The 62269-nt window shown below is 33.5% G+C and overlaps 4 protein-coding genes across 4 annotated transcripts; all 4 read left to right on the top strand.

Annotated features, from left to right (window-relative positions):
- Positions 1–1694: 1694 nt before the first annotated feature.
- LOTGIDRAFT_87413 (hypothetical protein) lies at positions 1695–2198 on the top strand (the record flags this gene model as incomplete). The annotated part of the gene is made up of 1 exon (XM_009063015.1): positions 1695–2198. A coding segment is annotated over one exon (504 nt), but the record flags the coding sequence as incomplete, so codon positions are not given.
- A 1951-nt stretch (positions 2199–4149) lies between these two features.
- LOTGIDRAFT_234764 (hypothetical protein) lies at positions 4150–26242 on the top strand (the record flags this gene model as incomplete). The annotated part of the gene is made up of 35 exons (XM_009063035.1): positions 4150–4270; positions 4597–5163; positions 5282–5314; positions 6573–6620; positions 6930–7496; positions 7615–7647; positions 9578–9622; positions 9762–10325; positions 11153–11200; positions 11830–12165; positions 12358–12588; positions 13002–13028; positions 13406–13975; positions 14475–14492; positions 14719–15279; positions 15409–15435; positions 15602–15733; positions 15853–16413; positions 16547–16654; positions 16835–17152; positions 17312–17584; positions 17838–17951; positions 18110–18673; positions 19299–19307; positions 19905–19961; positions 20955–21068; positions 21246–21477; positions 21650–21840; positions 22048–22197; positions 22369–22482; positions 22659–22991; positions 23183–23413; positions 23764–23877; positions 24185–25959; positions 26215–26242. The coding sequence occupies 34 exons, from the start codon at positions 4150–4152 to the stop codon at positions 24880–24882; spliced, it is 8109 nt and encodes a 2702-aa protein (XP_009061283.1). The 3' UTR covers positions 24883–25959; positions 26215–26242.
- A 6300-nt stretch (positions 26243–32542) lies between these two features.
- On the top strand, positions 32543–35018 carry LOTGIDRAFT_193829 (hypothetical protein). Its single transcript, XM_009063036.1, has 2 exons — positions 32543–33428; positions 33714–35018. The coding sequence occupies exons 1-2, from the start codon at positions 32552–32554 to the stop codon at positions 35000–35002; spliced, it is 2166 nt and encodes a 721-aa protein (XP_009061284.1). The 5' UTR covers positions 32543–32551; the 3' UTR covers positions 35003–35018.
- A 15051-nt stretch (positions 35019–50069) lies between these two features.
- Positions 50070–58749, top strand: LOTGIDRAFT_234765 (hypothetical protein; the record flags this gene model as incomplete). Its single annotated transcript, XM_009063037.1, has 4 exons — positions 50070–50206; positions 51098–51641; positions 52329–52420; positions 58691–58749. The coding sequence occupies exons 2-4, from the start codon at positions 51115–51117 to the stop codon at positions 58747–58749; spliced, it is 678 nt and encodes a 225-aa protein (XP_009061285.1). The 5' UTR covers positions 50070–50206; positions 51098–51114.
- Positions 58750–62269: the final 3520 nt, after the last annotated feature.

Here is a 62269-nt window from a genome sequence, read left to right on the forward strand (position 1 = left end):
GTTTGTTGACCTATATCTTTTGACCTATATTATGTAGGAGCTTTACATTTCGAACATAACGTAACATTCTGAATATCAATTAACCTATGCAAAAAAAATTGAAGTGGGCGTGGCACATCCGGGTTAAATTACTCATTATTGACATTTTTGGCCAGGGGCATAACTCGCAAAGTATACATTTGTTCAAAATGGAACTTTGCATACAATTACCTCATATATTGAGCCACTTTATCTTAGAATTTCAATTGTTTTTGCTTCATAGTTCAAAAAAGGAACAGGTTTTGGAATTTAAAAATTTTCAATTTTTGACCTTGACCTTTGTTGACCTTGACCTTTCTAACATCAAACGTCATTGGCATTGGCTATCTATTTATACTTTTATATTTGCCGTCCTATGTCAACTTCCGGTTTTATAGTCGTTAGCAATTTGAAATTTTGATGGCGTATATCTCTTGATCCTGACCTTTTTAGACCTTCTCCTTTACAAGATCAAAGGTCATTGACCTTGGCTATCTGCTGATACTTTCATTTGTGAGGTCTGACGTCCACTTCCGGTATTACAATCTTCTAAAAAATGAAAATTTCTCAACTTTAGACCGTTCTTGCGCTTGATCTAATTATCGTGGAAGGTTGATTTTTTCAGGTTCTTTTGCATTTTGCTACATTTGCAAAGTCCCACTCTGTGCCACGAGTGGCTCTAGTATATAAGTGTTTTAACATCATAATGTCTTCTTTGTTTGATTTCGTTGTTTAAACATCGTGTCGTCATTCTTATTTTCTTCCACGAAAGTTTCCATCTCAATCGCTTTCATTTCATTGTAGTAACCTGTCGGTTTCTGTTCCTTGTTTGTTTTAATATAATTCAGATTTTTATTCATGAGACCTCGGTCACTGATTTTTATTTTAAAACACTTTTCATGTGTGTTTTTCATGTTCTTTTTAAATCGTTGTTGAATGTTCATAATCGAAATTCTAGTTTTTGGCTTAAAACGCCGATTACTGGTGTATGATTACTTCTTATAATTCACAGAAATTTACTTGTTTTCTACTGTATATATAACACAAGTTCCTGTTTCGGTGTTTGTTATTTGTAAAATTAACATTGTTATCTTTATTAGTAATAACAAGTGTCATATGTTCTTTATATCAGCGGATGTACAAATTTCACTATATATTTGTATTATTGGATATGGCTTTACGATAACAATGGCTATTAAAGAAATTCAATGCCTTTTCTACATCAATACATGGTGCAGTTAATAGTAAATAATAATTATCAATATGTACATGTATCAACAAACTATTATTAATGTCTGTCTTTCAGTTTGTGTAAAGTAATTAGCTCTTTAGCTTCCATTGTATTTTATTCCATATCTTTAATTGTATTTGTATCATTACAGCACCAGAACCAACTCCTATACCTATTACGTTGGCACCCCGAGTTAAGAGTAAGTTTCAAACTATCTTGTCCCCATTACTGTACATGAAAAGCATAAACACTTTCCAAATCAGGTATTTTAAAGACTATAATATATCGCGAAATTGTAGAATATGCTAATTGTAGCGATTTAAGAATAAAAATTGCTGTCGGTATTATTGAAAATATCAGACCTATTTGTGCACATACGGTAAAATTATCGAAAAGCCCTTTGCGTGATATTTACCTCGTGTCTTTTGCTTCAGGCTGTGCTGATACTCAGATAGATTTAGTTGTTATTCTTGATGCCTCGACCAGTGTTACAGAACCCAACTTTAAATTGATGCTGGAATTCTTAAAAGATTTCTTATCGATAGCGGACATAGATCGAGCCAATGTTCGTGTTGGTGTAGTTATCTACAGTACCAAAGATCACATTCAGTTCCATCTGAACCAGTATAGATCTAAACAAGATATTTATAATGCTATAGACAATATCCCATACCGATTTGGTAGTACCAATACAGCTGATGCTCTTAAAACAATGCATAGAGAAATGTTTACACAACGTAATGGTGATCGTCCTGGTGTAGATAATATTTGTATTCTTATAACTGATGGTATCTCTAATATCAATTCTCGAAGAACAATTCCTGAAGCTGAGGCAGCTCGTAGTAAAAATATCCATATCTATGTTATTGGTATTGGTTTAACTGATTTAAGAGAAGTTGATGGTATAGCTAGTAAACCAGTAGAAGAAAACAGGTTTGCTGTTCAAGAGTTTGATGAACTGACTCCAATGAAAGACAAAGTTTTCTCATCACTATGTTTCTGCAAGTATTTTTGAATTATCTATGTCAATGTTCATATACTTGTGTTGTGTTGTGTTGTATTTGTCCTGTATATTGTCCTGTTGGTGTTTCGTCTCTGTTTTGAAATCATTTGTTTAGGACTCCATCAATAATAGAGATTCTTTTCTCCGCTATGGACCTAATACAAACAGCAAACTTGTTTCTATTTTTGCAGATTTATTTTTCCTATTCGATTGAGCTGAAATATCTGTGCTAGATCGGTTCCATTGTTGTGCTATTGGTTTCTTCTGCAGTCTGTAAACTCTAATCCTCTGTCTTCAAATGCTTTTAATATTTGTTTCTTACTTTGAATATTGACATTTCTGTGACTTTCTTGTGTTTTGAATTCGTTGAAGGTCTCATGTTCGGTGTATGACAACTATGTGATAGTTAATCATAGCCGCAATAATGCTTTCAACTTCCATCGGGTATCACCTATTTAAATTAAGCCTTGATTGTGAGTGGATATTAATCGTTCTGTTTTTCAGAAAATATGTATTCTGTTGTTTGTTTTGTCTTCTTCATCATGTTAACGATGAAAAATGTAAGATTATGTGTAAAGCAGCTAATATGGTTTCATTTTCGAGATACATGACCCTTTTTATTAACTCTGACACGGACCACGCTGGATCTCTGAATTCTTGCATACCTCTGAGTATAAACATCTGTTTGTTTCAGAGTTCGCTTATCTTATGTCAACAATTTTGTTTCTTTGTAATTTCTATTTTTTTATCTATTGTTTGTTTTGTTTTGTCAGTTTGTTTTTTGCTTATATTTGTGTGGGTGGTCATATTACTTGCCGACATTTTAAATTTTAACTTGAATACAAACCCGACACAATCCATGGTGTCAAGGATTAAACACAATCCTTCATATCTGTCATCTGTTTCATATTATTTATTGTTTTAATTTTGTGAGTTCGAAATGTACTTTATCTACAATTGTAAATAAAAAAAGGTGAAATGTACAAAAAATATTAAATAAATAAATTCAATAAACAATATAAATGAAAAAGTAAAAAAAAGATTGATTAAGAAATGATCATAATGTCCGCCGTTACTATATACTTTACAGAATCTTAATATGGAAATGGCATGGATTAAATACAGGAACCACAACGTGGTCAAATACATCACAGTCTCAAACAATGATTTATATTTAAGATTTCCCAATCAATATAAAAGTGTATAATCTATGTAGAAGATTTTCCAAGCAATAGGTCTGCTATTTTCTGCAAAAGAAAGACCTTTGCTGACTTTCTTGCATTTGTCTTGTATGCTCATCAAATATATACAAATATATTGTCGGCATTCTTGTACGTCCATCCGTTCGTGTTCCTTGATAGACTAGATTTGTTGTAATTTTGATGAAACTGTGTATGGGTATATTTATTAGATCGTGGTGAATTCTATGCCAACTATTTATAGGCTGAAATGACGGTAGTCTTGATATTCAAATATTATAAAAACAATAATCATTAACAATAATGACCAAAACATATTTGTAACAGTTTTGAGAGCGAAAAATGAAGAAATTTTATGTTATTTTATCAAAAAATCGATGTGTTTTCTTTAGATTTATGCGTTTGTCAATCTGCTTATAAAAATTATGCAAAAAGTTCTAACTATCGTTGAAAATCACGTGATAGCAGACAGTAGTACGTTAACCATAAGACCACAAACTGTCTTGAAAATTCATCTAAGAGATAGATGGGAATAAATTATCCCTGCCCTTGGTTTTTATTACAACTATTAAAACAATAATTTCTTAATATTGTGGGTGTATTTTGCAATGCCTTGCCTTGTTTTTAAAATTTTGCTTTCAAGACGCTTAATGCATGTTCGCATTGCGCAATGTTCTTTGCGCCACTTTTGCTACCGCATGTATCGCCGTTGGAGAAATTTACTTTCTAAGTTGGTAACCGTTTTAAGAAGTAGCCAAATTGTTCTTTCAGCACCAGAACCAACTCCTATTCCAATTACGCTGGCTCCCGCAGGGAAGAGTAAGTCGTTGTTTGTTATATTGTAGAATTATTTCTTGCCACAAGATGACTTTACATATCAAGGACACGCCACTTCGCACCCTATCTTGAGATGATGTATGCAGATCTGAAATATAAGTACAAAAAAAGTTTTACATATTTCTGAAAATAAATGGAATCTAGAAAATCCAATCTGACAACGATAAATTTTTGGGAAGTGTGCATTGTCTATTTTCGTGCATTTCCTGAATTCCCTTTACACAACGTTGCATAGTGAATCCTCAAAAGATGAAAACAGATAATTTTGTCACCAGAATTGAAAGGCACATGGTCTATTTCTTATGTAGGTTGTACTGAAACCCCAATAGATTTAGTCATCATTCTTGATGCCTCCACAAGTGTAACAGAACCCAACTTTAAATTGATGCTGAATTTCTTGAAGGATTTCCTATCAGGAGCGGACATTGATGGAGGCAGAGTTCGTGTTGGTGTTATAATATATAGTACTAAAGACCACGTGCAGTTCCATCTTAACCGGTATAAAACCAATCAAGATGTTTATAATGCTATAGATAATATCCCATACCGATTTGGTAGTACCAATACAGCTAATGCTCTTAGAACAGTGCATAGAGAAATGTTTACACAACGTAATGGTGATCGTCCTGGTGTAGATAATATTTGTATTCTTTTAACTGATGGTGTCTCTAATATCAATTCTCGAAGAACAATTCCTGAAGCTGAGGCAGCTCGTAGTAAAAATATCCATATCTATGTTATTGGTATTGGTTTAACTGATTTAAGAGAAGTTGATGGTATAGCTACTCGACCAATTGAAGAAAACAGATTTGCGGTGAAGGATTTCAACGAACTGACTCCGATGAAAGACAAAGTGTTTAAATCTTTATGTTTCTGTAAGTAGTCTACTTCTGAACTGGCTTTGCTGATCTGTGATGAGCAAAATAATAAAGACATTTCTTACTTAATCAGATAGATAATTTAAGTTCTAAATGTATTTAATTTTATTAATAGCTCAATCACCACAGCCAGTCCGTACAACCACAGGTAAGGTGCCTTGCTGTACCCACAATTCCGTGCTTTAGATTTAGCAAAGCGAATCCAAACCTTTTCAAACGATTACCCACTTTTCAATTTCCCTGTCTTGCAGTAGAAATGGTATTGCGTAGGATAGCGCAGTATCAGAATGGATATTTGCTTATAATAGAATCATATCATTGGTAGGAAGAAGAGTTTAATTGACACAAAGACTAACGTGGAATATTTTGCTATATAAAACCTATGTAGACTGATGAAGGGTTATAGCACTGTAATAGTTACATGTTCTACCAATGAAAAATAGAAACAACAGAGGATTTGTAGTCTATAGAAGCAAATTGAAATGCAACATGATGCATGAAATAATTCACATGGCGAATGCTATAAACGAACGAAAGGATAAAGTAAAAAACAAAAGATAGAGCACAAATGGACACAGGCGATAAATTGCATATCAATGTAAATATGATGCACGATAATAGCATGGAATTGTTCCTGTACTTCTGTATCCGAAATTGGATTTGTAGCGTCAGATCTAAATAAAACCTGTGACATTTGACCGACATTAGAATCTGTAGCGATTGACCTAAATAGAATCAGTATAGTAATTGACCTGAATAGAATTGTAGCGGTTTACCTATAAAGAAAACATAACAATTTCCTTAAAAGTAGCAATAGCTTACACTTGATCTGTAGCGTTAGAACATAGAATCATCATAACCTTGTAGCTGAAGAACAAAATAAAACGAAATACTGCTAATGCCGGCTATGTGCTTAAATACGTAGAAAGTGTAGTTTAAGCTTACCCCTCTTCACTTCCTTCAAAACAAAATGAAGCTTAAAACTATAGATAATCCATTGTATTTTTGGACCTCGTGTCCTTTATATAGTTTACATGAATGATCGGAATAATTTACCCGGTTATTTTCCCGATTTCTGTAGAACCATGCGGATAAAATATTTAGTTGTACATTTCATTTCACACAAATGAAATATCTAATCAGCATGCAACTGTAGCTTTAGTTCATCAAGTTCCTCGACTATTACTTTGAAGAGAAATGATGATGATCCATAAAAAAACAACTATGGTTTCATTTTCTATATTAGCAAACCATGTTATGAAGCATACTTTGGTTTTCATGGAAATAATATACCATTTAACTTGTTATCCAATGCGCAATGTTGTTGGACTGTTTCTGCTCTAGAATTACTAGTATTTCCTATGCTAACGTTGGTTGGTTTGATTTTAATCAAATTGTTCTTTCAGCACCAGAACCAACTCCTATTCCGATAACTTTAGCTCCCGCAGTGAAGAGTAAGTCGATATATCGTTCGATTTAATGAGATAATTTGCATGTAATATTATACTGCATGTATCTGAAATAACATAGGAGCTTTCCTTTGAAAGATTTGCCTCGAACGGATGTGGTCATGGTCATGCCTGTACTAATCCGTTCGCAACTTCTATGCTTTTGAAAGGTTTTTACGGAGGACATTGAGATGCGCTTGATCGGTTTATGATCTGTGATGATGATCAAAGATGAATTTGATAAGGAGAATTGATACACGCCTAATTGATTTTGGTAACCACGTTTGAAATATGCATGGTCTATTTCTCATGTAGGTTGTTCTGGCACCCCAATAGATTTAGTCATCATTCTGGATGCCTCCACAAGTGTAACAGAACCCAACTTTAAATTGATGCTGAATTTCTTGAAGGATTTCCTATCAGGAGCGGACATTGATGGAGGCAGTGCCCGTGTTGGTGTTATAATATATAGTACTAATGACCACGTGCAGTTCCATCTTAACCGGTATAAAACCAATCAAGATGTTTATAATGCTATAGATAATATCCCATACCGATTTGGTAGTACCAATACAGCTAATGCTCTTAGAACAGTGCATAGAGAAATGTTTACACAACGTAATGGTGATCGTCCTGGTGTAGATAATATTTGTATTCTTTTAACTGATGGTGTCTCTAATATCAATTCTCGAAGAACAATTCCTGAAGCTGAGGCAGCTCGTAGTAAAAATATCCATATCTATGTTATTGGTATTGGTTTAACTGATTTAAGAGAAGTTGATGGTATAGCTACTCGACCAATTGAAGAAAACAGATTTGCGGTGAAGGATTTCAACGAACTGACTCCGATGAAAGACAAAGTGTTTAAATCTTTATGTTCCTGTAAGTAGGCTACTTCTGAACTGGCTTTGCTGATCTGTGATGAGCAAAATAATAAAGACATTTCTTACTTAATCAGATAGATAATTTAAGTTCTAAATGTATTTAATTTTATTAATAGCTCAATCACCACAGCCAGTCCGTACAACCACAGGTAAGGTGCCTTGCTGTACCCACAATTCCGTGCTTTTAGATTTAGTTAAGCGAAGCCATACCATATTTCAAATTTGGAAGAGCTGGTACGGTGGTGTCGACACATATCATTAACCACTGGAGTTAAACCGCCTCTCTTTTGATTAACTTAAATAGAATCAACACAAATCAACTGTTTCAATAAATAGAAAGAACACGTAAGTCTCAAATATCATGCTGAAGTACTGAACAATTTCTGTACAAATAAAACAGCACATAATTGGAAGCGATAGAAGAAAATGATACATGATACAATAAAACTTGGAGAGTTAAATTGATAGTTGCCACGTGGAAATGACTTATGTGTTATGAGTTATGTAGCGATATAGTTGGATACAATACGTAGCAAAGGCACTGAGTTGATTCTGTTTCGGTAGTTCTTGAGCTCTTTAGCTATGGATTATTGCACTCTGTGTATGCAGCGATATGCTACAATACAATGCGAAGCAAAAGACATAGATTAAATGCGATTAGCGAAACGATATGAAGCAAAAAAAAATCCGATATAGAACGCTACAAAGGAAGACCTTTGTAGCGCGATATGCCACAATAGCACTTGCCACGATATACCAAGCCACATTGACATTGACCAATTGGAATCAGTAGTGACAGACAAAATAGAATACAGAGCGACAGACCTAAATAGAAGCTGATGCGATTTATCTACACAGAATACGTAGTGATGGACTTAAATAGAGACTGTAGCGGTAAATATAATCTGTAGCGATTGACCTTATTAGAATCTTAAGCGAAGTATTCATATATAACTTGTAGCGATTGACCTGAAAAGAATAGGTAGCAAAGGATTCAAATATATATAATCTATAACGATAGCACAAGGTAAAGCTTTTAGTCTTAGAATGTAGAATCATTAGATTCCTTTAATAGGAATAGTAAATTCCCTCATCCCTCCTTTTAGAAAAATAGAAATTAAATAAATAAATAAATAAAAATTAAATGAATACTATATTATTTAATGATCGAAAAAAAGATTAATCCATAAGTAATTTTAGTCAACTTATTAAATCTAAATTCTTATATAATCTTATTTTCTTACACTTTTATAATGTATACAATATGGAATAAAACAAAGTTTCCAACCATGTATTAACTAATTCAATTTCATTTTAAGCTCGTGCACCAGTCGTGGAACCAACTCTGCGTCGTAAGTCTATGATAATCCAAATCATTTTTTCCATTATTCGAGTCTTTAGGCATTTTTGTTTGGACATCAATTACTTAAAAAATATTCTCTCTGTTTTATTTTCTTTGGTCTCTTGAAAACTGTACATTCTGTTTGTTCAATAAGCAATCGTTATCCGAAAAATTGTAATCATATGACCAGTAACCTTTGAAATGAGTTTGCGATTTGCCTTCCATTAGTAATGCTTAATAGATATATGGTTGTTTAGCTCAAATTTGATTTCCATAAATCATAAACAAACCAATTCACCATTAGTTAGAAAATCAACATTTACGTATTGTAATAATTTACTATGTTTTCTACAATGCTTAATAGTGCAATGTACCAGATGCACAATAAAATGCTTTTTTACAATAATTTATAATTAGTATTCACTCTACACAATGCCTTTTACAATGTACTATTAATGATCAAACCGAAAATCCACCCTTGTAGAACCCAATATCAGATTTTACCTTGTAGATCTCTAGAATAGATATTATATAGAAACGTTTAGATAAAATAAGAATAAATTCTAAGAAATTATAAAATAATTCTTTGTTTATGTGTGGGAAATTAATGTTAGTGAAGGCTTTGTATTATGTTGTATTTTTTAATCTCTTGCATGTTGTGTCATGTCTCATTTTATATCTAAATATATCCATACCATCTTTATATTTTCTTTAATATTTCTGTTTTTTTTTTGTAGCTGAAACACCTTTACCAATAACGCTGGCACCAGCTCGTGGACGAGGTAAGAATAGTAGTAATTAGAATAGTGAACGTTATACCAATGTTTGCCTTATAATCCGAGCCGAGTATATTATGTAGGTTGGATGTTAATGTTATGTTAATTGCATATTATACACTGTTCGTTCGGTTGTTTATTGTAGATTGTGCAAGTGCCAAGACAGATTTGGTGTTCATTCTCGATGCATCAACCAGTGTCACCGAGCCTAACTTTAAAAAGATGCTTAACTTCTTAAAAGATTTCTTAACGGTTGCTGATCTAGATAGTGGCAATGTTCGAGTTGGTGTAGTTATCTACAGTACAAAGGATCATGTCATCTTCCATCTCAATGAATACTCCAACAGGCGTGATATTTATAATGCTATAGACAATATCCCATACCGATTTGGTAGTACCAATACAGCTGATGCTCTTAAAACAATGCATACAGAAATGTTTACACAACGTAATGGTGATCGTCCTGGGGTTGAAAACGTCTGTATTTTGGTCACTGATGGTGTCTCTAATATCAATTCTCGAAAAACAATTTCTGAGGGTGAAAACGCACGAAATAAGAATATCCATATGTATGTTATTGGTATTGGTCTGAAGGATACTAGAGAAATCGATGGTATTGCAACTAAACCACTTGAACAGAACAGATTCAACGTTGCAGATTTCGACCTCTTAGTAGGTCTTAAAGACCAAGTATTTGCCTCATATTGCGGTATAATATATGATTATTAATTTAACTATATTTATTTCTTTATTTTAACAATTTATTAGTCTTTATAACTACTGATTTTGTATTATGGAAGTTTAAGACAACAAGACGAACTGTGAATGACGTGACAATAATCACCTTTGATGCAGCACAATCTTAGGTTACTCACGCATTTCATGCAAATTTCGATATAGATTATAACAATGTTTGTATGACATTGGTATACCTTTGATTTCAACTAAAAAAATCCATTTGTTTGAAACTTTAAAGACCATAGTAGGGTAAGGTGATTTCGGTGAGGTTTGTCAACGTTGACTTTCCCTACTAACACAATTGTATATTTTGGTTGTACCTTGTATTGTATTCTTAATTTGTTTATGTATTATAATCGCGTATGTTTAAGTTATGTAAAAGATAATTAATATTATCCTTTCAGTTTGATTTTTATATGGTTAATTTTTCTGATCATTATTTTGTTCTTTATTTCTCTATATTGTACGATATATTATATTCTGTTGTAAGTAAGATTGTGATGCAAATTCTGCAATTTTACCAGGTACTGCTATATTACTGATTTGCTAATTATTGATTCAATTTATTCATAGTCCTCAAAGTTTCACCTAATTAATTTCAAATTATGTTTTGATTAACTAAGGTAAGTGGATAAGTAAGAAGAATAATTACAAATGATTAATAATCAGTAAGATGAAAATAATACTAAACGTATGTCACTTTTAAAGTACTTTTTGCGTTTGATTAACAGCTATCTCGATTTATAATAATTAAATTTACCATGTTCATGCATTAATCACCTTTGATGAATTTTTTAGGATCGTCTAAACCACCTAGCTTTGTAACGCTACCTCCACCAACAGAGAGTAAGTAATTAATCTTTTCCATACCAGTGTGCAGAAATATTAAAATGCAGGCGTAATATAGTTTCAAATCTGTGCATAGTTATCAAATGCGCCTTAATGCGTAATATTGTTCGTTAATGGTTTTTGGATTTTTTCACCTAGTTAACATGAAATCAAATAACAATCAGTCTTTGTCTAACATTCATAACTTTACGTTATGCAATACAAATCCCTTATCCCTCACCCACATTGCACAGTATTGAATGCACTATTAAATATTCTGCACAATGTGTTATATAACTGCACCATTTTTTGAAATTTACATTGAAACATTGAACATTAAGTCTGATTTTAAAAGATGTCACCATCAGTTTGAACTCTACTTTAAGACTAAAATATAGATAATTCAAAATATACCACGTAAATCGGTTCATACTCAAACTTTACTTTAAATTAAAAAAGAGATCTTACTCTTGTACTAACGACTATCAATCAAAGGTTTGGTGAGATTTGTCTGGTGTTTACAGCACATCCAACATCATGCTTCAGTGTAAATATACCCAAATATCTGCCTTAATTTAGATTCCCAAACACACCTATTACTGATATCACAGTGGCGTGTTTCCCATACATAATAGTGTCTCTTTCAGCCTGTGGAAGATCTAAAGTTGATCTTATATTTGTCCTTGATTCCTCAACAAGTGTGACACAAGCAAATTTTGACAAGATGTTAAGATTTGTACAAGAGATTTTAAGATATGCTGATATTGATACCGACTATATACGAGCTGGTCTTGTAACGTTCAGTAATGAAGTATACGTCCAATTCCATCTGAATGAATATACCAGAAAGTCAGATATGTTACGGCGCATCCAAAATACTAAATTCAATTATGGCAAAACCAACACAGCTGGTGCTCTACGAACGATGAGAACTGAAATGTTCACACCGTTTAAGGGAGATCGACCATTGGTGCCAAATATAGGTAACATTTTCTTTATTTGATTTCATATAATATTAGTCTCAGACTTATCAGCATGAAAAAAGTAGCAGTTCAATTTCGTTTCTGAATGTTACTGTATTAATTTAAATTAAATAATGCACAATTTGTAGTATTGTGAAAATATAACCGATTCACAGACCATGATTATTATGTTCATTTATTTTGTCTTTACAGCTATAGTGATTACAGATGGTGTTTCCACAGAAAACCCGAGAAACACCATACCCGAGGCTAGACGAGCCCATCAAGAAGGCATTCTAATCTACTCGATTGGTATTGGGTTGACCGACACTCGCGAACTAAACAGCATAGCAACACCACCCGCTCGTGATAACGCGTTCAGTGTTAATACTTTTGATGAATTAATTACATTGCGTGATCTGGTATTCTCGGCTATTTGTCCAAGTAAGTAAGGTGTAGTAAAGGAACATCAGATTCCTGAATTGGATGACGAATAAGCTACATGTATATTCACTATGAGTAGTATGGGAAATACGTTGTGTATGGGGAACCGTTTGGTGGCCCCGCCTAACATTAATTTTTCTCCCATTAAGCTTTTTTAACCTGCACATATAACAATATCAATTGTAACAGATGGTAACATTCATTAAAGTATTAACAGCCATTTAACAATTTTAGAATTCCAAACTTGCAAAATAACTTTATGAAGGCAAATTTCAATGTTCGAACTACTTATATTCAAGTATTGCTGAAAACGCAATTGCAGCGTTAAAATAAACACCACTCTATACATGTATCGTCCATTTATATGTTTAAATTTGTCAAGATATTAAAAACAGATTATTATTTCTTTTCAGAAACAGCAGCTCCAACTCCCCCACCAAGTAAGTACCTTATTGTATTGATTATGTAGTCTATGATTTACCGTGATCTACCTGAGGGAGCGTGTCAGCAAACAAAGCTCGCCCACTTATTGCTATAATTTATAGCGATTGTAGCGGCTGTGCAATGACTGAACAACATCCAAGACTTCCAAGTAATAAGGATCATGCATAATACGGTAATAATATATCGCGGAGTTTACATTTACTGTTATGTGCGATTTTTGATAGACCAAGTCTTCAATAATCAAACTCGTTCAATGGGATTCAAAAACATAGTTAAAGATTCTTGAAATTCATCATTATCAAAGCATGAAAACGTATTGGTAACTCATAATGCATGTTTATGTTCATTCTTTATAACCCATCATAATTCGAAGGTTGTGGATTTTCGAAGTTGGACTTGGCTTTAATGTTGGATACATCTTCTAGTGTGACACAGGAAAACTTTAATAAAATAAAACATTCTGTAAAGAACTTAATAAAAATGTTGGACATTGACTCTGGTAATGTGCAAGTGAGTCTGATAACTTATAGCACAGATACATTTATTCAGTTCCACATGAAGACGTTCAAACGTAAAGATGAAATGTTGAAAAAAATTGACGAAGTTCCTTATCAGTTTGGTCTGACTAATACCGCTGGTGTCTTTGATTTTATGAGAAAATATATCTTCTCTCGCCGTGCTGGTGATCGGACTGACGTACCCGATATGGTAGTGCTTATGACGGATGGAGTGTCGGACGTTAACTCTGCTAATACTATACCTCAAGCCAGAGGAGCTTTGGCAGAGGGAAAACATATTATTGGTGTTGGAATAGGACTACCTGATGCTAAGGAAATACGACAACTTGTTTCCCAACCTGTGACCGAAAATCTCATAATTCTCCGAAATTTTAATGAGCTATGGCGTTTGGAAGAGAAACTTATTAGGAAAATGTGCTCTGCAGGTAGTATCAAATGTGGTTGGCACAAAATAGGTTGTGGGAATATAAACATTGCCGCACGCTAATGATTTAATTAAAAGGAGTAAAATCTTTCTTAAACGAGCGTGATCATTCATTTTGCATTTTCATTTTGACAACATACTCTTCAATATTAACTCACTAAAATATTTGATTATTATTATCATTAACCAAACACCAAGACCACTGTATTTTAACTGCTAAATTCTTTTCTAACCTCACTCAACCAACCCGAAATAAAACAAAAATAACATACTCGTATAATCTTAATGCGATATTGGTTAAAAATTCGGTATAAAATGGAATGCCCACCGAAAGCTGAAAAATACGGGATAAATATACATCAAGTTGGATAGATATTTACATAAAATCTTTAAATCTATAGTTGCATGTTATGTAATATTGTTTTGCGTCCCTAAATCAACATGCTTCTTTCGTTTGTTAAGTACTATTAGTAACTCAGTCTATTTTACCTTTCTTGTAGCAACTCCAAGACCAACTGGTAAGTATCTGAACCTATTTCACATTTAAAGCATTCTCGCAGTTCTATAGTCAGTCATATACTTAATTCAGAGGTCTTGATACTTGATTCCTGTCATTGATTTTGTAGTTTCGTCGACCGTTTTTTATGAAATACGTAATATCTTATCCCCAGTTCTTTTACTTGGATCCTTTGTTTGAAATAACACGTCCATTATGTGCTTATAAATGTGTATTTATAATTGCAGCCTACAGCCCAACAGGATATGACGTAGTTTTGATGCTGGATACATCTGTCACTGATAGGCAAATGGGATGGATCAAGAACTTCGCTAAAAACATCGTTTCCGAGATGGATGTGGATACTGGGGAATATAGAGTTGGTGCCATGACCTTCGGACGAAGACCAAACGTTGAGTATGACTTAGAAAAACACAAGTTCTCTGATGAAGCTGTTGTTCCATTCGATAAATTGTCAACTACCAGAGGTACACCTGATATGGTCTCTGCCTTTGATACTGTACGCAACAGGATGTTTACTCAACCATCTGGAGACAGACCTAGAGCTAGAAATTTTATCGTCATGATTACTGGTAATGAAGGAAGCCGCAACACTCCACAGGCCGTAGCTGCTGCTAAACGTCTAGAAAATGCCGGCGTCGGTATTTACACAGTTGGCTTGAATTTGAGAAACACAAACGAAATTGATGGCATCTCCACCAAACCATTAAGTGAATGGCAGTATCTTGTTAACAGTGAGCCTGGTTTGATGGAAACACCAAGCGTTATTTTATACAACATGCGCAATGGTAGGTTCTGAATATTAATTAATTTAATTTGTAATTTACGAGTTTGATAAAATCTACATCACCTTTTTGCCATTGCATATTGACATCGGGACTTTGATACGTAATTATTCCTTTGAATTTGTATTTCAGCTGGACCAGTCCCACCACCAACAACACGTAAATACCTTATTTTTCTCTAATAACTTAATTTATTTCCATTGATTAATTTTATTATCAAACTTGAAAGTAACAGATTTGCTCAATGCACATCAATTCTGTATGATGATATTAAAAATATGCATTGATATACCAACACTAATTAAATTAATTCTTTCATAATTAGCTCCACCAACAACTACAACAAGACGGACGACTACAACTCGCAGACCCACTACAACGCGTAGAACAACAACACGACGTACCACCACCAGACGTACAACAACGAGAAGAACTACTACTACTCCAAGACCTACTGGTAAGCATTGTTTTTGCTGGACACCAATTATTAGCGACTAACTCATAACTGAAGTTATATCATTATTAGTCAGTGTTATGTTTCCTAATATTTATTTTTTCAATCATATTACGTTATAGCATACAGCCCTACCGGATATGACGTTGTTTTGATGTTAGATTCAACAGTCAACAACGAACAATGGGGATGGATGAAGGACTATGCTAAAAACTTCATAAATCAAATGGATATGGCCAGTGGAGAATACAGAGTTAGTACCATGACGTTTGGTGCAGCTCCAAGGGTAGAATACTACTTGGATAAACACCACCATACCGATGAAGCCGCTGCACCAGTTGATAAATTTAGACAGACACGAGGAACACCGGACTTTTCCAGAGCTTTCAATGCTGTTCGAGACCGAATATTTACAAACAATCGCGGAGATCGTCCTAGAGCTAAAAACTTCGTTGTAATTGTCACTGGTAATGAGAAAGGTCGACATTCTGGTCGATCTGCTGAAGCTGCTAAACGTCTTGAGCACACTGGTGCTGGTATTTTCACAGTTGGTCTTAATCTTGGTGATACAACAGAACTTGATGGTATGACTACCGACCCAAGGGAGGAATATCAATTCTTAGTCAACAATAAACCAGGTTTGGAGGAGACCTCTGGCGTTATTTTATATAATATGCAAAATGGTAAGTCATATTTTTCTTTTAATTATTTTAAGAAAATATCTTCTTTGATGTGTTGGATTTTCATTTATGTCATTATGATATGATGGGGATATGTACTTGAATTAATTCAATTATAATTTACAATCTTTTCTAGCTGCTGAAATAACCGCACCACCACCCACTACTAGACGTCCTGTAACACGACGTCCCGTTACTAGAAGACCTACTCTTGAACCAGTTACATATGATTGGACCAACACAGGTACATCATCTTCATTCATTAGTCCAATACCCATCGTGCCTTATCCAAATAAAGACAGGAAAATCCAAGATACTGATCCGCACATGTATATTTTTGGGCCTGACTACGTAATTGAAAAATATCATACCAAATTCGATGAGTGAATGATTTAACTGAAATTAAATATAATCATTTCTTCAGAATGCAAGACAACTGCTGATATATTGTTCCTCATTGATACATCTGGAAGTGTTGGACAGGATAACTTCGGTAAACTGATCAATTTTACCATCGCTGCTGTTGCCCAATTAGACATTGATCTCGGACTTCACAGAGTGGGTATGATGACATTCAGTGACTCTGCTCATATTGCCTTCCAACTGAATCAATACCAAAGAAAGAGTGAGCTCATCAGTGCAATCAGAAGAGTTAACTACCATTATGGATATACTCACACTGCTGAAGCTTTTAGAGTAGCTCGTGAAAGGATGTTAACACCCGGCGCCGGTGATAGAGCAGGTTAGTTTGTGGTTTTGTTAGGTTATGTATTTAAGGACAATGTGGGCGAACCATATGAAAACATAGTGGAGATAATGAATAATAAACCATACAAAATTAAACTGGCTTTGGCATAAAATAACATACGGTAATAATATAATTTGTTTTTGTTCATTTCAGACTCCCCCAACATGATTGTCATTGTAACTGATGGAGAATCTAATATCAACCCAGCTGAGACAGTACCAGAAGCTAGATATCTAAAGCGACTCGGCAATTCCATTATTACCGTGGGAATAGGTTTTACTCAAGAATATATCAATGCTGATACACATAGTAGTAATGAACTTAGGGATATTACGTCACCTCCTATGGAGGATAACCTGATGTTTGTGGACAACTATGATTCATTGGTACATCTGAAAGACAAACTTGTTCATCCGATTTGTACAGGTGGGTCTACGTCAAAACGTTTGAAAATAGCCCATTACTAAAGATTCATGATGGGACCAGTTGTATAGTGGTTTCTAAAGATATATATTTATTTTGTGCTTGTCTTTTTATTGTGGGTTTTATTGAACATTGTGAATCTGACCATCTCTGATTGTCTACAATCTATTACTTTCTACGGAACTACCGTCTATGTATGGGAACTTATCAACACCATGTTACAGTCTAACAATATTTTCTGTTTCAATTATTGCAGATCCCGATCTCTGTCAAACGGCTCCATGTCAGAATGGTGGTATTTGTTTGGATGGCCTTAGAAGCTACACCTGTGTTTGTCAACCTGATTACTTCGGACATGACTGTGATAAGAGTAAGTTCATATCAAATTTACTCATTAGTTTTGATTGTTATTAACGTAAAATCATTTCTAGAAAACGCTTTCGTGATTACATTACATTCGTGATGCAAAATAAAGAAATATACCAATACAACAACTGGAAGTACTTATCACGATGAAATGTATTCCAGGTTGTGGTCAGCCCGCTGATGTTGCCTTTATTCTGGATTCCTCCACAACAGTTGGATCTTCCAACTTTGCCAGAATCAAGATGTATGCTGAACAACTTGTCCGAGAAATGAATGTCGAAAACTGTAACATCCGCATTGGTGTTTTGAAATACAGCTCTGCACCAATGCTACAATTCTCCATTGGTGAATTAGGTACCGATACTGAAGCCATTACTAGAGCCATCAATAGAATCAGTTATACACGAGGTCGAGCCAATATGGCTGGCGCCCTCCACAGTTTGAGAACTAGTGTATTTAACGGTTATAATGGTGATAGAAGCGGTGTTAGAAACGTAGCTTATCTGATTACTGATGGTAGCGCTGAAATCAATCGAGATAACACTATGGCTGAAGCTGAATTAGCCATTCAATCTGGTATTCGACTCATCCCAATTGGAGTAGAACTAAGAGATCGCGAAGAGGTTACAAACATAGCTGAGTCTCAGGGTATTACTCTTACTGAAATGAACGATGGTGAAAGCATTAGAGATAAATCTGATATTTTGATGAACAACTTGCACGATAGTAAGTCCATTATGATCTTACTTTCCAACTTCAAAATATTGTTGACACAGTACACAACTGTTTCAATTAGATGAAGCATGAAACTCAAAGATGTGTCAAATGCTGAATATTTGTTGTAAGCTTGAATTATTTGGACAGACTAGTCAATATAACAAAACACAAGACAATATTATGGAATATATGTATTACGTCTGATGACGACACGTGTATATTGTGTTGAAACGTTATGTGCCCAACCTTATTAAAGAAGTGTGTTAAATTCCATAATATTATATTGTGTTTTGTTATATGTGCTCCTCTCTTCTATATGTCGTTCAAATCTTATAGATAAGTCAATGTTTTGGTAAGTAAGCTATCCAACAATATGTAGAATTCTAGTCTTTCTTTTTTACCGTTATTTATTTTTTTAGTTCCGCTCTCTTACTGCTCCTTATAGTCCAAAATAGTCATATTTTAGCTGCAAGTTATTCATCCGCGGAGTTGTGTCCTTCGTACCGACTTGTTTACATTTGTTGTTTTCTATCATAATATTTGTGTATGTTATGATGTTATTTTCCTCTTTATATTCATGGGATATATTAGATATACTTTCATTTAATCAAACTTATTTCAATCCTCATTTCAGAATCATATAGTAAGATATATATTTAAGTTTAGCATCTTGTTTTTAATCCTATCCCGACTCAATATGTTGAGTTAATTCAGCCAATATCAGTCCAAATATACGCAAACAAATTTTTTTCATACTTTGAACAATACTCGAATTTATTTATCAATAGAATATCATTAATGCATGCGGATTTTTTGTAGTCAAAGGACTATTCAAGTTGTACCAGTGATATTAGGCTTCAAATGACCCAATCTAATTAAAATTAGAATACTTTATTTTATTTTCTGATATTTTTAGTCTACATCGTTACTTAAACATTTTCTACCAAAGGCCCGTTCCAAAGATTTTATTTTTAACCAAACAAAGCGTGTCATGTAAACCTACATTTGGTTTCGATATCTCACAATTCTATATTTTATCAAGAAATAAGATATACCTTAGGGACGGACCTTTGGCAGAAAAATATTCAGATTACCATTGAGAATAAAAATATCACATGACGAAAACGGTACGAAATTGTAATCTAATTTTAATTAATTAACTTAACATAATTCATTGTACTGTTGCATGATTTATGTTTTATCGTAGTAGTGTATCACGTATACAATGACAACGTTTCAGGTGTATCAGGTGGAGGAAATGGTTCTGCCGGAGGTTCCGGTACCGGTTTTGGTGCTGGTATATCATATTTTCATACTTCATGAACGATTTTGAAACATAACCCTTAACATGGATTCAATTAAACATTCCTATGTATTTATGATCCCACTTCCCACTCGTCCTCGTTAGAGTTCCCTCTCATTTTTCAACTAGTATAACCTCCTGTTTGAACAAGTAGCTTTATGCAGAAGGCTGACAATTCTGCCCAAAATTGCCGCATCGATTTTTTTTCAGTAAAGTAATTCATATGAAATTTGAAAGATAATTTTGTGATAATGCAACTGGTGTTTATTGATATGAATTATATTTGTTTTGTTGTTAGCATGTATTAACATAATTCATATTCTTTCTTTGTCCATTGCTTAATTAACATTCATCCTATACCAACCGGAACGTCCCCAAAATATTTCTTGTTATCATTAATTTGAATATGCCCTAATTCGTAAACCCTTCAATGCATGATTCCACATTTATTTTACATCTAAGAATTTTACTTTCTAGTTTATATTTTGTAGTACTTTCATTTATAAAAGTGTAAAAGTATTTATTTCCGATCATAATAATATCATTGTATTACTTTAAACAATTATTTTGCATATTAGTATATATTTTATTTGACACCATTGCGTATTTAGTTATATAGTATGAATTTTCTTTTAATATTCTATAGTCTATCGATCTTGTGTATATAAAAATTTGTGTTTCGATTCTTTAAAACGTTACCAATTTTGCGTTTTTCGTCTAATCATATACTTCATTTCATATCAAATTAACATCACTCGGTGATTGTGAAACATGTTTCTCAACATATTCAGTCACTGTCTCAAGCGGCAGCTTTACACGAGATTAGGTTGTTTATTTAGAATCGGAACACAAAGTTCTATCAGTATCTGTGGAAATTGTTTAGTAAAAGGCTTTTTATGTTGTCCAGTGAAAGGACGGTCTTTGTCGACCCCTTGCATGCCTGAGACATTTTATCTTGAATTTCAGCAAGTTTGTTGGTTATTGTAGGTTCCGATTACTGCTCTGGTAGTCCCTGTCTCAATGGTGGTACCTGTTATAATGATGGCAATAGTTACAGATGCGAATGCTCTGGTGGTTACTCTGGAACTGACTGTGAACAAGGTAAACAAAACAGTCAGATTAACTTATAAGGATACAGTCAGCATATGACACAAACATAAATACAAATTTCCAATTGTTATTTGCGACTCCTCTTTTTCGTGGAATAAGACTTTAATTAAGATGTTTTACATACGTTTCTTAGATATTTGTGATATTCATCTGCTTGTTATGTCGTAGAATGCAGTGGAAAGGCCGATGTTGTATTTGTGGTGGAATCCTCAAGATATTCGACAAGAAAGGACTTCCGTATGATCAAGAGATTCATCAGAAACGTTGTCCTCAAGATGATTTTTAGAACAGATAGCTATAGAGTAGCCATTGTGGAGTATGGTAGTTCGTCTAAGGTCGTTTTAAATCTTGCTGATGGTGACAAGAAACGTAATGTACAGACTCATGTAGCTGGGCTAAGGTAGGGATGTGGCATATTTTTAAAACATTCTGTTCATAATCCCTTCTATCCCTTTACCTATGGTATTAATAATGATTAATTTGATCGTGGTTTTTTTTTTAGTTAATTTTGAAAATCACACAAAATCACATTTGCTATAGCAACTCTATAATCTTCTGATAACTTTCAACAGATTGATTGGCGGAGAACCAGATCCAGCTAATGCCTTAAAGAAAGTGTTATATAGTGTGATAAATTCACCCGGTGATAGACGTGATGTTCCCAACTATGTGGTATTCTTAACCAGAAGTATGAATAATTTCTATGAGATCTCGAAAACAGCAAACAAATTGAAAGTCAGCGGTGCTCGCATCATTAGTGTTGGTAAGTGGTCCTCTTCAAATCTAAAAATGAAAAATATATTTTCTTGAATGAAATAAAATATTATTTGCGTGAAAAATCAATGCAAGTTTAAGCAAAGCAGTTTTGTCACAGTTTGATTCAAAGAATTTTCATCATTTATTAAACGAGTAAGTATACATCTATTTCTGTGGGTTGGTAATCTATATTGTATTCGTCCGATGCTTTTAGGTATTGACACAACGGCTACTATGAATGAACAACTTCAAACTATCTCGTCCTACCCTACAGACAGAACATTGTTCCTAGCTCGTGATGCTTCTGATTTACAAGATACAGCTAGTGAATTCACCAACTTTGTTTGTGAAAGTACTGGCAAATGTAAGTATTAGATTTTGCTAACTGAAATTCTGTATCATATTTGTGTTATATGGATATTTGTCCCGTTGTTGAAGACATATATTTTTTTAAATCTTTTACCAAGACAATGAACAATAAATGTTTCTCATGATGTTGCTTTCAGATAACTATTCATTGCATTTACTTTTACAGCTGTTGACGTCTGTAGAGATAACCCTTGTTTAAATAATGGACGATGTGAACCAAGTGGTACAGGATATATGTGTAGTTGTAGTAGTGGATATGCTGGCAAAGACTGTGAGCGATGTAAGTCAATAAAATAGGTTAAGCAACTCTTCAACTACAAATCCTTTTCATCCATAAATAAATATGCTCCTGGAATACCATATTCACAATCAATTCTGAAAGTACTCCTATTTGATTGATTGAAAGATATTGAAGTGAAATAAGTGAACATGTATATTAAATAATTCTATTTTCAGCATGCAACTCCAAGGCTGATATAGTGTTCCTAATCGACTCATCTGGTAGTGTAGGAGGACAAAGTTTCAGAGTTATTAAAGACTATATACACCATTTGGTAGAAAATATGAACATCGGATCTGATGCTACACGAGTTGGTGCTGCTATCTTCAATTCTTTCAGTAAAACTGAGTTTTATTTGGACCAGTATTCTAATAAGAGAGACCTACAGAACGCTATTTCTGGTATACAGTACGAATATGGTAACACTAATACTGCTGGTGGTATCAAAATGGCCAGGACTCAGATTTTCAACAAAAAGCGAGGTGATAGAGAGAACGTACCTAACTTCTGTAAGTATTTAAGTCAGGAAACGGAATCCAATATACTCTATACAAATGCTTTGCATCATTTGAAATCATTTTTATGTTAAATTAATCGATCAATTGCTAAATGCGTTTCGTAAAATGATTGACTAAGGAAAAGCTCTTCAACAATTAATTGTATTTATGTATTCTGATCAGGGACTTTTACATCATTTTAGTGTTCATCCTTACCGATGGTCTGTCCAATGTTAAAGCTGAAAATACCATACCTGAGGCTACAGCTGCTAAGGATCAGGGTATTCATATATTTGCTGTTGGTGTTGGTTTTGCTGATCGATGGGAAGTTGATGCAATGGCTTCTGAACCTATCTCCAATAACGCTTTCATGGTAGAGAATTTCCAGAGCTTGTGGAATATTTCCGGTGATATTATCAACTATGTATGCCGCGGTGAGTTGTAATTTATAAAATTTGGTGGTGTTGCATTTCTGTTGTAAAACCTGATTAAAATGTTTCATTTGCTTCTGATGGATAATTATACAAAATTCGCTCAAAGTGTTATCATATAATACTTTTCACAGTGTTCATATAATACTTTTCACAGTGTTCATATAATACTTTTCACAGTGTTCATATAATACTTTTCACAGTGTTCATATAATACTTTTCAAGTGTTAATTTGTGACTGTGTGTAATTTGATATTGCATTTCTAAGTTGATGTATAAACATTTCTATCATGAATGCATTTATCGAGGTAAATGACCTATTAATAATTGCAATTCTTATATTCTCATTTTAGATGATAGTGTGTGTGCCGATAACCCATGTCTGAACGATGGTTTGTGTATACCTGGTATTGGTGACTATAAATGTAATTGCCAAGATGGTTATCTTGGTAAAAACTGTGATATAGGTAAGGACATATTTTAGCTCTCTTCAGATTCCCATTTCACAAAGAGCACAGGAATAGGTGAGAGTCGAGACCGGGCAAGGATAGGTATTAGAATAGGGGGGTGATATTTCAAGATCGTAGTCGTGACAAATTCTATACAGGGCCGAAGGTTGCTAAAAATACATCATGTAATCACCACAGAAATAATTCTTGTTCTTAATAGAGAATCCCACTTACAAGGCAAACTGTATGTTCCATCCTCCATTCTGTTTACGATCTTATAGAAAGTGTGCATAGATATTTCATGGTAAACACTTTAATATTTCAGATTGTCGAGCAAGGAAAGATATCGCAATTGTTGTAGACTCATCTACAAGCGTAGGACCAGAAAACTTTCAAGTCATGCTGAAATACCTTGCCGACCTCATTGAATCTTTGACCGCAGGTGGCCAGGATCACCGATTTGCACTCATTCTCTACAGTACGCGGGTGAACTTGATTTTCAGTTTTAAGCGATATCGACGATTGGATCAAATTTTGGATGCTGTCTACACCACGCAATATATGCCTGGAGCTACCAATACTGCTGGTGGTCTTCGTGTAGCAGGTGAAGTTTTTGGAGACGGGTATGGAGAACGATTCGGTGCAGATAATGTTGCTCTATTGTTAACTGATGGAAAATCTAACTTAAATTATGAAGATACGTTGCCAGCCGCAGAAGATCTCAAAAAGGCTGGGGTTAAAGTGATAACCTTAGGAATTGGCTTGAAGGACACTCAAGAAATTACAGATATTGCGTCTAGTCCACAAGATGTGTTCCAGGTTACATCATTTGACACCTTAGATGAAATAAAACAAGATATTGTTGGTAACTCGTGTGTGGAGGTTCAACAAACACCACGCGGAAGACGACCAGAACCACGGGTTGAAGAACCAGAAAGAAATGAAGAAGACTTTGGAAGGGAAGAAGGTGGATATGGAGGAGAAGAAGGAGGGTATGGAGGAGGAGATGATTATGGAAGATAATTTTATTTTATTTTCTACCATTATACCAATAGCATCGAATAGTCCTGCAGCACACCGATGATTTATAGCGAGGAAGCTGTGAGGATACAAGTCATTTTTAGAAATTATCTTCTTCAATTGAAAATGCTCAGTGAAAATAGATGCTAAATGCTTTTTATAATTTTTTTTTAAATTTTGATATCATGTACATACTTTATAGACTAACGTTTTGCACTGCTTTATTTAATACGCTTTTTATAAAATATACATGTAACACTTAAGTGCTAAAGTCAATTTTGTGACTGAGATAACAGCTATAAATGGTACATTTCTTGATCAATTTTAAAGATCTCTATAGGAGTATCAAATACTAATCAATAATTCCACATAATTATTCACATCATTATGTTATTAATACATTTATATTAATAGATTAATTTTGGCTTCAAATGGCTGACATCACTCAGAAGGAAATGTGTTTTCCTCCAAGATGTAAGATATGTGTCATCCTAAAATTTAAAACCACCAATAAAGATTTTATAGTTATTTAGATGGGTTATCTGTTTATCAAGTGTAGAGGCAAAGCATTCCAAATATCGACAAAAATACACGGTCTGGGCTTACTTCATGTAAGCATCAACCAAAAAGTCAAATGGTCCCTTCAAATGGTCCCTGTGCTTGAGACTTTCATCGACATCATGGCGTGCACCAAAAGCCTGATCAGGAGCGGAAAAATAAGATATCTCGCTTTTCTATTAAATAACCAAGCAAAATCTTAATATTGCTCAACAATTTTCTAAACTATTTAAGTGTGTCGGAACACTGATAGCATCGATTAACACCATTCTCAATCTGTGAGTCCTTTTGACGTAATTTTTACAAAAGACGCTAATCATTTATTATCAACTTTTGCGATAGTGGCGTCATACAGCGTTAAGCATTTCTATAACTGCAGTAAAATTGGAGTGATGCAAATAGAATCCATAAATTTAGTTTAGAAAACCACTTTACAATTCCTTTAAAATGCCCCTTATAACATTTACAACAATATGAATTATTTTTGGGATTCCATTTCTTCTTTACTTATATATCCATCTCCTGAAAAATGAATACAACACTGATTTTACCACGGGATCAGAGTAATTGTCCAAAGCATAGCCTATACATGACCTGGATAGGCGACTCCCGTGAAACACTTACAGCTGAATATAGAGTAATTACATCAATTCGTCCTACATCCTATTTTGTAGCACTGTAGTATACATTAAAAGCAGATTGACATGATTTTCTGTAAGAATCCATCAGTTAAAAAAAACTTTAACACAATTTGTCTCCCTTGGAATATCAACTTACCGTCTGTATCATAGGTTTCTTGTATTAGATTTTCTAACTGAACATGATCTGAACACAGGTATCTTGCAATATCACCAACAGATGACTGGTCACTGAAACACGATGAAAAATACATTTCTGTTTCGACTTACGTTAGGGTGTAACAGGATTCTTAGATATAGCTTCTTGTCGTCATACAAACCAGGTTTGATGGAGTTTGTGGTTTCCATGTCGGCATTAATTCGTCAAATAAACAAGGTTTCATGGTGTTTGTGGTTTCCAAATCGGCAGCAATTCGTCATACAAACAAGGTTTGATGGAGTTTTTAGTTTCCAAGTCGTGCATATAAGACCAGCTATATGTGTCTAGCTATTTAGAACCTCCACTAAGACTTCCGAATCAAAAAGCCAATTTCTAATTATCAAATTTAGTTTTAATATATTTTTTTATTGTTATTTGCCACTAATTAACGGCTTTTAAATAAAGGATATATTCTGAAAAATACTTGTAGCCAAATCTTTTGCTGCTGTCGATAATTTCATCTCTAAATATATGTGAAGATATTCTTTTATATGGTAGACGACTGCCAGATGTAAAGCCCGACTCCACAGTTCCCATATACATCAGTAACACGACTAAAACACACTGTCTGTACATCTTGGTGTATCTTTCTGCAATGAATATATTAATAAAAGCATTAATTCTTGACAATTAAACGAGTGTCTACAGTCAGACACGTAAAACGTTACTTAGTTTTCGGTTTCGAATTGTTGTCAAGTGTCATAATTTTCGCCAATTGTGGCCAAAAATGCTTTTTTTATTATTTTTTTTTTAAAACCTATAGCTTTTTGGTTTTCTGAGCAAATGTAAACGAACAAATGAATATAAGCGCCGACAATAAACAATCTTCAGTAAATACGAATTACTATTAAATATAATTCTAGCTTCGTGACCTAGGTCCGTGCTTCTTCTGGGAATTTCCATATCACCCTGACACCACATGAAATGCATGCTAAAGTATGGTACGAATAGGACATCCAATCAATGTAGAGAATTAATTGCATGAATCGTGTAAATGAATTGTTTGTTTGCTCATAAAAATCTGAATGAAATAATACTGAGTAAGTGATATAGCATGCACGAGAAGGTATGAAAATTTGAAAGGTTTAAACAAAAGTTGGCATTTTGAAAACAAACATCTTTTCATCAATGATCTAGATGAAAATAAATGATCATATTATCAATATTATAAAAATGTGAATATTGTCCTATAGCCTATACATTTCCAAAAGGTGTGATTGAAATAAGGAACACTTCAAATACAAACTTGACATATCTATAATGTTGCATAAGAAACGCCTTCATTTCAATAATTGTATTTTTTTGAATGACAAGTCAAGACTTCCATAACAATTTCAATCCGATTTTTACTTTGAATTAAAGGCAACATGGCACAATGCACGGAAATATTAATGACGCAATGATTAACTGTAAAATTGGCAAAAACAAAAACATAATCTAAAAGTTGCGCTAAATGCGTTAATTTTAGTGTATTTCACTATGAAAAATCAACAAGTTTTTTTTCTATCCAAAATATTGAAAATCAACATGTGTTTAAATGATTTCTTCCTTTGTTATGTTCTAAAGACTAGCTAAAAGGAATTTTCAAAATTTTACCCCAAAAGGGTATAGCAAAAGAATAGCATCTAACTTGTTCTATTAGCTGAAATCTTTCCTATTTGAAACAATGTCATTTATAAGTGAGAACGTTTATAAACCACCCTTAATGTGGATTAAAGAACAATTTTATATCGGCATTGCGTGAAATCATTCACAGACAAAAACGAAACCTGTTAATATTAGCTATATCTTACAAACAACGACCTAAGATATTTAGAAAATAATATATTATCCATGTAATGCTTCATTCATGTTGGAATTGCCAATTTGAAAATCGTTTTTTGTTCAATTTGTTGTACGCTTATCAGGATTACGACAAATACCGAGATTTACAGTAAAGAATAGTTTTTATTCTATTTGGTTGATCTGTGTAATAGCCTTTTGAAATCACAGAGTTTTAACGGTAGATACAAGGTATCAGCTGCACCGTCGATGTAGTCCCTGGCTGTGGCTATATTGTACATTATTATAAAATACACGCTGCACAGTGGATGTGGTCGTGTATAAAATACAAGCTGCACAATGGTTTTGACCATTCTAATCACTATTAAAATGTGACTTAATGATGAGGGTGTATGGGAGGGCTGACAAAATCATTATGTACGGACAGATTAAAATTTTGATATTATTATGTACAACTTTATAAGAGTTACCAGGTAATAGAGCTCCATTTAGGGAAAATATAGCTTCCAATATCCTCAACAAAAAGGTATTGTGGTCTTCATGTTATCGGTTAGAACATGAGTGGATTAATGACGCCCTGGACGTTATTTCAAAAACTCCAGCAAGCACAATTCCTGGTGGATTTTGGGGAAACTTTGTGAAATGGTTTATTAACATCTAAAAAGGAACCCTATTGAAAAACGAAACTTTGTAATGAGTTATTGCTTTTGTTCTTGAAAATGCGTTCAATTTTAGCTTGTAAACACTCTAGTAAGCACATTTCTTGGCTGATTTTGACGAAATTTGGTGTAAATGTTTATTATCACGCAAGGATGACCCCTTAGTCAAAACAATCGAAAAATATTAAAAATGAATTCTTGAAAACCCGATCAATTTTTATCTTGTAACCTCACATGAAGGCACAATTCTTGACATATATTGATGAAATCTATGTTGATTTTTAACCAATGATGAACCTTTTTTTAAAAAAAAAAAAATAAAAAAATAAATAAATAAATATTTTATATGAGTTGTTGTTGAAACGCATTTGACAAAATTTGGTAATATTGTTCATTATCTCATAAAAGAAAGTTCAAAGAAATATATGACTGAAGGTTGAAAATTTCATGATGGTAATTGTTAGTGTTCTGCCAAATATTCTTATTTAAAGTCAAAGTTGCCAGTGGGTGTATATTACCTTGCCTGGCAAGTTATCTTGTTAAATTGCAATGACATCGGACATCGGGTATAGATATACTGTTAGCTAGAACCATTGCATTCTTATATATGAAGTTGCTGACGATCGGTGACGAAAACTGTGGAAATTTCACAATTATTGCCTTAAAGACTGGTTTATAAATCGGTTGATTTCCACGTATGAAACACACATTATTGAATATTGATGTAAAATAGGTATTATCTAGGGACTCATCATATAATGTCTATCATTTAATATTTATATACCTATAATGGATATTATTACTATCCCATGAATTCATTTATGATGAGACAAACCTTTTTTAATGTGCAGTTTGAGATTAAATGCCTAGAAATTAATAAACTTTATGTTTGCTGTTATCTATTTTCATACCAGTACTTTGATCATTACGTGATCAGTAAAACTAATAGTGGGAAAACCAGGGAAATTAAAATATTAGCACTATTCCAAATATCAAAATTGCCTCTTGATATCCGTACAAATTGCACATTATGATATAACATCAATAGCTTTTCTTTAAACGCGGTAATATATATATTTCATTCTTAAGAAACTTATCTTTACCTGACACTCGATTAGAGCTAAATTGTAACGGAAACGGCAATATAATATTTTATATATTGTCATATCCAAGCGTATCCGGAATCGGTTTGACAAAATACGTTATTGAAACTACAACATTTGCAGTCTGTTCGTGATTTAACAGTCGACACACAATGGCGACATTTTTGACGCAAAAGACTATCTCATGTAACACTGAGCAAATGACCTTTAAATTTTGTGTTACTTCACATTAAACATTTAAATGTTTAAAAAATCATGTATCTAAACTTGTCAAATTGTATTTGTATCTAAATAAAACGAAGAGTTTGAAATCCAGACAATTTTCAGCCAAATATTTTAATTCGAAGTTGAATGAATTTGAACCAACGTAATGTATCACGGAGTGAACTAACTTTCACTAGCAATCTATCTACACTTGCACTATAAAAACATAAAACAACTCCCAACTTTAATAAACAACATTCCTTTTCTTTTTCAACTGTGTGTTTATAAATTGTAACTAACCAACATAAACCTTGTATATAATCATAACTTTGTAAATATCTCTGTTAACACCATATTATACAGTATATCAACAAACTTGTGAATAAAAATGTATATAAAAAGAGATAAGGCACAATGATGATAAGATCTATGTACACTACAATCTTATGTCTAGAGTTGGGACCTTTTAGTCACTAACCCCCTTTGATCCTTCTTGCTCCCCTGTTCCCAACCTGGGGTGTGAGACTAGGGTGTCCGGGGTGTGGCCAACTGGTATAGGAGTAGAATTTATTTTGAATTGAGAGAGCAACTCATATCATGCTGAAAATGTGTATGAAACAAATTTTTGGGGGTGTGAAAGGTCCAGCTGATTTCACCAAGGATGTGAAGGCTGAAAAAGGTTGGGAACCACTGTTGTATCTAATCATAAGTAACTACAATAGCCCGTAACACTCTTGCTCTATACACTATTTTCTGAGTGTTCAAAAAAAAAGAAAAAAGGTTTACTCTCGTTTGCTCTTGTTAACGCTTGTTTGCTCTTGTTTACACTTCGTTGCGCTTTTTAGTTGAACCGAGAATCACACCTAAATGTTAAATAATTTTAGTTTATTCTTATAAGATTATACTTGCTACTCCAAACCCCTCATTTTTAACTATACAGAGTACTCTTTCTGTAGAAAACTTGGACTATTTTTTTATTATGATTTCCAATAACTCTATTGTGTTCTTTAAAGAGGTTTTATGATGATATCAACTTACTGCCTTCCGCATTTCGTCGGTAAAGCGAATTCTACCTCTTGAATTGGAATACCAGCTTCAAAATTGCTAAATTGGAATGACTTAAAATGTAAGTTTACATTTTTATGATTGCATAGTGAATCTTTAACTATCGGTAGTATTATAAAGGTAGTCGATATATAATAATTTGCAAACTCGATTTAATAACAAAAAACTGTAAGGACAGAAGGTCCCTGAACTACCTGTCTTTATGGATCAGTTACAAAATTCAAAGAAATATATTAAAATATATCATACCCAGTTAACTTAATCCAAATAAAATTTTGTACAAAAATCCAGTTCCAAATCGAAAGAAGAAAGAATGGTCGGGAACGAGTACTATGTTTTATAAGGGATGTATCTACCAATAATTCATAAGTGCCATATTCCCCAAACATTCCCTGACATTTGGTTATTATGCTAATGTACCATGATACACTTACCTCAGAAATTGAGAAATGCCAACACTGACAGCGAATTATGGCTTTATTAAACTTCATCGTGTCATCCGACATTACTACTTAAAAAGGAATAGGCGAGAAACATTTCGGAAGGAATCTGATCTCGTGTTTTGTATGAGGCTATGTGAAAATGTAAAGGCCAATATCCCAAAATCATCTTCGAATGACCAAGTCGTAAATTAAATCGTGGAGACGTCAAAACTTTGAAGTTAAAAAGCGCCCGTGGTATTAATTTAGTAGGGTTTATCATTTATCTCGAGACATTATGTACATTTTGTCATTATACTGTTAAAAGGGCTGATGAAGTAGTATTTGTAGTCATTGTACTAGTATATCCATTAGTATACATACTTTAAATTCCCGTGATCATGTCTGTCCAAACCAGATAAATCTTTGTGAAACGGGCGATTCCCAGATTCCCAGATTTTTTTCTGTTAATTATTGCCCAAAGACAATAGTACTCACTGGTGAGCAACGAATTGGATAGGGTTGTGGATATTAAAGTTCTAATATATTCTAATAAAATCGCTTTCTTGTCTTTTAACGTAATAAACTGTACTCGTGTTGTGAACTTACCATGTTCACCTGTGTCGCAAATAAACAAGTCAAGGCCAGGATACAAAAACCTACAAACCTTGTATAATCCTTCGAGAAAAACATCAGCAATAGACATGAACCACGTTGCATCTGAATTGTAATTGTCAGCATAATTTATAGATTACCCTTTTTTCGTTCTACCTTAACCATAAAGCTACCATTAGAAAATGAAAATAATTCAGATATGGCTGTAAGAAGTATATCCCCTTCAAACTACCAAAGAAAGATAGCTGATATCAATACGCAAAGATAATTATATGTGTGACCTATTGTTATCAAGTATTATTTTGTTATCTAGTTATAAGTTATAGTTTATCGAAGTAGCATGAATAATATGATTGTACACATCAAAATGTGGCTAACAATCGTTTTACTATGTTTATTATTAGTATCCTGTTGTTGTGACTTTCCGTTCATGGACCCTTCATTGACATGGGATGAAAGAGTACATGACTTGGTGTCCAGGCTAACTGAAGAGGAGATGATGAACCAAATGGCTAAAGGACGAGCCGATATTAAAACCGGAGCTCCATCAATTCCTAGACTGGGTATTGGAGAATATGATTGGGCGACTGAATGTCTTCATGGGGACGCGATAGCTGGCAATGCAACTTCTTTTCCTCAAGCCATCGGATTAGCGGCTACGTGGAGCAAGGATGTGTTGTATCGAGTCGCCGAAGCTACGAGTGTAGAAGTAAGAGCCAAAAACAACAATTACACAAAACATGGATTGTATGGATTCCACATGGGGCTTTCCTGTTTTAGTCCGGTCATCAATATATTACGAGATCCTCGGTGGGGAAGGTGCCAAGAAACATATGGCGAAGACCCGCACTTGACAGGTGCGTTGGCTCAGAGTTTCGTTCGTGGCCTGCAAGGGGGTCACCCAAGATATATCCGTGCATCAGCTGCATGTAAACACTTTGATGCTCATTCCGGCCCAGAAAACATTCCAAAATCCAGACTGTCATTTAATTCAATTGTTTCTGAAAGAGATTGGCGGACAACTTTTCTTCCTGCTTTCAAAGACTGTGTGGATGCTGGAGTCTACAGTATAATGTGTAGTTATAATAGTATTAATGGAGTGCCAGCATGTGCAAATAAAAAGCTATTGACTGATATTTTGAGGAATGAGTGGGGATTTTCTGGATATGTAGTGAGTGATGCTGGAGCTATTGAGAATGTGTGGCATTTTCATAACTATACCACAAATGACGTCGACACTGTTGCTACTACTGTCAACGCTGGTGTTAATCTCAATCTTGCTGCAGGTACCGTATATGAACCACAGGGTGAAAACTGATATTAACTATCCATAATTTAAAGTCTTAAAGTCAACAAAACCCAAAAAGCCAGACATAGATGAGCCCGTAATATCCCTAAAAAAGTCAAGATTAGATTGAATATCACCCCATGTTTCAGATGTTTTGAGTTTTGAATTTTGGTGACTAATGAATTATTTCAATTTACTACTCACGCTTCATATTTATTGTTAAGATTATCTAAATCAACGGATAACCCTTCTTTTTCAGGGAATTGGTCCAATTTCACCAACGCATTTTATTCAATGGTTGAAGCTATAGAGCAAGTAAAGCTACCCGATCAAATAGTCAGGGAGAGAATGAAGCCCCTCTGGTACACCAGAATGAGATTAGGGGAGTTCGATCCAGATTACATGAATCCATATAGTAATATTAATTTGGGAGCTATACAGAGTAAAGTACATCAAGAACTTTCTCTAGAAACTGCAATGAAATCATTTGTTTTGTTGAAAAATATAGACAACACTCTACCATTACCTAACACACGCTTCCATTGGATAAGCATTGTAGGACCTATGATAGACAGTCCAGAGCAGCTTTTTGGAAGTTATGCTCCTACCTATGACCCAAAATTTACGGTAACGCCATATTATGGATTAGAGCGTTTAGGGGGAAATATCACTTCGGGCCAAGGTTGTGAAGACAATAAATGTGAACACTACGCGAAGAATGACATTATTAACGCAGTTTATGTTTCAGAGGTTGTATTCGTTTGTCTTGGACTTGGAACTGAAGTTGAAGCCGAAGGTAAAGACCGAGATACCATAGATCTTCCAGGTGGACAACTTCAGCTACTTAAAGACGCTGTGAAGTATAGCCCAGAAAATGCAATTATCATTTTAATAATTTTCAATGCCGGGGCAGTTGATCTATCTTGGGCAGAACAAAACAGCAAGATATCGGCGATAATAGCAGCGTTTTATCCCGGACAGACAACAGGTACGGCACTAAGAAAGCTCATTACCCACGACGGACCATATTCTGTTCCGGCTGCACGACTGCCATTTACTTGGCCGAAATCTGATGGACAGTTACCTCCAATGGTGAATTACAACATGACTGGGAGAACATATAGATATCTGAAAGATGATCAAGAACCTTTGTATCCATTCGGTTACGGATTATCTTATACACAATTCCAATACGATCATGTATCTGTTGATCTTCCAGTTAAGGACGGTGTTTACATTGTTAATGCTGGCGATGACCTAAATGGCTCTGTTTTTGTAAAAAACAAGGGGCAATATGAAGGCGAAGAAGTTTCTCAAGTATATATTCAGTGGAAAAATATAGAGATTCAAACACCAAAATTACAACTGGTAGATTTTGCACGTCAACACATCCCTACCAAAGAGTATATTAAGGTTGACTTTACAATTGCTGCCGAGAAAATGGCTGTCTGGACAGATGATGGCGGATGGATCATCCTACCTTGCACTTTACACGTGTTTATAGGCGGACAACAACCTTTTCAGACCAAGCCGGTTGGATCCAATATCATTAGTTTTGAAGTAAAAATTCAAGGACAGAAAATGCTTAAATAAAACACATCAGCGTATTTATCGGGTAGAATGGTTTTATGGCCTACGGATTCATCCGAAACAGGATTTATTTCAAAATGTAACAGTAATAATTATCTAGTTTTTATATCCCATGGAAATGTAGACGTATATTGCAGTCGCCCCTGTCCGTTCGACGGTTCGTCCACATTTCTTGTATGAACGATAGAGGCTACAGCTTTAATCTGATCTTGACGAAACTTGGTATGTATGTATATTGATGAGATCTCGGTCAAGTTCGAAATTGGTAATAATCGGATGAACGGTTTCAGAGTTATTGCCCTTGACTTAGTAAAAACGCGTTAAATTTGGCTCGTATGCATGATAAAGGCTGCAATTTTTTTATCTGATCTTGATGAAAGTTAGTATGCATGTATATAATGTTGAGATCTCGGTCAAGTTCGAAATTGGTAATAATCGGAAGAATGATTTCAGAGTTATTGCCCTTATATTAGTATAAACGCGTTAAATTTGACCTGTATGCACGATAAAGGCTGCAATTTGTATCCGATTTTGATGAAACTTGGTATACATGTATATATTGATGAGATCTAGGTCAAGTTCGAAATTGGCAATAATTAGATGAATAATCTTAGGTCTACTACCTTTGACTAAAAATACGTCAAATTTGGCTTGTAGGCACGATAGAGACTACAGTTTTTATCCGATCTTGATGAAACTTAGTATGCATGTATAAGCTTATATTGATAAGATGCTTGTAGTCATGGTACAGGGTGCAGTTTTTATCTAATCTCAATTAAACTTGGTATGCATGTATATTTTGATGAGCCCTCAAGTTCAAAAATGGTAATAATTGGATGAATGGTTTTGGAGTTATGGCCCTTGAATTAATTCAATGCGTCTAATTTGGCTTGTAGGCCTGCTTTTTATCCGATCCTAATGAAACTTGCTATGAGATCTTAGTAAAGCTTGAAATTAGTAACAATCGGATGACTGGATTCACATATAAAACCACTACAGACTTTGTTTTATCATTTCTGACAGCTGGTAGTGGGCGTATCTTACCTTGCCTGGCAAGCTATCTTTCTGAAACGTTCTAGTGCAGGATATCATTCCAAATAATTGAAATAATAGAATGGCAAATAATACTGTTAATGCTTAATAAATCTAAGGCGGTCACGTTAACGCCAGCAACAAGTGTTAATTTAGAAATAACGAAAATTGTTGCGATCAGCCTGCATATCATGTAGTCAATCCAAATTTCTTTGGTAAAAGAATCACTTGAACTGAATCGAACTCTTGTTCAGTGTTGTTGGGTTAATTACGACCTAGAAATGTAGATAGTGACTCGCAAATTCCATCTGTCGTTTGAGAGGCCATGGACAACTAAATTCCAAGTGTTTAATAGCTAAGGTTTTAACCATGGTTGATATAGGTCTTATTCCAAAAGTTAACTTCATGTGAAAGTATCTCATCAAAGGGGCATAAACGAGGACTGTTTTGATGATATAAAGTGGACCAATATTACATAATGGAACATTATTATTGATGTCTTTTATATCAAAAAACCGCTCCAATGGTGCCTGTCCACTTAAAGTGATAATGCGGATTTCGCTAAGAACACTGTAGATGTCCTATGATAAGGCCAGTCATGTATGTGTGAATTGGTCGTGGTCATGCTATACAGTCATTTTTGTTAATGCCCACTACAATAAAATCAATACCATAAGAGAGAATTATTTTGTCGGAAACGAACTTTTAGAGAGAAGTATTCCAATCATCCAATGTTTCCACACCCCTAACTGAAAAAAAGCCAAATAAATAAATACGCATGGACAAGAAATAACGTATATATTCAACGTCTTTGTGATTTTCATAACAAATTGCTTTAGATGCGCCATATTCGGGGGGTTATTTTAGTCTTGAACATATGTAAAGAGTGGCTTTGCCTAAAATTCCCGTTTCTGGAAAGATTGGTAGAAAATTGCACAGTTGTGAGTTGTTTCTTTGAAATTAACTAATTTTGGGCTATCTTTGTATATTAAGCATTCACAATTTAATATTACTATTTATTTTTAAATTAATGAACTCATTCAACTTCAGTTAATTTTAAACAAAAGTATTTAAATCTGATTTAATTGACAACAACTAAAGGAAGTGAATGCGATTTTTTTTACCTTGCGTTGGTAATTTTAGTACACGGTGTTGATGAGAGTAGGAATCTGAACAGATCAACCAATCATTTGAAATCCTTCTACCTTGTCATTATAATCAATATATTACTGTTAATTATTGATATGAATAAAACTATATAACTACAGATATAAACAGAGCTGAGCAGCAGTGTATGGAACTTCATACCGGCTTCAGTGCTGATATTGGTACTTTAATGTCCATTTATAATAGCTTTAAGGTTACTGACATACAACTGAAATATTGTACTACCCACAGTATAGGTTGAAAAGAGCGACGAGATAGGTAAGCTTCAAAATACATTTTAAGAATATCTAGAAATCTTAACGGTGCGTGTCGCACGGGGCAGACTTGAACATGTCACTGTAACTTACAGATTTCAGCAAAAGCTGGAAATTGAAAACAGCAATCAATACGTAAAATACAGTTTTATTTTATTAATATCTCCTGCAAACGTATAAGTTCTGAGAGTCCCAGGGCATAATTTTTACGTTATTACCCGACATGGATTGAGTATTATTTTATCAAGCAAAGTCGTTTTTAATACGACGTATTGGAATACACCGAGTTTCGAATTCTCCAGTTAACACATCTTTTGTGCTTTAGACAATATTGCTGTTTTTTTTAATAATCATTCGCTTCACATTTAATATAAAAAGAGAACATTCACAGGTTACTCACAAAAACAAAAGAATATATGACGCGAATGTTGCATATTTAATCGGGTATATAACATGATGTTGCAAGGATCGCTGATTTAATTATTTTTTTGTCATGTATTTATGATTGATAGGGAATAAATAAAAGCTTTTAGTCAGAATATATGACACCATTATTATTTAATAATCCAAGAATTATGACGGTTTCCTGTTAAATTGAACAGTTTTTAATAGAGTAATTGTTGAACATGCAATTGAACCATATTTCAATGTGAGTTTAATGAATGTAAATGATAGAAGGTATTTGAGATAAAAAAAAAAAGTGTTACCTATAATATTCTGTCAGTGCCATAAACTGATAAATGACTCGTCATCCTACGTCGGTGTGTTTTGTTACTTTGAGAACGAATTTTGAAAAAATAAAATAAATGTAGATTACTTAAATATTCTTGATCCGTGAGCAAATAAAAAAAGGGTGTATATTTGTATTTGCATTTCAAAACCGTTTCACAGGTGAAACAGGTTAATGGTATCAGATGTGGTTATTAGCTAAAATAATTTACAGGCAGTATTTCCTTTCAAAATTACCACCTGTTGCAATTGACCAGTGCCATTGGGCTGTTGACGTCAAAGCAAAAAAACGGCCATGAATGTGTTAATACATTGTATTAGAAATATAATCGGAACTCTCTTAATTGGAGCCGAAAAATAAAACACACATGCTTGTAGAAGGAAAAAGAAAATGAAACGTTTATCGTGGTACTGATGTATAAGGTGTCCATCATTAGCTGCCTATCTAAACGATTCAATCTCAATGAAAACTGTCCATTGTCAAAAAAAGATTATATGAAAGAATAGCACAGTAGCAAGCAAGCCACAATTGATTACAAGGTTAATTAAGATAAAACTAATTGTGCATTTAATCTAATATAAAATGTCAGGTTTTATTCCTAGAAAAAGGAAGGAAAATAGACAGAAGATAAAAAAGATATTCAGAGAGTATAGTGATTGCAGAGTTTAGGTTGTTTATTATATATTTCAAGTCGCTGTTAACAGTTTGTCATTTCGGTTGATGTCAGTCTTGTGGTTATGTTGAAATCATCTTGTAAATTCATGGCAAACTATCTCAATCAAAAGTATGATTTCATTATATTTAATATGATGGGTTCGCAGTACAATTCCGATTCCTGTATTTTGTGAACAAAATAGTAATTTTTTTCAGTTAAGGATTTCTCTTATTTGATCCAATAAGTATTTTTAGATTTGGTGCATTATTTAGTTTTGATCATACAAGAGTTGAAAGAAATATTACCAAATATGCGTAGGAATCATAACAATGTTATTTTGAATAAAATGATTCTTTTAGAGACATAATATAGAATGAAATGTGTGTCTTTTTAAGTATTATTTTGAGAAGTGTGCCCGTTAAAGCACTTTTTAGATGATTTTTCATTCATGAAAGAATAATTCTACTTAATGATTATGTTTTGTTGGTTTGTTTCCCTAATAAAACAGTAGAATTGTTATTCCGACTAATTGACCAATGGCTAGATAGTCTTTGCTAGGGGCAGTCGACAGATGACATACATTCATTTTGGTTTATCCACTTCGCTTATGATGTTTTTGTTTTACGATTATACTGTACCGTAACGGACCGTAAAATGGTAAAAACAGGAAGTTGTCTCAGACAGTTACAGATTGATGATGTCAGGTGTCGAAAAACAAGATTGTTGAAGTAATGTTTTCTAATAAATACAACTCTCATGTTTGTTGTTTCCGTAAGGTTGCAATTGCTATTAATTGGATATCAGGTGAGCGATCTATTGCAAGAAACATAAAGCATGAGCAATCGACGGTAACTGCAATATTTTAAATTAAACGAATGGTCAGATTCTCCCGCAGATGATAGCAGTCGTCGAAAATTTCAATTAGCAATCTGTACAGAATGCAGATATATTCAACAAGTTGAGGATGAACATCGTCTGTTTTAGCCCATTCTTTCACATCTTTGTAGTTACTGATATTTGTGCTTTTATTAATTTTTGGTATTAAGTTCTAATGATAATCTTGGATTTTTTCCAGAAATTCAGAAATTAATCAGATAATATGGAATTTATTTGGTCATTTATGTTATAAAACGTATTACTTTATTAATGTTGTCAAGAAGTTTCAATATCTAATGAAATAAGATTGATACAATATTGATCAAATCCTCCAATAAGACACTATCTTTAATCCAATTCTGTCTTAATAAAACGAAACTGAGAAAAGTGACCAATCACTGATAACGTTACTCGGACATTTCTTGCGTGGGCATGGGTAATTTGCTCGACTTAAAATTAGGTTTCCAAGACAAGGCATATAGGTTGTTTTATATTTATATAACGTCATACTGCTATAGATGCTTTTCCCTGTTTTTAAGCCATCATTGCGATAAGTGTTTTGAAAATGCCGTTCGTGTAATGTCGTGGGCGATTACATATTGAAGATAGTTAAATGATTGATTCATCAAAAGTTAAGAGTCATTCAACATTTATTCTTTTCATATTTCACAGTTGTACAGGTATGTTCTAATAATATTCTTCTTTTCATTTTAATTCAACATATATTTATTGATGTAGACAGTAGCCCAGTATTCTAAAAGTATTATGAGATATTATAATTTGTTGCAACTTTCTTTTGTAGCAGAAAATTGTCCAGGCAAAAACGTTATTATTTTCCAAAAGTTTCGACGTAATTCGCGCCAAGTTTCGATGGTTTTTTTTGTCTTTTAATAGTTTTTCATTTTATTTCATTATTTTAGCACAATGATAATTTCGGCTGATATTTTATAGCATATAATTAAGAGTCGTTCATTTTAAGTTCATAGCATTAGGCTTATATGTGATAATGATGTAGTTCATTATGTGACATTTTAACGTTGTCACAGCATTTACACGGCGAGAAGCTCAACTGATATTTTTTTAAAGATTGTTAATTCATACGCATCACGTTTTATGAAACGGCAATAGGAAATTATTAGAAAACGACTTTACCATCAATAATATATGCAATTCAATGAGTCCTACTAAAAGGTCATTAGCATTTCTACAGTCAAGTTTTTAAGAGATGCTCGAATATTGGATGAGCTTCTTCTATCTCTTATGAAAGGCGTGTTTTTAATTTAGCCACTACAAACTCTAAGCTACCTCTTTTTTCAACAGACATACATTAATTATATTCCTTTATTAAATTGTGCTAAGATCTGGAGCAATTTAGATACTTAGTTAATTGGTCAATTGGCAATGTATTTTGATGTAGTTATGAAATTTATATGTCTGTGATTTAATTTCCATGTGACTTCATAAGTAATACATTTGAATCATTCAAAGTATCCCATATTCGTTAAATCCGTATTAAACACTGGAAAATATTACTGGAACCTAACCTTCTAAACCGACGGTTCTCTAGGAACTGATAACTGTCAGGAGGAGAGAAATGTTAACCATGCAACGCTAGGTTTGAGATAATTAAAACCGGAGACAGAAAATCCTACAACCATTGGTGCGGAGTTGGAAGGGATATTAAATTTCATAAATAAAACTGAAATAAGTCAGTTTCTACTGAGATATCTAATGTCAAACGTCGTAAATCCAGCCAACTAGAACAAAAGTACCAAAATGGCTCTTTTAAACACACGATAATTATCATTTTTGGGGAATGTTAAGTATTGACAGGTTGTTGTTGAAACTATAAATTGCAGAGCCAAGGAAATTCGTGCTTCGTTAATTAATAATCTATAAATAAATTTTATTTAGAAGAATCAAATTTACGTTGGATATTGCATCATACTACTTCATGACCAATCCACCTAGTTTTTTTTCATAAGGGCAGTATTGAAATAGACTTTGTCAGGAAAGTGACATGACTGGTCAAAATATCAAACAGCTATTCGATTCCTTAAATCCCAATACTTTATATGTTTTAATCAATAATCAATCTCTGTACCTGGTGGTTTCGGAAATAAAATTTTTTAGGATACTATACATACACCTATAATATGACGTTCAATATAACTTCCTACGCTAAATTTCCTTTTCCGTAAAATTGTGCATTAATTCAATAACTTGTTCCAACAGTTTTCCTTACAGAAATTTTAGAATAGAAATTGGTGGGTTTAGCAGGCGGATCACGGCTTTTTGACATTAAGTCAAACATTCGACAATTATTCGCCCCTTTCTCTTTCACTTTACGATCTCGGCTGTCTTATACGACATTTATTAGGATAATAAAGAGTTTTTTTGTAACTTTGGAATAATGGTAAGCGGCAAGAATAGAAACGGTTGCTGATTAAACGTTTGAAGGTGGTTATATCAGTAAAAAAAGATTTCTTTGGAATATACTTGAATAGTAACTGAGTACTCTAAGATATTCAAACATATTCTCCGTAATTAATTGTATACAATGGCCTATTTTCACGACTTTTGTTCACCAATGTCATCAAGCATATAAATGATTGAGAGGTGGTGGGTGTTATACTTGAATGATATTCGGCAGTTACCCAAAGCGTGAATTGACCACCAAACACGAAATGTTAGACATCATTTCATATGCCATAATTCCATGTTCTTATGTAATTTAGTATCTCATCTTCATTTCAAGCAGTTTCTTCAACAGGTTCAAATAAAGTTTTCATAGAATTAAATAAGATTATGAAAAAACGAAGTTAAGGAACGGAAGATTGACGAAGAAATTGAAAAGTTTTCAGATGTAATCGTGTTACAGAAAATGGCTTTGACTTTCATTTAGACTGATAAGCTATAGAATTGGCAGGCTTATTTTAAATAGTTACCTCCTATCAGTAAGCTGCTTATTTGTGCCATAGTGATTAACATAGCAGAGCAATTATAATTTGACAAGGATTTTCATTTCGAAATCTCTCTCTCTGCGTTGAAAGTCGCTTTGGTAAATTGATCTCGAAGTGATTCATACAGACATATGCAAGCATGGTCATGTTAATGTTATGAATAGTTGATGTGCACATCATATTCAGATGCGAACATGAGAATTTATTATTTGCTTTTGTGTGTATATTTGAATGGTTGGCTAGGTTTTAACGAGAAGTATGGTTTGATACCTTTTATTCTTCTGGGTTTATGATTTATGTCAAGAGACGACGAAAACGACCATAATCAAATAAATGCACTTCAATTGAGCCAAATTAAATTCTCATTATGTCAGTTTTAATCAATATCTATTTGACAAACTAGATGTTTTAAGTTGATTAATGCACGAATATGCGTTTGAAAGAAAGAAAGAAACTATACGACAAAAGATATAATTTCAATTTCCCTATACATAGTTTACTCGTCTTTTATCTGAAGTCATATTCAAATTTTTCGATAGTTGAAACAGCCTCCTCTTAAAAGTATAAACCCATATTTAAGTAAAAAACGTTATCAAACGTTACCTCCTTGCAATGACTGTACCCAAAGCAAAAACAAAACAAAGGGAATTAACAAACAATATACAATACAATACAATACAATACAATACAATACAGAGACAGAAGAAATAACACAGATTAATTGGCGTTTGTTTAATAAATTAATAGAATATGGAATAAAGGAAGTTTTTGCCCTATTTGTACTGAGTTGTAATACTAAATACCGTCGTCCTGAACGTAGTAAATTATATTCTCGGTTTAGAAAATGCTTTGGATCGTCAACTTTATTTTGAGAGAGCTTTTAAGAACAGATTATTTATCGTTTAGAATGTAATTGAGTGATGCACACTTTACCGATGATTTTACTTGAGATATTTGCTATTCGGTTAAGTTTTGCCCTATTCTATACTGAAAGAAAAACATGCAAACACTGTATTGAAAAACATATAACACCGGGGTTTTCGAAGGAAATACAGACGTTGCTGACGTTTACTGTAAATTCGATCAGTGTTGAAGTCGAAGTTAATTTATCATTAATTATTGTTCCTAGTTATTTATGTTTAGTTACAAATTCAACAGTCTGATTATTTATGATCAATGGTTGGATCTGTCTTATTTGTTCTGAAGTCTATCATAATTTTTTTGTTTTTTTTATGGTGTTCAATTGCAGAAAGTTGGACTCACACCAATCTACGGAATTTGAGACACCTGATCGGTAAAGCACATCAGAATTGGTGTCGTCGTATGTTACAACAGCGGCGTCATCCGCAAACTTGACAGTGATATAGTTTCCTGAAATGCTTACACAGTCATTTGTGTATAGAATAAATAATACCGGCGACATGACACAATCTTGTATTTGTGACAGCAGTGGTGGTTATGGATTCGTTGACTTTAACATACTGGATTCGATTTTTGAGAAAGTCACGAATCCAGATTTAGAAAGGGTGAACATTCAAAAGTTGAAGTTTTTGTATCATCATTTCGTTCTGCAAAGCACATATAGTGTTTGAATGATATGTCCTGAATCAGTGAATGTATGAAATGTAGAAACTTTTGTTATATTTGTCCAAGATTATATCTATCAATTGAATTCTTCTTTTCGGCAAAATTGAACGTGCATACACTAATGGCCACCGAATATGTGAAGTCGTCATCGCGTTATGATAGACAACATGGAGAGTAATATTCACTGACGAGTGAGGTGTTTGCATTTTTCCCTTAGCTTACTTCAGCGTTTTACAAATCAGTAGTAATTCTGACAATGCGTGTAATGCTCCAACCTATGATCTACCTTCACGAAAACCGAAAACAAAATGATCGATTTTTTGTTATTTGAAGCCAAGCCAATAATTTGCTTAAATTGTGGTGTTAAAATAGACGGTAAGCTCATTTCTTCTGATTTATTTCATTTACTTGACAAAATTATCAAATTAGATGAAAAACTCGGTGCCAAGAAGGTCTCTAATGTTAGGGTATCATTTACACTACATTTCTCATTTTCACTGATAAACGCAAATTACTTTAAACTGTCAAAATAATTACACTGAGTTCATCACATTATAGAATCCTCGTAAAATCAAGGAAGTGTCTCTCTTTGCTAAAAGTCTTTTAAATGATTTGACGTCGAGCCGAGAGTTGGTTACTTAAATACGCATAGCTGGTTGTTTGTTATTTAGACATTCGCGACTAAAGACTGATCATGTCAACTCTTCGCCTCAGTTCTAAATGAAGAATAATCTACTGTATAGTTAGTTTTATGAAGATTGATAATCTTGACTATATCTGAGTCCAGTTTGCCGCGTAACTGTGACCAGTATTCTAAACATTTAAAACCAAATTATATTTAATCCCCATAACAGATATAGTTTCATTTCAATTCAATATCGCTGCTTACGACGATGAGGTCTTCTTGATCGAAATGCAAACCTTGTAGTTGTTTTTTCAGCTTTAGCTTGTGGTATGACACAGTGATTAAATCATAACACCTCAATAACTTTAACAAGTTCTTGCAATTTTACTGCAATCTAATGATGAAATCTTAAAATTTACTGGAGAGTTCTTATTTTGGTAGCATTTAATCATCTGTGATGATGCTATTTGGTCGTGTCTTTGCGAAGCGTTCCTAAAAGAGCACAGATGTACCCAATATACTGCAGTTTTAATCAACTTGAGTTAAACACGTTGTGACATATAAAAAGGAAGCAACTTTTTTTAGATTTTTAATTTGTCAATTTTCTGCCACTGTCTTTTTTCAAATCCCGTTTTTAAATTCAAGATGGCATCAAATTTTACGAACATTTTATAATTATATTAAAAACCAAAATCAATTAACAGGAGATCGGTGTAACTTACAGGAAATGTTGCTGTCTCAATTTCTATAAAGGTGTGAATACAGTAAACGAAATTATCGTTTATATATGCAGAAATCTGCAGTCGATTATCAATTTTTATTCTTTGAAAAAACGTTTTCATAGGTTTTGCATTTACCTAAATCAATTTTACCACCTCGTTAAACTTAATTTCATTCGTCTAGTGTTATTTTAACAAAATATATGTTTTATTACATCTATACTAAAGGATATACAAATTATCCCCAAAAAAGTATTTCAAGAAGTATAACCAAACATAATTAAGTGCTAGGTATTGCTAATCATGTCACGATACGTCACGAAATTTTATGCTGAACATTACATTGAAAAAAAATAGCCCATCAATGTTGATAACACAGATCTATGTTTGTAAGAATATGATAACTATCACGATTAATATCAATAACTGTTGAGAGGAAACAACAAAACGGAATAGGACTGTACAAAATCGAAACAATATAATAGTTTATTTATAAAAGGGATGATTTGTTGTAGAAATCACGTTGTGGTTCTCTTGTGGCCACTTTAAGTCAGTCTATGTGCCAATATGAGATCTTTAATATGGGTAGATGACTTTCATTAATTCTACACGTAACCTAGGTCTCTATTGACTCTGTTCCTATGTTCCTAATCATTCTTCATTCCATTCAGGAACCCAGCTCACTAAAGTTACCACAAACAATGAGTACTATAAAAATCACAACAAATCTTGCTTCATTAGCTTTGATAATTTAGCCAAGCCTTTGACGAAAACGTGCCCCTATTTTACTTGCTATTAAAGTAGTAACAAGTAATCTTCATAAAATGCAAACAGGTCTGGGGGCCTTTTAGGTGGCCTCTCAATCTACAAAAAGTAGATTTATCTAAACTTCATATTCTCACTCGCTTGGATAATATGATGAATGACTGTCCACCATGTCGAAGTAACGATGGAGGTATAGACATACTGGACCATTCTTACAAAAGGGGAATGTGTTCCCATGGTTAAAGCAGTAGCTTTAACTGTATGTAAAAGGATAAAAGTTTTATGGATGGCAATCTTATTCAGTAAATGATAAGTGTAAAAACCAGATCACCTCTGAGTATTACAAACCATGATTACGATGCGCTTTGTGATAAAGAGGAATTAAATTGTCTGTGACTGGCATTAACTAATAATGCAAGAACTCCAGAGACATGCACGGACCAATCTCAATATCTTAAGGCTAGCGCACACGAGAGCTCCCAGCTGAGCAAAATTTCATTCGTGCCTCTCAGCTCAGCTATAGACGCCTATATTACACATACTTAAGAGATCTCTGGAAGTGTCAAAGAAGCTCGTCAGGTGAGTAACCTCCAACATAATGTGCCTCAGCATAGAGCCTTCCTGTGGTAAATCTCAAAAAATATGAATTGTGAACAAATTAAGCTTTTGTGAGCATATAATAATAATAATAATAATAATCTTTATTTGTACTATTAAATTGTACAATTGGTTAATTACAAACAGTATATGAATACAAAAGGTTAACTAGGTTATTTTGTACATAGATAATTAATAATTTCTTTAATATGATTTAAATCAATATGAGAATCATTAGATTCTCTTAACCACATCATATCTACAATGGATCCAGCTGTTTGGAAGTCACCTATATTTACATCCTGATTATATATATTAATAATATTCAGTATTTTACTAATATTTACATTCAATAAGCTCAGTTTTGGAATACTATATTTGTAACAAATGTAATTCAAGTTTTCACATGTCGTCGATAGGCTTCCATACAAGGCGTGGAGACTACATATGCTAGTACATGCATTGCTACTATATATTGAGCTCATGACAAATTTCATAAACCTTTTATGTAATTGCGAATCTATTGAAACATCTTTTCAGATGAGATTTACAAGATGATTATGCGTTCTTGGGGGTACATTCATTAATTGACGTATGCACTTACGCCAGGTACAATAAAATTTATCAATTGTCTTATGACTCAAGTCCCACAGTTGACATCCGTATAATGGCATACAATATGTTTTAAACAATTTATATTTAATTTGGTGTGTGCTCCACTTAAATTGTTTAAAAGTTACATTGAATTTGATAATAAAATTATCTATTCCCTTCTGAATAATTTGTTCTCTACTGTCACATAGTAAAGAGTTCCCTAAATGAGGCTCTGACTGAACAACATTAATGAGCATTCCATTAAAATACACATCCTTAATTACACCTTTATTTTGTTTATCATATTTTAAGAGCAGTAATTTACTTTTGTCGGGGTTGAATATTACGTCATATTCTAATGCATATTCATTACAGATTTTTAATAAGGACATGTCTAGTAATAATTTACAGTTTCATTTATTATATATGAGCAGTGGGTTGTGGAATGTTCACTCTTAAATCCATATTGTAAATCCGAAGACTTTAGTGTTTCCTTATTTCTATCAATGATTACCCAATATACAAGTTTCCCTATTATACTGCTTAAAGCTATACCTCTATAGTTATCTGAATCGTTCAATGATTTCTTCCTGTTTTTCGGGATAGATATTATGGTAGAGAGAGTAAAATTTGCTGGATTAAATCTGTGACGTAGCATTGCCGTCAATGCAAGTGACAAGTGACAATAATATGAGTGTAGGGCATGAATAACATGTTCAGTAGATTGACCCATATTCCCATCGTTCTTTCCATACTTAAGGTGCTTTACTGCCTTCACAACATCAGGTGTGGAAATTTCATGACTACAGTTACAATTATTATGTTGACATAAATTCTTAACTTTACATTCAATATCACGTTCTAAAGAATTCTAAAGTCTTGTACATTAAACGATACACAATTAAATAACTCTTTATACTTAGATAAAAAAAAACCTTACTTATGTTTTTCGACCCAACCTGGCCATCAATATTGTTTGATGATACCTTTGACGCACCTTTAGTTTTCTGAATTTCTCTCCAGAAATCTTTATTTTTATTTGCTATCAGGCTTTCAGCTAATTTATTAGCACATATTCGTTCTTTATTAGCCTTTACAGAGCTGAGATATGATATCGTGCTCGAGTACAACACCTGATTTCTGCGAGCTGACCAGAGCGAGGAGAATTATTCTTATTCCAAATATTGTGCCAAAAAATTGATTTATTTCTATGCTCTTCAACATATTCGTTCCAACCTGGAACTCTACCTTTCTTTTTACCCGGCTTAAATAGTGGTATGGTCTTCAATCCGGCTTCTACACTTAATCTAATTAATACAGTATAATATTTATCTATTTCCTGATTATGAGATATACAAGTAACATCTTTACATTGAATGGCTTCAAGCGGTATATACACCTTTTGTAATAAATTATTAAGTGTATCTTTATATTTAGAAATTTGATCACTAGATGCCTCCTGCCACTTGAGAATCTCGGCTTTACTTAAAGGGTCTAACTGACAGCATTCTAGCTGTATGCTTAAGTATAAGCTAATAGCAGAATGATCCGATATATTATCTCCATCGTGGATAGAGATGAATTCTATAAGATTAGTTCCTAGATTCTCAGAAAAGAGGAAGTGATCTAGAGTACTCTAATCCCCATTTATTTTACTTTAAAAAAGTATATTCAACATTAGAATTATCATGTTTTTGAGCAAAGTCCAGTGTATGTCATGAACAAAACGCCTTCAGACGGATTGTATGGTACGAGGTTGTTCTAGATAAGTCTGCATTAAAGTCCCCACCCACTACAATATAATCCGTATCTGATTCATATATAAGTTTTCCTATTTCATTTAAAGTATTGTCAAATTCATGTTCATTAGAATTAGCACAAGGCATATACACGTTACACAATAACACTTTCATGTATCCCATTTCTATCATCACGGCACACACTCTTCTAGACTCAGATACTATAATCACTCAAGGGACTATATACTGCTGTCTGGAATGCATTTTGGAAACCGCCTGAGTTATATTTGTAAATATGACATACGGACTTGTTAATTATTGTGAATCATAGTTGATGAAATTTCTTTATGGTTCATACTTTTGCTTTTCATTACATAAAATTGAAATTTTATATATAGCTTTTTGATTAAGAATAAATCATTGGAAAATGTGAACTGTAGAATGACGGGCAGCGAGAGAAGTGGTGTGGGCGGGAGAACAAAAAACGACGTAAATTAAAGACGTGACGCTAAACCACTTTCCGGAACGTCCCGTCATTTACATGTCAAGTCAACGAAAACGAGGTCTTAAAGATATAAAACTCCTCTTATACCGCCTTCTGACTTAAATCGATAAATTCTACTCTCTGAAGATGTACTGAGATATTAATTCAAACGATAATGTGCCAAAAGCATCGTAAATCGTTATTATTAGCACAACACTAGGGATTCGAACTATCACAAGGGTTCCGAGTTTTTTACCGATTAAAACTAGTGTTTTTGACAATACGACCCAAGTGCTTTAAACAAAGATATATACTGGCAGAAAGGCGTTTACCAGTTTGTTTGAAAGTTATTTAGTTTCGTAGTACTATTGGTATTTTTGTGTTGGATTATTATTTTGTGATATTTAACTTAAAAGTAAGGTAAACTTTCTTTTATATTTTCTAATCCATAGTAAGTTTGCTAACCATAATGGTTCGATCGTTAAAGTATAAGAATCATAAGACCCGACGTCTCTAGCAATGTGTTCAAGGTAACTAGATCTCATTTAGGAAAGGTGTCCAACAAAAGTTATCTATTACGTAAATCGATACTGTTAGAGCTTAAGTTGGCAAGTATGTGCATATGGTATAGTTACTTAATCACCTTTGCCTTAAATGTGTCATTGAACATTTTCAATATCATTTTGAAATTTCTGCACCATCGTGGAAAAATAGAAAAAGGAAAATAACTTTCCTTCATCATGCGTTAGGAAATACCATAACTTTTGTGTAAAAAGTGTATAGTCTCATTTAACTTAAAATGGCGAAAGCAAGTGTTTTTGTAATAGTCATCGTTGCTGCCGTAGTACATACGACTTTCTGGTCTGGGAAAAGGTGGAAAATTAGGGTTGATTTGCGCGAATTTGGGGTTATTCTGGGCGCAATATGCTCATAATTAAGATCTGTCCACTTGTCAGACACTAAGTGAAGTGTAAAAGATAATTGATTAAACCAAGCGAATACATTCACACCAAAAAGAGCCATAAGAATGAATTTTTATCTAAAATCTGCGCAGGGAGAACATCTAATACTTCCATAATCATGAACTAATATTTTGTGTATTTTTACTCTCGTTTGATCTCGTCTTATCTTATCTTATCATTATGCAAAACTGGATTATCAACTCAATAGTTGCCTTTTTTATCATAATATATCCAAAGAGAGAGGTGTAAGCTGTGAAAGAATGCATCTATGATTAACAGTTAAGATATAATTGATTTTCTTAAATATTTTATCAGTGTTTAAAACTGTAATTACAACTTCTATTTTCAGGTCTACAATAACAGAAAATGGCCAGGATTGACATAGGACTTGTATGTGCTCTTCTTATAGCGGTCATCAAATGTGATCAGATGAGCCGAGAGACCGGAACTAGTTTGGTGACAGATTTAGTCGACTTAGATAGATTATCAAACGACGAAATTTCTAAAAGACACAATTTTGAAAACTCAGAGGACTTGGACGATTTAAATCTAGAAAGTAAACGTTCTCGGATCAACCGAATGCCTGCCATATTCGGTAAAAGGTCAAGGCTTAATAGAATGCCAGCTGTGTTCGGTAAGCGTTCTCGACTTAATAGGATGCCAGCTATATTCGGCAAAAGATCTCGCCTAAATCGCATGCCAGCTATATTCGGAAAACGTTCCAAATTGAATAGAATGCCAACATATTTTGGGAAAAGATCTAGATTGAACAGAATGCCTGCAATATTTGGGAAAAGATCGGTTATGGAAGGAGTGCCTGAAACCGAAGAAGATGAAGATGTTATTGTCAACGATGAAATGGATCTCCTAGATTTCCTGAATCTTATTAAAAGGTATGTATTTGATAGACTTGTAGCACTAAATTGAAAGGATATAGGCATTTAAACTTAAGATTTATTTTATAAAAGGTGCTGCAAGTAAATTGTTATTCTCAGAATGGAAGTGAATTAGTCTATGATGAAAACAACAGATAATATCGATTATACAGATCGTTGTTCTGTTTTGTGCTGTAGAAATAAGAATCTTGTCGATACCTAAAAACAAAATTAACTGCTGCCAAAAACTGACAGGTATATTTTTCTATGTCTTTTTTCTATCAGAAACGATAGCATGAGTAATAGGTCAATAATGGTCAATCATTGAAGCGTTGAAACTTGCTTGTTCCGTAGACCATGATAAAATGTTATTAACGCCCTGTTAATCTACGTTATTTTACGTGAATCGACTCCCTTGTTGTCTACAACATATTAAATACACCAAACAGTGAAAAATATAACGTTAATAGTTAATTAGTTAATCGAACTGATACTACCGGTTTGTACAATATCTGGGAAAGACCATCATCAATTCCAAAAGTTGGATATCTCCTTCAGATCTAAACTTTTGCCACCAACAAATTTAATGAATCATAGACATAAGAACTCTCACTGGAGTGACATATTGTATTTTTTCCAGACCATCTTCTTCAACTACCCATTTACAAAATCGTTACCAAAAATTATAATTTTTTATCTTTGCAGTGATAAAATAACGGTAGATGAAATGGCCGATGTGATTATGGATAACCAGTTTTTACTTTCTCCTGTTATAAGTCATCTCATGGATACAAACGGTAGGTAACACCAATTCTGTTACTGTCTACTGATAAGTAGCTCAATAAGTAAATAAGATGACTAATTGGTTCCATGTTGTTTATTCCAAAGAGACCGCTCATTTATTTGTGCAAATCTGCTAGTATTGCTTAAAACATGGAATCAAATGATCTGGAATGCAGTAATAGAACATAGTATAGTACATGATTTTTCGATGGGTGGGTGAATCGATACTTGACGATATCAGGCATTCTAGACAAACATGTAAACACTATACTAGACCGTCATCAAATTTGTCACGCTTGACTGGGCTACACAAGCATCATACAAAAAATGAAATGAATGGAACTTTACGGCTACTTTTCTTCACGATGTGGGCTAATAAAGACGGGCAACGCCATGCAGGATACAATGAGGGAAATTTTGCTAGGACAGCGGTAGTAGCATGCTCTTTTTCGATTTCTAGCTGTTGTGGGATCTTTAATGTTCAGCCTGTAGCACACGGGACCTCGCTTTATTGTCCCATCCGAACGATTAGACGCTTTTTCCATGTCAGCCCTTTTTACCTACGTCACTGACAGGGGGAAACCGGGTTGAAAAATCCGAAGGTATCATCTCGAACTATGCCGGGATTGAACCCTAGACCTTTAGGTTAGCAACTCACTGAGCCACCGCGGCCCCCATATAAGCATCATACAGGGGGCAGTATCAACCATAGAAACCATAGAAACAGGCGCAAGTGTAAATCACATTATCATCACCTAAAAATAATTTTCTTTTTAAAAATAACATTGACCTTTACACCGATATTTCTATAATATGAACATAATCAAATTAACAATGTATGTAATGAGATATTAAAATACCCAGACATTGCCGATAAAAAGGAAACAAGGCTTTAGTTAATGATGTAGACTACAGCAATCACAATTGGTATTTTTTTAGAATACGAGGATCAAGACCTTGAAGTATTACAATTATTGCTAAAATGTACTTATTATAGTTAGTTGAAATGTTTTTTTCATCTCTTGGAAGAAAAATTACCGTTAAAAAGGAGATTCGTGTTACACTCGTCCAGTAGAGTAAAAAATGCAATGATGGAATTTCAGGTTATTTATTTGAGCCAATTCGGAAGTATTTATTACTTGACAAACGTTTTCTGGAATAGCTTAACTGCAAGCTTTCCCTACATGGTTATGACACTTACTGTCTTGAATTGGATGAACACCTTCATTAAGATATGATATTATTTGTCTATTCAAAGTCAATTCCCTAATTATCGACATATTTACGAAACTGTTCTTCGATGATCACGCTGTGTCCCATTCTTAAGATCCTTTGTGACTGAAATCTTCGGTTTCCTTATTGAAAAGATACAGACTTAGCTCTTGGACATAAGGTCATCGGAAGTTGCCTGAGGATAGACCTCCCTGCTAATTTGAGCTTTGAATTGAAAACGATCTGTCCATTTATTTTAAGATAAACCTTCATTAGGAAAGGTCATGTCTAAACTGTATGATTTTATATTTATGACGATAGCCCACGTGTAAAATGTTTCAATAGCAATTTTAACCCACCCACTTCAAATGACATCTACCTGAGATTTTTTCAGACATGGGAACCTGAAGTGGCACGAACCAAATTTATAATCATTATTATTATATTAAGTGTCAATATTATAATATATTCTTTTTGTTTCATCAGTTCAAATGTGAACGATTTCATATCGACCAAAATAGACCTTTATATGAAAAAGTTTACATAAATAATAGATAGTGAAAGTGATAGCAACAATATTAAGTATAAATATTTGATGGTTTTATATGGATATAACTTTTTTTTAGTCATGTGTGACTTTCCATGACACGTCACTAATATTTTTACAAACATAATGCAAACGATTTATCACTCCATTATCATTTTTAATCGACGTATAAATAGTTTATAGCCTAGCAAAGATATGTTTGCAGCTCCGAGCACATTCTCTTTATTTTGAATTCAGATAATTAGTTGTGAATACAGGTTGTTTGATTCAAAAATAACAAGTTCACGTCCGCTTACAGCCAGCAGATGTTGATATTCTGTGGTGGATTTTGGACTTGTTGGGCCGTAGGCAAACGAACGGTAGAGGGCCTAATTTCTCATTTTAGGGAGGGGCATGGTGTGATTACAATGTTAGGCAGGGAGTTTGTGATTTTTTTTTTTCGGATTGATGGACCTTCGGACGAGGTGAATGTTACGAGTCGTAGTAGGAAATGAATTAATTGGATGATTCAGCAATGTTTGTTCGGTAGTTGTTGATAATTACTACTAATTCTACCACTGAATTTGACCCGAATGTGCATGAATATCTTTGTTCAATTCTATATTATATTCGTAATTACCAAAATTCTTTAGGGGAAATTATGATGCTTGACTGAAACAATTAAATAATTGCATCTACATCAAAGTTGTGTTCAGTCTCTCTCAGTTTATAATAATTATATTATTATTATAATCTAGAATTAAGTTCTTGATCCTACCGATTATCAGTAAAATTTGTTACCTTTAATAGAAAAATATTTGAGATAACAGATACCTTTAAATACATATATCATTGGAAATGTTTCCCTCAACAAAAGACATGGAAAGGGACGATTGCTATAAATATCCAGATAGTGGAAATATGTAAACTTGTAAATCAGTTTTGCAAACATCTAACCTATTGTAATTTCATTGATCACACCATTAATCTGCTAGTCAAATATCCAACTAAAGCTTTCACGTGTTAAAAGTGATTAGGCGAGCTTAAGGTTGGTATCACCCAAACTCAGACTTTCCTTGGCACAACGGTCTGCTTGATCATTGCCAGGGATGGAGACATGCGGTTGGACCCATACTATTTCGATCTTGTGGTTGTTGTTGGTTTGGTAGTTGTGGATCATTCTTCTTATTTCGGCGATAACTTCTGACCTGCAATTAGAAGGGGTGAGAAAAATAGATTGGAGGCTGCTTAGCGAGTTGGATAAAATTGCGGCATGCTCCGTGTAATTGGCGGATAGCCATGCAGGCGAGCTTAAATCTGTCTTAAAACTTTATACCAGCGTTGTCACATTTTTCAGAAAATAAAATATATTGTCAAAAACTGATAACCATATAATAATGTGTGAAAAAATTATCAGCCATAGATAAGTAAAAAACCATGATGATTGTCAGAGACCAGCCACTATGATGGTCATTTTTTTGTAATCCGCGGAAAAAAATCACCAAGACTTAAAATTAAAACTGAAATCTTTTTCTCCCCTCTTTTCGGTTAAAAGATACGAAATTATGTTACAGACGTTTGATGTGTGTTTTTATCTGTAACATCCTTACATTCTTAACACGAGTTTTAAATCCTCGCTGCAATATACAACAAATTAATCCGTTCATATTAGATCAGTGGGCGACTGATTTGTCCATTCGTTCTAAAGAATTTAACATCCTAATACGTTTTTTATGTCGGATAGATTAGTGGGAGAATAGATAGATGAAAGCATTGACTAATACTTGTAATAGTTTATAGGTGTACATTTGGTTATCTGTCTAGATCTCGACAGTCTCTTTACATAAAGAATGAATATCAATTGTTAATGGTTATTGCCGATTTAATGAATTTGTTATTCGTTATAATCTGTAATGTGTTGTCGACTGTCCCTTCAGCTTATATCGACCTTAAATCACCTTTTAGTTTAGCATTGTTGGCATTAAAAGACGGTCCCTCGTTACCTGAAATGTAGTATTTGTGACTAGGTTTCCGATGATTCAGCAATACACGATATTTACTATGATACACAAATATTTCACTCTGTATGATATTCGAAATAATTTGGCTGGTTTTCTCTCTTGAGCGTTGACCATACTGTTATAATAATAGACATCTGATTGATATTGAATGAATGACAAATAGTAAGAAATATGTTTTCAATGAAAATATTGTTGATTTAAATCTTCTGGGACTCGTCTATTAACAGTCCATTATACTGAATTATATTTAATAACATAATGTATGGTAAATTGAATAAAGTGATCGTCTACTTGAGTTTGTATTGTCGGGAAAGGATACATTGTTCTCTTGATGATAGTTTTTATGATTTGTAAACAGAGTTCTTGTTTAAATCCGGCAAGGGAATTTAGTGACACTATATACTTTTAGTAACAATAGCAGATAAATTTGCATTACAAATCAATCTTTATGGATTCAAAATCGAAACAGTTCTTGAGCATGCTATCTTAATAGTACGGGGGCGAGGTTTTTTTATCAACCTATTTTGACCAGGGATTTTTTTTAAATAGGGTAATGTAATACAACAGTTAAATGTTCTAATTTTCATAGTTCAAAGCATTTTATTTCAAATACAAAGTTTGGCTTTGATTTTTAGCAAGCACTAATTGTTACCGATTAGTCCACTCTACTCAATAGTCTCGGTCTGTTATGTGAAATGGTATGGTCCTCTATATTAATATTAAAAGTTGGGATTTAATAGATAGTTAACATGCTTTGAAACATTTTGTCTCGAATGGGTGACATTTCTAACGTTATGATACGATCAGTAAGCTATCTCGAAAACATTAAGAAGATGGGAGTGAAACTGATGGTAAACGAATAAAATACATTTCCACACTTGATACAATTACTTCTGTATTGAGATAAATTATTTTTTAACAAACTAAGTCTTTCCTAGACGACCTTTTCTGACAAACTTGTCTTTTTTAAGACATTTGAAATTATCTCGTTATCCAATTTCCTCTCAGTTTCTGCCACAACTAAACTAGTGCTGATCAACTAGAAAATTAAATAGAATCAGATTCGATTTCTATAATTTCGCTGAAAAACTGTCGACTGAATTTTAGTGTAACCAGAAACAACCGAATAAACATATTTCTTTTCTGGATGCAGTTGACTTTTAGCAAGCGGACGTCCTTGTAATTAACCGTCATTTGAATTCTAGTTCAGCAATGGTCATTCAGTACTTGTATCACTAACATCTCGGAATCCATGCTAGGCAATGTATCGGGATAGCAGCAATTGAACTATTCTTTCTATTATTTTCATTTTTACCTAACACGAGATAAGGGAAAATAAAACAAAATTGACGTATTCATTTGAGGAAGTATATCAATTATAAATGAGGAAGTAAAAGTTTATGTAAATAGTATCCATATGTATCAGAACAATACGAAAAGCGCATATTTCTTTAAATTCCCTTTTTCCCTTTCACTTATTTATCCTTTAGAGTAGGCTACCTTTGATTATCTGGTCCTTAACCGTTCTACATTATGGCGAGGTCTTGATAAAGGCGAGTCGTAAATGTAATTTTCAATCAAGGCTGAAATTTCGATGGTAAGCTGTGAACACAAGTAAGTAAGCAAGTAAGCAAGTGTCGTCGACATGGTACTTTCCGGATTTTCGTGTGATAGTACGGCTAGAATTTATTTGTTATTTAAGCATTAAGCTTTACAACATTGCAACATTGAATGTAATTTCTAAAAGTGTTTAGTTTTCCAATCACATGATAGGACCTACGATTTCCATACAGTATAGAAGTTGTAATCACTTGATAGGTCTCATTCATCCGATCTTCAGTCATCAGTTCAACATAAATGAATGACTTGAAATATTTGTATATCTAAGTTAATAAGAATATTGACGTACTTAGTAAATTAAATATAACATCGAACACTTTAATTAGGAATAATCAGTCGATGCTCTGAATCTTATATCTTGGTTACGGCGCTGATACATATCCTGGAATGATTATGTAGTAAGATTGTGGAGCAGTGGTCTAAGGGGTGCCAAAACAGAAATTGAAGGGCACTGAAGGGAATTTTCAGGAGTAAATCGTAAATGGTCTAGAAAACGGGAATTGTTCACAGCTTACCGTCGATATTTTAGCATGTACTTATACTATAATTATCAGTTATTTTAACGAGTCGTCTTTCGAAGAGCCTCCATTTTGATGAACGGTGAATACTTGACAAATCAAAAATTATCAGCAAGGATACAACTCGGATACCCCAATTTGAGCATTGGAATAATTTTTAGTTAAGAGGTATTATTAGGTATGGATTGTGCGATTTGAGTGCTGTTTTGAAGATTATTTACTTACCCACGGGTAAAATAGACCCCGAGAAAAGGTTAACCAAATGAATGTTAAGAAGTCATTATTCTCCGAAACGTACACTATGCCAAGGTGGAATTTTGCTCATATATTTTTAACAGGACTTGGAGATGTAGGGGAAGTAACTATTGTAATAATTTATAATTTCAGGCGATGGTTACATATCCCTTAAAGAACTTCAAGCTGTAAAGGATGAAAGACGACGATAAGAGTTTTATATGAATGAATACTGCAAGATTGATGACCAATTGTGAAAGCTAGATTTGCATTTTTAACTCACTTTTATTTCTTGTATGAAGAAATTGTTTATTTTTGTTGAAATTCGAATACCTTGTACATAATGCAGGTACCAAGTTCTTCACTTGCACCATACAATGTTAAGGTTGCACTGCAGGATTTGGAATGGGTTACTACTTCCCAAGGTTGATAAATAGGTGCTATGACATAGAAAAAAATAATTTTATAATGTAATGTATGCAGTGCATTGATTTGGTTATTTCATTATTAATACTTTGTTAAAGGCATTACTATTTTCAAACGCGAATGGTCTGAATTTATCAACGATCTTGTGAACTTGATGACTCTGATGTATCAGCTGAGGCAGACAGGCATTTCTATGAGTTAGAAGATCTGCTTTCTTTTTTCTTTTTTGATGATAAGATGTTTTCAAATACATATTAACAATATCTTCTAGGTTATTTTTCTGTTTTGTTTTGTTGCTTATTCAGATTAAAAATTTGATCAATAATTGTTATTTCGTGATTTAAAAAGAAGTTCTTTATTCTGAATGGGTTTTGTTTGTTATAAAGAGCCGTGATTACATGTCTACGCAAACACAAACTCGATAAAAACGGACCATAGTAAATCCTATCCAAATCCTTACCAAAACCAAATGTTTGCTTTAAAGTGATATTACGTCTTAGGATGAACATAAAATTTAAGAATTTTAAACTTGGCCATTAAGAGCATATATTCAGCAGTAGATATACCTTGTGTCATAAATAACATAAAATATAATCCAATAAATCCAAAAATATTAATTAGTAATTATCCATAAATATGCAATTAACTATTGAAAAGCATTTAATATAACCATTAAGCGTTTTTCAATAATTACATAGTTTTATGAATTTTCCAATTTTCTAGATTTTACAGAGATTATGTTGTAACTTTATGACACCAGGTAAGCTAACTGATGAATATATACTCATATTAACCATTTCGGGAACTTAAATTTTATATTCATTCTAAGACGTAGTATCACTTTAATTTGCCTTAAACACAACACCTCCGTAAGCGGACGGCTGTGGACAATTGGCAAGGCGCCAAAACTGGGGATCATCTATAGGCCTACGCCTTTTTATCATTATTCATTAGTGTGAGGGATTCTCTTCTCCGCCTTAGTTTGCGCACAGTTTCCCGTTTAAGTTGACGGTCTTACGGAATCAGCGTACGGACACATGGAAGCAAATTTTGAGTAAGATTTCAGGAAAGGGCTTCTCCTCGATGTACAGGCCTATGGGGTGTAACAAATGCTTTATTATTTTTCTTTTGTTATGATCTGAAACTATATAAAATAATAATTCGTCCAATGGACGCGAGTTTATATTGTTATATACTAATTGGTTTCAGTTTCCATGTACAAGGTTGTCATTAAAATTCTCTTTGAGAAAGCAAAATTCCTTTAATGGATTCTCATATTGGGCGTGGACTATCTTACTTACATGCAATTGGTAATGAAAATGAAATGAATGGAGTTTTACGTCCTACCTTTCTGCATACATGTAATTGGAGCAGACGCAACCACACTTTGTTGGTAGCCATTGTAAGTGTTGTTATCAACATGCATCAACAATTTTTGCGTATCCATGTATTTTGCCTCTATAGGGGTATATCAATGATACAATTAATGATCCTAATGTGATCGAGGAAAGGAAACTTAATGAACAGGAGGAATACATTAATTTCATATTTACTAAGTTATTTAAAGCCAGAGAGGTAAATCAATATCAGGTATTTGTAAAACATTTGAACAGGTTAATGTATTTATAGATTAATCACACTGGGGACTAATAATTCATGTATTAGAGAGCCTTCTATGTCAAGTGCTACAAGTTTCTATACATTGCTATCAAACAGCACGATCTCTGAAAGTTCGTTAATAGAGTCGTTATAAGTATCTTCATTTAAAAATTTACGCTAGAGCATGTTGACATGATACAGATACATTATTATAACATGTTTTCTTTCAGTTCATGGGAATATTGTTAATATTTGTGCACACATTTTCAAGGGTACCTCACATGCTTTGAAATTATTGATTACTGTTACAATTACAAATATTAATGTAGGCCTACTGAAACGTCTGTTATAAAATAAAATTTAAAACCAGTTCGTTCACCCCAATTTATAATATTTATTTATTACTTACCAAGAGTTTGATAGCTTTGCTGGTGAATAAGACTTCACTCTATGAAGTTTAAGCTCTCTCGAGTCCCAAGACACCAATGAAATATTAAGTATCTATCATCCTATCATCTGCGACTGATGTGTTTAGACAATTTCAGGCAATTCACAATTTCACATAGATTTTGGTATCTTTATTTTAGAACTTCTTTAAGAAATCTTTTATTAATCAACTATACAAGAACATCCACTGAACAAAAGTGAAGTTAGCACATTACATTGTGGTCCATTGTGGTTCCTCTTAGAAAGATAGCTTGCCAGGCAAGGTAATATGCCCACTGGCAGCTTTGATTTTAAAGCATTTTAAACATTTGGCAGGACAGTAACAATTACAGGTATGATATATTCAACCTTCAGACATACACTTCTTTGGAACCTTTTGAGGCGATACTGAAAAATATTACCAAGTTTCATCAAAATCCGTCAAGAACTGTGCCTTCTGGAGTGTTTATGTGCTAAAAATTGAACGCATTTTCAAGAACAAGGGCAATGACTCATGTTGAGAATATGAACACTAGTTTGATAAAGACTATAGCTATAAATAGAATATTGATATAGACTATAGATTGCATGCATGGTCAGTATTAGTATTATAAAGTTTGCAGTCATCCTTGCTAGTCATGTAACATGTGCTTGATGTCTTATATATAAATCTTATTAATGCAATAGCTGTTTTCATTCCATCCTGATGAACGAATGCCAGTCGGCCTCTGGTGATTCGACATGGTGTCAGAAGTGAACTTTCTAATTTTATAAAAGAAAGGAGAAGAAGCTGGAGCTAGAAAGTGACCATTATTAGATTGCGTCATATCATCGTTGTTGGAACATTAAATTAGTTCAAAAAGGATTTTATATTGTGGATAGAACATTCAATTGGTTCATAGTGCTTATAAAATATAAAGGATGGCAAAGCTGAAGCAACCGGAGAAATTCCATTTTGATCAACCTGGTGAATGGCCAGTATGGAAACAAACTTTTAGTCGATTTAGAATCGGAAGTAAATTACATAAAGAAGATGGAGATATTCAAGTAAGCGCTCTAATATTTTGTATGGGTGAAACTACTGAGAAAATATTTAAAACTTTTACATTTGATGCCGAAGAAGATAAAGATAATTATGATACTGTGATTGGAAAATATGATAACTATTTCATTCCAAGTAGAAACATTATATTTGAAAGAGGAATATTTAATACTATGAATCAAAATGAAGATGAAACAGTGGAATCGTATATCAGGAGATTATATGAAGCTAGTGAACAT

Source organism: Lottia gigantea (genome assembly GCF_000327385.1).
Source record: "Lottia gigantea unplaced genomic scaffold LOTGIsca_55, whole genome shotgun sequence".
Taxonomy (NCBI): Eukaryota; Metazoa; Mollusca; class Gastropoda; family Lottiidae; genus Lottia; species Lottia gigantea.

Excerpts from the sequence above, each read along its gene's own strand:
- LOTGIDRAFT_193829 (XM_009063036.1), top strand. The coding sequence starts at position 32,552 with ATGGACCCTTCATTGACATGGGATGAAAGAGTACATGACTTGGTGTCC. Across the intron at positions 33,429-33,713 it reads TACCGTATATGAACCACAGG|CTATAGAGCAAGTAAAGCTA; the intron begins GTGAAAACTGAT and ends CAATGGTTGAAG.